Below are 72089 nucleotides of genomic sequence, written 5' to 3'. Positions count from 1 at the left end.
ATTTTACTGGCTACCCTTTGTTAAGCGTCACATAAATCTGAACTGATACTGGATGGGGATTACTCTTTCATTCTATTTGATTAGGCATGACCTTAGTGAGAACAAAATATATATTTAAGGCAAATCTAAATTCTGATTATGACTGGTTTGGCTGACAATGATAAGCAGCATTCAAAAAGCATGGTTCTGCATGGCATGATAATTAGCATGAGAACATTAGGCAAGATCCTATTAGAATGCAAATATGTCTTTAAAAGATACAGTATTGAACCTCTTATGTACATACACATACATCCACTTTACATCATCAGCTACTGCTGCAGGTGCCATGGTAATTTGTCCATTTATACCTGGTTTGTGCAGCTTCAAGCCATAACAAGTTTTGTGAGGCAATGTGGTGGGACTTTTTCTAGGCTTCCCTGGAAATGACAGAAAACTTCCATTAAGGATTATGGCTGTGCCTCAGATGTGTTCTTGGCTGGATGGCTCTGCCTGATATGCAGAGGTTCTCCTCAGGTTACTCTATCTTTGAAAGATGCTCTGACAGAAAATACAAACAAGATTTCCATCACATGTTATAAATGGAGCTTGTTACAAAATTCTGTTCTTATAGAGGATATGGCACTAAACAAAATGAAAGAAACTTTTAAATGTTTATTAGCAAGTTGAGAAATTGGATCTAGAGCAATCCCGCATACCTATGACAATTACCTGCCTCTATTCTGTGCCTAAATCAGAAGAGCTGTCTACTTAGACCTTCTGTATACTCAGTGAAAAGCCATATGCACTTCTGCAGAGAGATTTGCTTACATCTCTTTGTTGACTGTGTACCAGTGGCTGATCTCAATAGCTGGAGATGAGTATGCTCCTGATTTAAAAAAAATGTTAGAGGTAAAACACATCTGCGCCAAATGAGGCATGGTAACAGTCATCCTAGAAAATCATGCTATAAAGAATGCCTTTTATTACTAGATTCATAATTTGATTTCATTAAAATTATGGACATCATTGATACTACACGAAAATGACAGGAAGTGTGATCAGTTTGCCTGGAAGACATTGCTTGTTTTGGAATAGGCTGTACTCAGTGTTCTCCTTTGAATAATTGGACATTACTTCAGCTTTCTTGTTAAGTCTTTTGTCAGGTTCTAGATGACTAACCCTGCCCCACAGCCAGGCACTGCATCAGAAAAACCCTCCACCCTTTATTTCACATTGTTGCTGAATTGGTTCATGTCCAAAGAATTGAAATTGGGTGACTCTGGAGTCAAGTGAGGAAAGCTGGTAGTGATTCATGGAGCTGATAAAATTCAGATTTCCCCAGTCTGGAAAGAGACTTGACTGGACTCAGATCCACTAGATGAGTCAAAGAGAGCAGAATACAAAATGCTATTTCTTAACTGAATTTATTGTTTATGGAAAAAAGTGCACCTTAAGCTCTAGAGGCTATATAAGCAATGCAAACTCCCTTGTATGAGATGAACAAATTTCTGTCTTTTGTCTGTCTGCACTATTCTCACTGGAATGTCTAGACAATGGATGTAAACATGAGAGTAATATTAAATATGTTCACCCATTCTGTGAATGAGTTGGTCACTGACATAAAAGATGTTCCCCTGACTTTTTCCATGGTTTCATAATGATCTGCTCAAGAAAAATTGGCTGGGTTATTGCCAAGACACTGTTTGAAATGACACTTTCAGTGTACCAGGATGACTCTCATTCTGGTCTCATAGACGAAGGCATTCCTCAGTCAGGATTCTCATGAATGTGTCTGGTTCTTTAGCTTTTTATTCTGCATCTATGTAGCTCAAGGTGCAGTGGGTTGTAGTAACCAGAGCTGAGCATGAATCATGGTAGCAAGGCTCTGGTCCAAGAGGAAATGACACAGTTTTTTTGGCTTAAAGATGGAAGGAGGCATTTCTTACCACTGTTGCTACTGGTGTGTTCATGTGCAGTAGCTAGCCTAACAAACGCATGCTCCCTATTGGCACATAAACTAGATAAAGGGCAAGTTCAGTTTCCTGGATAGCTCCCTGACATTTCTTCTCTTCATGCCAGCACCAGTTCTGGCCTGTTTGACTCAAGCTTGAGGCAGCTGCTTGATACGGACATGCAGTCAGTCTAGCACTGTGGTGATGATTCTGACTGGATCTGCTGTGAAGAAGTTCTTATTATTACTGATGCTGTTCCAGTCTAATGCTGAATTCCTGGTACCGTGCACCATGTTATGAAGTGCCCAGTGGATGTTACTTTGATGTAACTTATGGGTGTGAAGTAAGTCCTTCAGTCCGAGTAAACATGTATCATGAATAATTTACGTTTTTTCAGTGCAAGAGAGATCTCACTCTTTTCTTCACTGCAAATGTAGAATTGCTAAATTATATACTGAGCTCCCCCACAGAGACTGTTGGATATGGAGAGTTCTGGGAACTGAACTTAACAGTTGGAAAGGAAAATTATGTGCTGTAATTTTACCCAGGATAGCAGTTAAAAGAGTGCTTGTAGTGATTTTATAGATTTAAAGAATTTGATTCTGTGTACCTGAAATCAATCTGTTATAATATGTCATAGCATGATGGGCTTTTGTCTTGTAATTGTTACCTGTTATAAACATTTTAGTGCAAACATTCTGAATAGTTTAGAAACACTGCCGACTTTAGGCAGAAAGAAGAGTTATTCTTATCCTTGGGAAAAAAGACAGTATTATTATGATCCGCTATCATAAACTTTGGTTGCTGCTGCATTTGAAGAGGTGCTTCTAGCAAACTCAAGCCAGTCAAGAACTCTATGAGGAAAAGAGATAGTTAACACTACAGCTGCCCTCTGATTTGATGCACTTGTTCCCATTTACTTCCCTCACAGTATGATTCCTGGATAGCATTTCACAGGAAAAAAAATTAAGGAACAAGATTTGAGTGACATTGTCTTTTATCACTCATATCACAGACAGACACACAGAGAAGCGATGCTCAAGAGCTGTAATATGCAGATGGAAAGAAAGTGCTGAGTAAACTACTTTTCTTTTGGCAACATAAAACAGCGCAGTCAACACAGACCACTTGTGGACTAGTTTCTGAACGATCTCACTTCTGTTTCATTTGTTGACACTTCTCAGTACCAGGACATTGTGGTGGAGAATAATTCTTCTCTGCAGGAAAGAGCTCTCAGCTTTCACAGAGCTCACAGAGCACAAAGATAAGCAAATATAAATACTGGTCATTTGATATTTGTGGAATTATTTGATAGCAAGTCTCTAACAAAGCTTTTGACAACACAGGAAGTCAACCTCCAGAGCTATCTGCCAGCACCTTTGATCCTCTCTGTCATGCTGCAGCTAAAGTACAGCATTTAATCCTCTGTATGAATGATTGCTCTCCCTGAGGAACTGCAGTCACCCTCACCCTGCTGGCCCTCTTTTGTGAATCACCAATGGCTTCAAATCAATGGAAAGAAAATAATCCAGGAATGAAAAATGCTTAACATCCCATTCAGAGACCCAGTAGGCAGCTACTGTCAGGGTACATTAGGGATGGCCCAGTCCTAGCTACATGTAAGGGCAGAAATTCCTGTGATTTTGATGGAACACTAAGAAAATCAACTAAATAAAAGACTCTGTCCTGATTGATGAACAACAGAGGGAAAGGAGAGGATATCCATTGGGTAGGAACTATGGATTGCTTGTGGACTAGTGTTATTGTGTTAGCTGGAAGGAAAAGGGATGGAAAAGAGAGCAGAAAAGAGACAATGCAGGGGGAAGGAGAGACTCAGTAGATGAGAGAATGAAAGGATCCAAACCCTAGGCTGGCCAGGGACTTTGTTGAAGAAACATAGAGAAAGACTGAAGAAATTATGCTGGAGAGAATAGGTAGCTTTTGAAAAGTGAGTAACAACGCAGAAAGCAGAGGAACCCCAACAAACCCTAAAATGAAAACTGAAAGTATACCATACGGAACTGTTACTGGTAGTGGTTTTCTACTAGTAGCTGTAATAGTTTACATTCAAGCACAACATTAAATTTCCATTATGTAAACTTTGCCAAATCTGAGTCTTTCCTACCAAGCATTATGTAGAGAAAAATGTTCTCAGAACCTTGCTTTACACCATACTTTCATTAAACTAAGGGGGTTTTGTGTGCTTATGTAAAAAGTCCAGTTGCTTTTCTTCACAAGTTGAGCAGCGTCTGCAAAGCTGTCACACAGTGTGTTTCACCTCTGTTTTCCAAAGACTGGTGATAGGAAGAGAAGCACTATCTATCTGTCACTGCTCTTTGACAGATACTACCCCTCTGTATGATCTTTTGTGAGGTATCTGTGGTTCTATGTTGCTCTTGGAAACAGCAGCAGGAGCAGCATTGGCCTGCAGCCCCTCGGGGAAAGCAATGCAGAACCCATGTGTGTGTGCATGCCCAAGTACAATCCCCATCAACCTAAATAATCCTTCAAAATGGGTTTGTGTAACCAAGCAAGGTGAGAGCTTTGGCTGTAAAGTCTGGGTCCACAAGGGAATGCATTTAGGATCAAGTATTCCCAGTTTCTTCCTAGAGGAGTCAGGGGTCCTGCAGGCATAACACTCAAAAAGCATAGACATGCGCCAGCAGTTCTTCAAGGAAAATTCATTTTCACAGCAATTTCATTTTGGTCTGCTTTCTGAGCCTGGTAGTGTCTATTACATTGGCTGCTAACTGGTGACCATATATTAGCAACCTTTGGTCACTACTGACCTAGGTGAGAGTGAAACCTGTAGTATGGCAAATTACCCATAGTAATTTTGTAAGTTAAGGAGCACATTTTCAGTAGCACATACAAAGGGGTTACGACCCATTTTTTATCACATTCAGGAAGTTATATTCCCCATTCCTAGCACACCAATCTGAAAAAAGTACTTGTAAGTTGTTTCAGAGTTGTGCAGCAAAAATCACTGACCTCTTTTCAAGTTTCCATTACTTCCCAAATATCCAGGAGAGGCCCACAGATGCAACAGTTTATCTGAGCAAGCTTAGCAGCATAATGGCCAAATTAATTCCTGAAGAAGCTCCAGCATTTTCTGAAGAGCTACACCAAAAGTGAATTTATGTGTTAAAAAGCAGGAAAAAAAATCACCCCCAACTTCCCTGTTTATGTGTGATATTTTTAATCTATGCACACTTTTTTATTGTCTTCACCATTAACCTTCTCAATATATGGAAATCTATTTTGGCTGTTAAATTGCAGTGTCCAGTCTAAATGTATACTTGCATTTCATACTGCTTCGTTTCTTTAGGTCTTCATATGCTGCCCGCATCCTAATTTTGTTAATCCTTACTCTATCGCTGTAAAATAGGTATCCCCTTGCACTATTGAAATTTAAAATGGCTTCAAAATTGTTTTCAAATGCTTGTGAAGAAGGGAATAATGAAAGAAAGATTGCTTGCTTGCTCTTTTCCAAAATCTTCTGTGATAAGACTTAACCCAGAGCAAATTTATCAGTTGAATAATAATAACAGCTTGAAAATGGGGGTTAAAAGTAGCAGCTGACAGGCCATGAACTACACAGTCTGACTGAAACTGTCTGTAATTTTATATATTTTCCCAGTGTGTTGGGAGACTTGTTCTCTCTTCTCCCTAACCCAAAATGACAGATCTGTTATACATATGTATGCTAAGTGCCTTAATGGATTTGGACAGCCTCTCCCTGATTTCTAAGATGCAGTCATTAGGTGGTTCTTGGAAGCAGGTGCTATTTATGGGTTGAGCTCTGTTTCTCTGTCTCCCCTGCTAACCTTTTCATCTCTGCTAATGATTAACAATAATGGGGTTTGAATGACACCAGGGCAGCAGCCTCAGCCACACTGCCGAGGAGATTTGTTTCAAACTTGCTTATCTCTCCCCTAGGGTTTTGAAAAGAAGGGAGAGATGTATGTTTATATAGGCATTAAGACAATGTTTACTTTCAGTTGATCTTCCACTCTTCTCTCTTACAGATTTTTCTGCAGGTTAATCTGTGCCACCTGTCTCTCCTTGTACGCTCATGACACTCCTGTGTTTCCCCCTGGTATGAAGGGGCCAGTGGCTGAAGCAGGAGATCTGGAGAGTCTGAAAAAGTGCTGTCCCTACCCATTGCTGTTAGCCATTTTATTTGCAGCTCAGCTCATGATATTTCTAAATGACCTAGAGCAGAGACTACTGGATAATCCCAACACACCGTGCAACTAATCCCACTCCAACTGTAGTATTTCCTAACACCTCTGGTTAAGGACTGGGAGAGGATGCCTAGCTGTGTGCTACCTCGCAGAGTCATGCTTGGCCTGGCAAAGCATGCACTGATGCAGGAAGGACCCACCCTGAGAAGCACCTGCTTTAGCATATCCCAAACCCATGCCTACACTGGCACCTTCTGAACAAAGGGCAGGAAATGCACCTGGTGGTGCAGGAGGTGTGGCTGCATGTCTGTATTGGACAGGTGTTGATGTGAGAGCACCGTATGTTACCTCACTGCCTAGCAAATGAGATGCCTTGCAGCAGTCCTCCTGCACCTGACCTGCACAAGCAGATGGCCTGATTGTATTGCTAGGCACTGTTGCCAGCATTTGTCCTTTGCTGGTGGTCAAGACTGGAGCAAGGACACGGTTTGATCCCCAGCATTGGTTAATCACTGCATGTCACTGAAGGCCTTCCACTTCTGTGTCCATTGAATTCACTGCTTTTGAGTCTGTTTTAAGTTGCTTTCCTCAGAAGTAGCTAAATCCGAAATTAATTTTGCCCCTCCTTTTAAATTTACTAATACTTTTGTAGGAAAACATTGTCCCCAGCACCAAGAAATTGATTTACACATATTAACCTTCTCTGATATTTAAAATAGACACATTGACCACTCAGTCTTGTCATTTAACATTTCTGAAGTGAAAATAGGTAGAAATGAAAATAGGCATGAGTGACAATAAGTATGTTTACAATATTCCTACAAAAATAATTTAATTTACTTGTAATACAGATATGAAGTAAATTACTAAAGCAACGATTAGAGCGATGTATATACCAAATGAGTAATCAAGGTATATGGAAAATGTGGGATCTCATTATCAGAGAGATAATAAAATAAAACCTTCTTCCAGCTACCTTCATTGGAAAGCTCCTTGGTCAATAATATTTTGCTTTTCATTTTTCATCAAGGACAATGAAGTGGCTGTGAAACATTAGGTAATAAAGATGCAAAGTCCTAGTGGTAGTAGAGGGAAGCCTTGCAGAATCTGGGGGTTGCATGGTCAATTTACCATGTCACGTGTTTTAATTTGATTCATTTGTAAGAGGCTTTGGGATAACTCACATTAATCATCAAGCTAACAGGATTCCAGTAAAATTTCAGATGAGGAGTGATATTGTTTGGAGGGACATTTTACAAAGAATAGTACAGAAACTTGACCCTTGCAGCAAGACTTATGGAAAGTACACATTTAAAGCATTATATGGCATCACAGAAGAAAGTTCACATGGTTTTGCCAGTATGTCCTCCGGTATAATAACCTGATGCAGCTGCTCTTACTGCTACTGTATTAGCATGAGTACTTTTAACAGGAGGGTAACATACCCTATCATTTCCCCTCCCCATCCACCACTGGTCTGAGCATTTATACCAGGAACATTACGGTAATGGCAGCAGGAAATGGAAAAGACTTGGAGAAATAGGTACTGTTTCCCAGTTTTGGCTCATAGCCATTTCAGAGCAGCACTATTGATGAGAACAGGCTTTAGGAGGAGAATATTAAAGAGAAAGCAGAATTAAGAGCTAGGGATATAGGACATTCCAAATGAAGTATTTAACACCTTTGCATCTTTCTGCAGGCTGCCTAATTTTTCTGTGGAGTAGCCAATACTAATTTGGAAATGTAACTTTTCTCCCTACAAAGTTCATTCTTGGCAAAGACATGATAAGGAAATTTGGCCTTCTGTTATTTTTATGGGCCTATCCTTCAGATTGAAAAAAAGGGGGATCAGCGCTGAGTTCTCACTCCTTGCTGCTATATGTAGTGAAAAGTGCTGTTACTTATATAGGTGTATGTATCATGGGTCAGGGCTCAGTTATACTATATGCTATTGAAAAGAATATCCCTGACATTTATCAGGACTTGAATGTGAGGGCCCAGAGACAGCTTGAACTGAAGATGATGTTCCCTGGGAAAAACTGGCTGAACTTTTTGTTTGCCTAGGATGAGACAGTTCTAGGCTAAAGGGGTAAAATTATGATTTGCTGACAGCCCAGATGATTTTTAGGGTTGCATTTGCAAGCGAGACAACTGAGAAATACAGTAGTAAAGGATAATAGAATGGGACCTGTGACAGTGCCCCCTGAGTAATGTGGAAGGTCAGGCAAAGGGGTCAGTCTGCAAGAATGTCAGAGACTCACGAAGAGAAACAGGAGAGAAAAGAGCCACAAAAGTCAAGAGAAAACAAGATTTCAAGAAGAAGAAGAAGATGTCTGACTTTTCACAAAGATTTCTGACAACTGAATGAAGACAGGGCTAAGCTCAAGTAGGGAAACTTTGGAGGTGATGCATGTCTTGTTTAATTTTAGATATCCATGTTGTGTGTGTCTGCCTAGTCAATGGAGACCAGAAATTGATTCATCTGATCATAAAGCAGACACTTGTCTTTGGTCAGCCTGATGCTTGCTACAGTCTACTAACTGAATTGATCAGGACTTCATTGACCAGCATGGGTACATAGACACCTAGCTCACAGGTAGATGCCTGCATCAATGACATTTAAAAATAGGGGCATGAATCCCACTGTGGTTATCTTTTGTGTATGTGCTATGTAAGAAGGTCCTCTTACAAAATCAACTTCTAGAGGAATTTTGCAAACTCATTGTCATGTACACTGCAAAGAGAGAGAACAGGCAATATATACAAGATCCATGGAAACGAGCAAATGGGAATTTGCTTGCACTACAATACACTTAATCCTTTATTGTCCATGAGCCTAATAAAGTATGGGGTATTCAGGGATCCAGACTGTCATCGATGTTATGTGGAGCCATACAGGTTTATTGAGTTCGTGCTTTCTCTTGCATTTTCTCTGACACATCATTTTTGCTGAGTGAAGACTGGAAGAACAGAGAATGATGGGTATATGCATATACTCATGTTCATCTGTATATTGTATGTGTAGTTGTATACAAATTGGCAGCTTGATTTTCTAGGATGCTTAATAGCAACAGCTGAATGAGAACTTTCAAATGTCCAATTCATTTGAAAATCAAGCCACTCATTCGAGTTGCTAAGTATAATTTTAGGCCTTCTATTCTGAAATATTCACACTTCTTTTTAAGTGCCACGGAAAGAGGATGGTGTGACTATGTTTTAATTGACACATAGCAGCCTTACTGCTGTCTTCAATGGCACTACATCAGTGCAGAAAGCCTGACTCTTTCAAAATGCACAGAAAAGGTAAGTAGATCTCATGGTCATGATTCAGATGCAGGTTTAAGGTATCAGAGAGGTCACTCTGTTCAGGATTTTACATTATGTCCGTTGCAATGATATTAGATCATCCAAGCAGTATCTGCTTGTTCATGTCTTAAGGAAGAATTGGACTTCACGCAGTTAACTGAATTGGAATCTGACCAAGACACCTCTTATATGGATGAAATGGAAACTGAGTTCTCTCAGAGCACTTAAACTGAATTTTCTACATCCAAAACTCTTAGATATACTTTCTTTCATCATTTACTACTTCTGGCACTCCCGTGGGCCTGTGAAGTTGAAGTGTGTTAGGTTAATCTCAGCCAGTTTATTTTTGTCTGGTTCTGCCCCGAGCAAATGGTGGCATTAGACATAACAATAACACACAGTGCTTGCCTCCGACAGAGGGTAAACACAATCTGTGTAATTCATTTGTGAGGAATAATAATGGGAATTTACCCAGTACCAGTAAAATCCAGGTCAGGACACTTTCAAGGTCCTGCACTGCTCCAAGACAATACAGCTGATACTTCTCTTGTGCACACAGTGTTGATAAGGAAGAACAGTAATTTGAAGTTGCATTATAATACTCGTATTTATCTTGTACTACTTCATTGCAGGACAAGACCCACAGAAAAGCTTCCTGTCAGAGGGCAAGTAAGAACGTCAGAATCCTGCCTCTGGTTGTCAAATTTTAAAAAATGACTTAGCCTGTGGACTACATGTGTCAACACCTTCAGCACTTAAAAGGATATAATTTAGGTTAGCAATGGTTTTCAGCTTTCTGATCCAGAAACTCTTAGGGGATACCTCTAAGGGATCCATAAAAGGCAGTTAAGGAAAGCAAAGTTATTTTCAATAGTGTTCTGTTTTTAGGAGAACCACAAATTGAAAAAAGGTTGAAAGTTACCAAAAAAAGCATTTGTATTTGTATCCTTACGTAGCACACAAATGATGGAAAATAATGGTGCACAAATTTTAGGTGTCTGGAGGGCAAACACAAATTTGACCAGTTTACTGTATATATTGTAAATATTTGGTGACCAGTGAATTCCCAGGCTGAACAAATGCTCATGGACCAATCTGTAAAAATGTATAACCTCTGTCGCTCTTTCCACCTTGTCAGATTCAATGAGAATAGGTAGCATTATCATGACAATGAGTTCTTCAGTGCCAGGCTCACAGGGTTAACTGCAGAAGACCTTATTCAGTCCTTGCTCAGGCAAAATTCCATTTGCTCAGCAGGAGTTTGTCTGGGTGAAGAGTTTGGGATTTGACAGGCAATGTTTATGAGTTATACAGGAAAACTAGCTGAAATAGCAATCTTTGCACCCCTTCCTAATGGACTAATAGATTTTTTCAAGCAGCTGGAAGATTTTGTATAATCCCTCCAAGCCCTTAATTTCAGGTTTACAATTATGGCTTCCAATAAATGACGGAAGTTTCTTTTCATTTACCACCTCAACCAGGTGCCTTAATGAGCTCTGCAGGAGAGCTCACACAAGTTATAACAGGAGCTGGAGGAACAACTGCCTGCTTTAGGCACAGAACAGCTGCTTACAGATGGTTTGTGGTGAAGAACCACTCCCAAAGCCTCTCCCCAGATAGAGGAGATTCTGCATGTTGAGGGCAAGGTTATGCTGGGTGGAACCTTGCCCCTTTTCTTTCACGTCTCCCTCAATATTCCCTGCCTGCCTGCCTGCCTCCTCAGTAAAGATGGGAGGAGGGCATAGACACTTAATCTGTTAAATCTGTTGGTAGGGCTGAGATGCATGAATATGTGATCCATACTGAAAAACTGTTTTAGAAATAACAGACTGAGTAGGAGATTTTCTCTTGCATAGTTTTGTACTGCCTATTACAAGGGGTGGAAGACAGTTTTATTCCTAGAATATACCTCAGTGTTTTCATGTCTTTTTTTTTAATACAGGGTTTAAGGGTATTTTAATCTAGTAAACACTTATGTACAGTTTTAATTCCAGTTTGAGAAAGGATCTTTCTTTCTTTCCCAGAAAAATCATGATGTAAGATTTTTAATATCCAACCTGTAAAGTGCTGAGTATCTTCCCTTCTCTGTGGCTACTGGGATAGATCATGTCTTGCTAGTCTGAAGAGGTCATTGTTTTCTCAGTTAAATTGTTCCTTTTCTTTGGTATGTATATTGAAAAACTGAACCATGGACTGATACGTGGTCTATGATTTAGGTATTTCACATCTGGAAGCAGATACCAACAATATAGAAGAGAATGCTTAATGCACTTCACTTCTGTACTGCTTTATTCGGAGATGTTATTGTAGAATAAAATGTCACTTTTTATTTGGAGCAAGTTACAATCCCGTGCAAGACATATTATGGCCCATGTGGCAATAGGAAGAGTGATGTAGGCATGTATCATTTCCAGCATCTGTTTGGCATGGAGTTTGGTGCTTCTGTCTGGCTTGATGAAGGGACTGTGTGCGCTTATCTGACTTTTTTTAACTATATCACCTAGCTAATAAAAGATGCTATCTCTCCTGAAAAGCTTGGCTTTTTATAATAGATACACACAATGGAAGAGTTAAGATTGCATGTAAACTTGTCTTGATGAGTCCTTTATTTTATGGACAATAGCATGAGGCTTCATAAAAGCAAAAGCTTTATACTCTGCAACTTCATTTTTGTTTCATTCAATGGTGGTATAGCAGAAGCAAAATTTATATAAATTTTACAAAGCAAATTAAAACAGAAGATAACCAGGAGTTATTTCAATTGTATACTTCAGCTGTGGACATTAATGAAGTTATGGCCACAGCAAGATCCACAAGAAGACAGGGAGCCCCAGACACTGGTTCATCATGTTAAGGATCTGCTCATCACTTGGAATTGCCTCCCAGGAGAATGCATGTCCATATGCAAGACAGAAAGCATGTTTTCCAGAGATACTGTTAGTTTTCCTTGCAGCAACATACTTTCAAGGCTCTCCCTGCACTATCTTCTCTGGGGAAGAGGAGTGGAGCAAGACTAAACATTATTACTGCTTGTCCTGCTGATAATAATTCTGTGAGAAACCGAGAGGAGCAAAATATTTACAGGACTGCTTTACTCTGACTCCTTGGCATCACAGACCATTAGCTTTAGGGTGAAAAGTTACAAAAATTCCTGGAACTAGGGACTGCTCTGTTAGCCCACTTTGCTGCTTTTACGTGTACTCTCCTTTTTCTTCATACTCTTATCTGGATCTCCTGGGAGAAACAGAAGGGACCTTTGCCTGGACTGTATGACTGCTTTACTAAGGGACCCGTTTTTACAGCTGTACAGTTAGAGCTCATGTTTTCTGTCTGAGGGGTCCTTGAGAAATTTCTAGCTTTGATCTTATTTGAACCATTAACTTTTACTAAGATATCTTTATCTGACACTTCCTATCTTTTAAGCATGTCTGGGGAATCAGTATGATAGAGCACAGTGATCGCACTATATATAAATTTAGGAATGTGAAGATTATCTCAGAGATAAAAGCACAGAAACGCAATGCCCATACTTACATTCTGTACATCTGCTTTACTCCCAGTAAACAGCTGCAGTGATTCACATGGTAGTGCAATCTTGCATAATTGCCTTTGAGTTGCTGGACTTTTAGAAAGAACTTTCTCTTGACATTCTCCTCAAATCCACTTTGTAAGTTTCCCAACTTTGATCCTGAGCTTCACATAACAAAACTGAGAGGAAAAAAAAATCGTATGGGTATCACTGGAAATGACTGTGATTCATTATTTGCAGCTGTTGTGTTCTTGGACATCTGTGTTTGGGCAGGACTCAACACAAGACTTTCTAACAGCATCTGAATTCCCTGAAAGCAATTATTCTCCCTGTTAAGCTGAATCTAAATTGTTCCCTAAGGCTGTATCCTGTCACACCTAGGATTCCCCTAGGAACCCTGGACTCCCCTTGGACCATGCAAGTCTGGTTGACACTAAACAAAGATTTGGCAGTAACTGAGAGTCTTGTTGACAATATCAGTAGTAATATAATGAAAACTGAACACCTGGGAATGTTTTTGCTAAATCAGAGCTGAAGTCTATTGATGTGGAAGCTGCTGACTGGTGTTTCTGCCTGGGGAACAAGAGGTACACCGCCCCTTCTGAGGGGATAGCTAGAAGACAGAATGTTTCATATTCACTACATTTACTTATTTAAAAATATTTAGGCTAGCTAGGCCCCAGTTCTGTTAAACTTAAACCAAGCTGAGACCGTCATGATCCAGTCACTTCTTTTTCTTGACCACCATGCACATTTTGATTACCTAGGCTATATCTGAACCACTGGCTGAACTAACAGGTTCTGACCTCTAACAGGTTCTGACCTGCCTAGTTGGCAGGTTTGCCAACTAACCAGACACAAAGTCCTCTCCACAAATAACTTTATTAGGTCAAGCTTTTGATAAAAAGTTTTATTCAAAATGCGTGGCTTCTGATAAGTCTAGCTTTCTGTCCTGGTCTGAGAGAGTGAATACTGGGTTTTGTTTAGCAAAATCAATGGTAAGCATTCCTACCTTCACCACTTGCTCCTGAAAGCTACATTCTTAAGATCCAAAGGGAAAAAAACCCCAATTGTTATGGAATCACAAGCTGATGTTAAATATAACTGTTCCACAGAAGTTCAGACATCGATTCTTCCTTGGTATGTAATTTAATGGAGGGAAAGAAGGAAAGAAATATCAGAATTTAAGCAAGAATGTAGATGTCGGCAATTGTGTGTCACCATATGATGGAAGGCTGGCAAAAATATACTCCAGATGGGCTCTTCTTCCCTTGACTATATTTCCAGTAATAATGAAATGATCCAGAACTCCTTTATGGAAGATCTCATTGCCAGCTTCTTTTACGCAGGGTTATAAAATTAGCTTCAAGAGGAGAATGTGAGGGACTTTCCTATGGATGTGGGGAGTTGCTCATAATTTTTTTACTGAGATCCATGATCAAAGAAGTGCGACATACAAAGTAATGAATGATTGAATCTCACTGAAGGTGAGTAAGAAAGAGTTGGCAGTTCTGCAGTGCCTCAAAATTTAAAGCCTAATGGGGCATCCTCCAGCAAGGATTCATGATAGCCTCGCTGGATTCAAGGCTCTGTTGCCTAAGCTGACATTCTGCTCTGGCAGCAATCCCACTGCAATCTAAAACTCTTTGCAGACAAATTGTTTTCCACTGAATACTGGATCAGGCAGTACCATATTAGTATTGCAGATAAGAGCATGAACTGGCAATACATTTTACAGACCACTGCTCCCTTTCTCCTCAGATACTTTTTATGAACTGTGAGAAACACCCCCCCCCCCAACCTCACTAGAATAGTTCAAGGAAATAATTGGTGTTGCACTCCTTGGTCTGTCTACTTATACAGCTTACTGTATGGTGCCAGGTACACTAAGCTGTATAAGTAGGTATTTGGCAACAGCTCTGGGACAATGGTCTTCAAAAGTTAGATGACCTCTTGCGATCTCCATCTGTTTCAGGGGAGTCATGTATAATAATGAAATAAGGTGAGGAGCAAGTGGCTTGCCATCAGGGAACAACTCTGCTAACCTTTTATTTGCAGCAAGTGTTGGTAAAGCACAATGAGACAAATCCCCAGCACAACTGCTGCATTCAGAGTCGTAAATGATGTATTTGTATCTGCTGTAAGGCAAATTCAATGGCAAAAGTGTGTTTATTTGACCCTCATTCAAAGAAATAGTCTCTCCACCGTAGAGAAGATTTGAACAGACTGGTGTAACGTAGGTCTTGATTGTGCTATGTATGAGCCTCACACTCAGGTCCTGCATAAGGGTCTAGCCTAGGTCTAACAAGTTCAAAAGCATTTTCCTCTGTGTCATATTGTTCATTTTTAGGACTTTTCATTGCCATCTAGCACCAGAATATAATTTTCCAGTTAAAACCCACTGCCTAAAATTTGCAGGTGATTTCATAGTATTGGATGTCAGCAAAGTGTCCCTGAAGACACCTACAAGTCTTCTGATTGGGTGGAAGCCGTCTTTGTATATTTTCCTAGACACTCATGTATTTCAGTAAAGATGGGGACTATCTACCTAGATACATTTCTGTGTTGGAAAGAGTCCCAGCAGGTCCAGAGGTCATAGATCCAGTATGATTTTTCCTTCCTGAACCAAAAGTGCAGGGAGGGGAGCAGACAAAGTGAGATTTACTTCCCAATGCAGCAGCTGGCAGGTGTCTCCTGTGGTCTAACCCACATTTGGGCCCTCAACTAGAAAGAGATTGAAGGTGCTGTTATTAACTCCCTGTCAGCCACCCCACTATGCCAAAAGACAGTGGGAGCTAGACGCCACAGACAATCTGATCCCCTGTCTGCTAGACTTCAGAGGGCAAACTTCCAACGAGTGAATTAACACTCAGCTAAGGTTTCAGGTGAGCAAAACAGTTCCAATGGCAATTTTGGCTGCGTGAAGCCCTGCAATTGCTCTCTTGAAAAAGGCAAGCAGGACCTCATCTATAGGCGCAGTTCCTTCAGGCTGTGCAAATCTGTTAGTGTAGTTTCAGGACTAGCGTTTCTTGCTGGAGAGGTGAAAGAGACTGCTGCTTCCAGGGCAGAGATGGAGGTCTCCATCACAGCTGCCAACATGGCTGCTTGCTTATGGTAGCCTAGCTCTTTGACCCTTTGTATGATTTGAGTTATGAATCCAGTTGCTTCTTTTGCATGCACAAATAAGGTGCAAATACTCATCAGCATGCACTGTTGTGTTGTATTCATTTCATCCATTTTTTCCTCCTTACCAACAAGTCAGTGAAATATGGCATATGCCTTTTCTGGAAATCAAATGCACAGAAGCCTTTTGCGGCAGAGGGAGAATAGGCAGGGAGAGCAGGACGCTGCCTACCCAGCCTTGCATGGAGACCCTCCTTTTCCAGCTCATCTGTTCTCCCCCACTCCCTACACTCACATATTCAGGATTCCTCAAACAGGATTCCTGTTTGACTGCAACCTTTGTACCAGTGGCTTTCACTAATATACAAAAATATGCAATCAGGCCTGAATGCTGATGAAGTGGTGTTATTAGAGGTGCAGGGTGGTGGTGTGCAGTGGTGGTGGTGCAGAGCAGCATTTCTCTTAGTAACATTTCTCCCCCTCTACTCCAGTCTTGTGAGGCCCCACCTGAAGTACTGCGTCCAGCTCTGGGGTCCCCAGTACAAGAAAGACATGGACCTGTTCGATCAGCTCCAAAGGAGGGCCACGAAGATAACCAGAGGGCTGTAACACCTCTCTTATGAAGAAAGGCTCAGAAAGTTGGGATTGTTCAACCTGGAGAAGACAAGGCTCCGGGAAGCCATTATTGTGCTCTTTGAATACTTAAAGGGGGCTTATAAGAAAGATGGAAGGAGACACTTTACCAGGGCCTGTAGTGATAGGACAAGAGGTGATGGTTTTAAACTGAAAGAGGTAGATTTAGGTTAGATGTACGGAAGAAATTTTTTACAATGAGGGTGGTGAGACCCCAGAACAGGTTGCACAGAGAAGTCGTGGATGCCCCATCCCTGGAAGTGTTCATGGCCAGGTTGGACTGGGCTTTGAGCAACCTGATCTAGTGAAGAATGTCCCTGTCCATGGCAGTGGGGTTGGACTAGGTGATCTTTAAACGTCCCTTCCAACCCAAATGATTCTGTGATTCTGTGACAAGAGCACATGAACAAAGCTTAATGGATAAACCACATTCTCTGTGTTCTCAGGACACTTTAATAAGGAAAAGTGCATTTTAATTCTTAGAACTCTCTCTGCATCATATTTGGGCAAGCCAGTCACTTTGCACTATTTTTTTGCATGCAAATCTGAAGGTGGTTTCATTCTGTTGGTGTTAATCCTTTTGGGAACACGGAGATCCTGTTGGCTGCATCTCTGGCTGGTTCTGCAAATACAGCAGAGAAAGAAGGTCTCTGTTACCTTAATTTCTTCCCATTACAATGGTTTTAGATGTTCTTGAAATGATAAATCTGTCTGAATTTTGATATACAATGTTCTGTGGTCACTTGTTAAGGAGGTTCAGATCTAATTTGACAAAGATACTCAAATCCCTTCCTAGACAGAAAGGCTAAAGGGTAAGATATTTCTATATTAAAAGTAAAGCTAGTTTGGGGTTAATTACTTGATGGTCTGCAATAACTCTACTGATTAGATCTTACTCCTCAGGAACATATTTTCATCATTTTTGTTTTTAAGGATACTTAATTTTCCCCCAAGGAAAATTAGCTCAGTGAACCAGGGCCTCAATCTTCATCTTTCTCAGGGAATGTCTTCAATTTCTCAGTGAACGCTGAAAATAAAACGCTACTCCATAACAGCACTGACCCAGAAGAAACTGGGAATGTTTATCATTCCATTTCTGAAAGCCAGTCAGATCCAGCAGCCATTACTCAATGTTTTACTCCATCTGTACTCCGGGTTCAGTGTTTCTTCCCTTTGGCATTTCCCCCTTCTTTCCATAAATACTATGCTGAAAGGCCAAACTGCTACTGATGCTGCAGAGACAAACCGCACAATTACAAAGAGAACTATCACATCAGATTTCAAATACCAATTAAAAAAAAAAAAATCCTGTAAAAAGTCCAGCAGGTAATGACCAAATTTCACATTTTAGCTGTAGCTTTCATGCTCCTAAGTCAGAGTGAGATAAATTATCAGGTTCTGTGTTGCAATATGATTTTGCCTCCCAATCTGATAGCAAATAAAAACTACTGTACATCAAAGTACATGGTATAATAAGGCTGCCACTGAACTGGAATGAGGGCAAGCTGCCATGCTTTATTAATGTTGCTGCTGAAACGAAAATAGAAGTATAAAAGCCAGATTCTACCCTGTGTGCTCAGTCTACCCTGGCAAGCAATATGCCAGAAGGGTCATTCAGCCTATGGGTTCTGCTGCTGGAGGAATATTTAAACTTCAGCACCTTCTTCTCCAGAGGAGACTGCAGTAGAACCAGGAGAAGATAGGATGGGAAGGCCTATTTTGGCTTTCCTACAGACCATGGTGTCCCTGGAGGTTGAAGACTGCAGACACCTTATGTGGCCGTGGTCACTGAGCTACAGATTTTCTTCTGTATGTGTGTTTCATGTGTTTTATTTAATACAATTAAGGCTGAATCAGAATTTGGCTCACAGGTAAGAACACCTGCATTCCAATTCCGGTGTGAGACATCTATGGTGTTGTAGCACAGCCTGGAAGTGTGTTTGTCACAGCCCTTGGCAGCCCTCAAGACTAGGTATAGACAGCTACAGCCACTGTGGTTTTTTGTATGTGTAAGATAAAGTTCGCCATGCAAATCCATAACATACTACAGTGATAGCTGTAGCTAAATAATGAGCAAAAACTGGTTTCTGCTTTCAGTAACATTTGCACAGCATTTCCTGTCTTTCCCAGGATTTGTCAGGCTACAGCTGGAACAAGAATCTGACCCCAAGATGTGCACTGCGGAAGATTTGTAGCTCTCTACCTTAGAGCAGAAATAGATAATGTTTCTTTAACTTATAGTCACGTAGCATCTATACCAAGTACTGTTTTACTACTTCAGCTGGCAAATGCATGACATTTTATGTTTTTACAGTTTGCGTGACTGAGTTTCCAACTGGAGAACTGTTTTTTCAAGCTAAGCACAACAGAGGCATAGATGACAACTGTAAAAAGTTTACAGAAATAAGATGTCAGTCTCCGAAACCTACTTTAAATGCTTTGTGCATATGCCCAAGATTGTCAGTAAAAACATACAGATGGGCCAAATCCTTGTCCCACTGAAATAAACTCCCATTATGCTGGTAAAAGGTGGTGTTGCCTGTGACTTTTATCAGGACAACTTTATCAATATTTACATGGTAAACGTGTACACCAGAGAAATTTTCAAGGGATCCTGAACTCCCTTCTTCCTTCCATTAGGCCACTTAGCCTAGCTGCTGTTTTAGTGATTCTTCTTAGATAGGGTTTGGCAAGATGAAAGCAGTAGGAAGTGCACCAAGAAGAATAAAAATAGCAAATGTACAACAGTATACCAGAAAAGCTGCAAAGGCAAATAAGACACTAGCTTGAAAATTCTTTGCAGATATTACAAAACTCTGTCCACTCAAGTGAGGACCATGAAATGAAAATGATACTGCAAAAATAGAAATGATCACCTTTTTATAGACAGAAGAGTTAAGGTAGGGTGGTTTGTTGTTTTTCTTAACGTTGCCTGGTAGGTTGTAAAGTTTTGAGGACATTGACTTTTTTAGCAATTACAACAGTGAATCAAAGAAAAAAAGTTCTGCTTTGCTGTAGAACTTTGCAATGTGTTTGGTTTCCATGATTTCTAATAAGAAATTTTTAGTAGGAGTTTGTTTTTCCTGTTATAATCTGTAAATTATTTGTCTGCTTATATCTTTTCAGCAAATGTAATGTCCTTTTTAAGGAGTGCAGTGATTGCAATTGCATTTACCTTACTATGCAATCAAAGGTACTGTACAGTGGTGGCTGTATTATGCTTCATGAAGAACAGCAGCTATTTAAATTAACATTTCGCATAATATTAAATAAAAAGATATTTATTAATTGCTATTAAATACAAACACTATCTAACATTCCTTCATCAGTCCAGTTCAGCAGTATGTGCCCCTAATATTTTAAAGCAAATGCTTAAATCCAGTATGAATCCAGTACCTCCAGTGCATAGGGGCATTGGTGTCAGAGCATAGGCACCATCACCCACAGGCAGCTCTCCTGCATGTCTGGCAGCCCCATGAGAGAAGTAGCTGACAGTAGGCCAAAAGTCACCTTTGGACATCTGGACATCATTTGTGGTTAGAGAAACAATAAACTTTCTGGAACATCTGTATGTATAATAGACGTCATTCTTCTGGTATTTGAACTATGCCTCTTCATCTGCACCTTCTGCCAGAGTGGGAAGTATCCTGATAGTTCAGTTTTCCTCAGAAATGGAAGTGATGCTGAGCATTAAACATGAGGCTTCATTCACACAAAAATCGTATTCCATCAGTGAATTACATCCTTTATTAAACACAGATGGTAATTTTCCTAGGGGCAATACTAACACTGAGATTAAATCCTTACTCATATACAATCCCTTCTACATTATATCAATTATTGGCATTCACTGGCAGTCTGGCTTCCTGACGGAGAATATTAAGCTCTTACAAGTAATGCTTCAGCTTAGGCACTTGATGTTTCGGGAAGCTATTTTGTTCTCTCAAGAGTGTTTAAACAAAGGAAACTCAAGAAGTTTAAGCAGAAGGTATTGTGCCAATTCTCTGTGGTAACTGCTGGGACTAAGTTGATAGGACCCTGCACACAGATGCCTAGCAACAGTACCCCCGTATATGCTACTGCTCTCATTAAGCTTGTCAGGGGCTTAATTGCAACCCCAAAGCAAAATAACATTGGGTTTCAGAGAATTCAAGCATTTTCAAAGAGATACAGGTAATTAATTTGGCTGCATTAGAGTGATATGTACCAGGTGGACACTCTTATTTTAAGGCTTTGGTAGAGCATTAAGTAGATAAGAGATTTTCCTAACACCAAGCCATTAGATTTGTGAGTATTGTATGATAAACAGATGGTCAATGCCCACCCCACAGTGACACCTAGGCTGGCATAGTGCTGTTGCAATGTAAAAATAATGGAGATCTTTTGGGTAAGAAAGGTCGATATAATGTAATTATACACATCAGTAAAGATCATGCCATGTTGCACACTGTGGCATAGTGAATTCCAGTGAAAAGGTCTTGTTTTTCAAGTATATTTATCAAGAGAGACTGTAGTGATACTTTTGAACTATAAAATATAATGTGTAGGTGATTTACTTACCATTCCCTCATATTTATGGAATGAATGAATGTGTTACTAGAATATACCTTTTTGGAATGATCAAATGCTTCAATGTGAATAATGCTGAGCCAAGCGCATGGAAGGGTATGGCATAACTCTGCAGACATTAGGGTGGGATACTGGCATGCAACATATGAACACATGATATGATCTTGTGAGCATGAGTTTGGCATAGCTGTAAAAGGGGCAAATGGCTATGTTGCAGTGGACCTAGCCAGATAACTGGACACATGATCACCTAATGCAGTTTTTGTTAAAAACTGGCCCTTTCAGTCTATGCTCTCAACCTACCCAATGTGTTTCAGAAAGTGCAAACTGGATCTCCTTGTCCTGTACAGACTGTGTCAAATAAGACGGACTCAGTGGTGGGAGCTAGTGGCTAGGGTTTTCACTGGGAGAGTATTTTCTCATGGATTTAGTAAGAGCCTGTCTAGATAACGTGGCATTGGGAATGTGCTGAATATGTATCTCTACCAACAATCTTAACTGTCTTCTCTTCAAAGGGAGATGCTCGCTTTTTGAACAGTTTTGGCAACCAGTCAGCCCCACAACACACAAGCAGTGTGCTGGCATCACAGGTAGCTGCAACACCCATCTCTGGCTTTTCCTGTGATGAGCCCGTTTGCCAGCAGGTATCATCCCTGAATTGATTCTGGACACTTCTGTATTTCTCTGTCACCTAGGGCCAGCCAGAAGGTTGATGTCTGCCAACATACACCACGACGACTTTTCTCTTAGTAAAAAAAAAAGAGAACATAAGTATCAGAGATAGTGGTTTTTATCTGCTGGTATACTCATTAACTTTGGCTGCAATACAGAGTTTATATGTTGTCCTGGTTTGTATGTACTTTTCTGCTATCTTTAATCTACAATAAGGGCACAATTAGGCGTTAAATATTAAAAAAATCCCTAGTTACCAGATAATGATTAAAAATCCAGGTGTTTAGTCCTGCAATGTTTAGTCCTCCAGTGTTTAGTCCTAGTTTCCAGGTGTTTAGTCCTGGAAACTGCGTTTCACTTCACAGAGTATTCCCATTTCCAAGGATGATGCGAAGTGTTATATACAGCTCCTGGTGCCATACACCTTTCATATTTTGGGTATTCATCATAGGAAAGCATGTATGGTATTTATCTATCATATGTGAGCAACAAAATTATATCTTGTCCACCTAGGAGTACAAGGGTCATAAGATTATGAATAATTAGGTGCTTTTTAGTTCAGAAAAAATTAAGACTGACTCCTCCCACTTCATTTCTATTGCTTTTCTCCCCTGCCTTCTCGCTGTTCTTGCCCCCTAATATGTTTGTTTAGTTTAGATTGGAAATAAGTGTTATATTTTTCAGCCTCTTACAGAAAATAATAAATAGGAATAAAGGGTTAGATTCATGCTGTTGCTTCCCGCTTCCAGTAGTGGGAAAGCTACTTCAACTACTGCCTCTGTCAGTGGTATTTCACCCTCTATCTTCCAGGAGAACATCTCAACATTCATTTATTAAGGCTCAGTGAGTATTTGCTTGTATCGTGCACAGTGGGAACAGGAGAGGTGGAAGGATGCCTTCTTAGATGTTGGTTGGGGGGAGGCTTAGGTTGGTCAATGCCTGGATGTCAGCTGGACCTGCTCTAGTCTATGTTTACTTACTGAACTAAGACCAGTTCCAAAAAATACACATTGACAGTTCAGCATCCCCAAACGTTTGAGACATTTTCTGGGAGGGGGAAGATCAGAAAATCAAGTCTGTGTCTCCCCTATCCTAACTCACCATCAGGCTGTGCCCTCTTTCACTCTGAAGTTAATGCTGAAAATATGGGTTTCTTTTGTTGCATGGAAAGTACTTGCTGAGATGGGCACATATTCGTAGAAGTTTCAGGGTGACTGCTGTGCCATAACTCTGCTTACACGGACTGCACCCAGCTGAAGTTGTGCAGCTTTCTCGGTCTACACAGGCTCAGTTGCTCCACTGCCTGTGAAGACACTGTTCCCTTCCACAGGGCCCTCCTGTGACCGGGAGGTGGACAGTGCTGGCGTGCTTTATTCTGTTTTCCCCAAGATCCAACCAGCAGATCTGAATTAGAACTAAGACCTTCCTCAGGTCCTTGCTGGGACCTGCTGATCTTGATCAGTCCCAGACACATCATGCTTTTCCACTGGAACCATGAAATGGACTTCTTCCCCTGAGAGATACCTGTGCTTCTGGAGGAGCCCACAGATGGTGGTGGCCCTTACTCAGGTCAGTTAGAAATCAGTTTGGCATTCTTTCATGTACATCCGTGTGTCCTGAGTGAGGAACACATTTTAAAACTGCATCCCAGGAAAGGCCTCCAGAATTAAAAAGTGTCATGTAAAGTGTGGTGACTTCTGAAATGCTTTTACTCTTCTTTTACTCATTCCTTTTCTGTTGCCTCTCTTCCCTCCACCGCACCTTCTGCACACCTGGCTGTTAAAACCAGACACACGTAAGTGCAGATATGTTTAATGCTGTCTAGACAAGCACCCTATTAAGCTGGGCTGGGGCAGCAGTTGCCATAGTGATGAACAAATAAGGTCCTGTAGCTGAAAACAAGGTAGTGGGAGATTCATACTTTCTTCACGATATAGTGGCGATGTCAGAGTGAATTTACAGTATAAGAAACAGCGACTCTGTGTTAACTATTAGCAGAAGAGCCATAAATAGAAAGTGATACAGTTGGTTAAGGACTAGACCTTTCTATTTCACAACGAAAGTGAAAAATCTGAGTTTTGAAATAACAGCCTCAAAACTGCTCCCGAATGCAAAGAAGACGACTAAGTTTGCAGTATTTCAGTTTCTGTTTGGTATAAAGCATAACCTTATATCATATGCTGCTTTTACTTTAACATTTGAAGTTTATGCTGAAGTTTTAGCTTAACAGGTGGTAGTTTTTCACTGCTAGAGGGGCCCAGAAAGCCCTTTCCAGTTTTCACACCATTTCTGACTGAAACAGCAGTGCTGGGGAATTGCTGGGGTAGGCTCCAAGAGAAACCACAAGATTTTTCTCACTGCAACAAAGATTCAATGAAAAATCTTTCTCCTTCTCACTATATTGCATAATACAAAGACAAAAACACTTCTCATTTCTCATGGAAGAAGTTAAGCTACAGCAATCCATTTGCGGGCTGCCAAGGGGAAGGGAAAGCAGCAGCACGTCAGTCCAGCTCTCACTCCCCAGCTGCCCCTGCCGTGGTGGTGCCTGGGACATGTCACCGCTGCAGCCCCTCCATGGCTCACACCCACCTCTTGCCCCACGCATGGTGGCATGGGGTCCATTATAAACCCTTTTTGGTTCTAAAGGAAACCAAGCACGACGTTCACATGGCATGTTTCCTATACAAATTGTTTTTGTTTTCATCTGAAATTCCTGAAATATGCTTCATTGAAGAGAAAAGTATTGCAACATAACCGTGCTCAGAGGTAATAAAGCAAAGAAGTAGCATTTCAGATGGTATTATGGCATGCTTATGAGTTCTTTTTCTCTTTATCCCTTTTGCATAATTTTTATATCAGACTGTTAGACATAGCTAAGCTGTATATTTTAATGTATATGCTAATGTACACAAGCCTGTGAGCTGTAAGACATGGAGAAAATATTTTCCTAATAGAACAAGTTGAAACAAATATTAAATTACCACATTTAGTCTTAGTCCCAGGTTTTTCATCTAAGGAGAGGAACTTTTCTCTGTTTCAGAGACTGGCAGATGTGGGCTCACAGATTCCAGGAGCAAAAATATACACAGAAGCCCAGATGTCTTAAACTCCTCTTACTGAGGTGTATACTTGACCTTAATACCGCTTGTTTACTTCAAAGGGAGGTTAATAAGCTGACCATTTCTGGAAGTTTCACTTCCAAAGGGGAATCACAGGGGTTATAAATCACCTGAAAATTCCAGGGAACAGACTGACAATTAGATAGATTGGACTAGACCACTCAGTTGTAACTATATTTACAAATATTTTAGAACTGAAAGATTAAAAATTAGCAAAAGTAGTGAAGATGCTTATTAGTGCATATGGATAAAATAGCAATGTTTTCGCAAACACAAATCTAGTTTTATTAATGTTTGGTTGCTGACTGGGATGAAATGTGTACTATTAGAGATTACTGTTTCCACCCATTTTTCATGTTAACTTTTGACCAGGGTCAAAAGTTGAACAAGTTGACAAGTTTGACCAGGGTCAAAAGTTTTCTATTTTTGGTGTACATTTAAGAAGGCAGGTAGACTGAGATATGTAGCAAGTACTATGGCTGATTGTAGCAAAGGCAGTATTTTTGCCAGTATCCACTAAACCAGGTCCCTAAGCAGTACAACTTCTATCACTGAAAAAACTTTTGCAACAGGATAACTGAATCTGTAAAATCTTTCTGTGGCCACAGCACTGTTGATGAGGTATGTATGTTTTCCTGGCTCCTTGTCAACATAGCTACGTGGCTAAAACTTGCTGGTGTGGCCTGCACTTCAAAACTGGATATGTACAGAGAGAACTGAGACTTGGGACTCCTGCTCAGATACACTGCTACAGGGTTAGGAAAACTCGTAAGTTAAGGACATTTTCCTCAGGAGTATGTTAAATAAACTATTGTCAGTATCCTACTGAACTATAAATACCCAGGTTAGTAACTTCATAACGTATGTGGGCATTTTGCTGTTACTGAGGATGTATCCATCTACCCTGCAAGAATGAGCTTCTTAAACACTGCAATATCTACCACTACTATTTCCAATAAATGACCCTGTTCAAGGATTAGCTCCATCATTATGAATAATAAACACTGGGGGGCAATTCTGGATTATGTATTTACAGTATATATCAAAACCTTATTTTCAAGGCCCCAGAGACTCCATGATTTTTGAAGCTGTTCACAAGCTGATTTTGTGCAAAATGAGAAACAACGTCTATGTGAAGGCCTCAGTTTTGACCTATGATAAGAATTTTCCAAACTCATAAAAATTGATAGGTCCTTATGCATGCCCCTGATTTCAGCATGTTACTAAATGTGAACAATTTTTGACACAGTATTATTTTAGGTACACTTGGTTGGTCAATATATTTATATGTATATTTCTCAGTATATATGCATTTACCAAAGTACTTCTGGTTTGTCAGTGTTTTTGACTTACCTTCACTAGAATTTATAGTCTTTTAAATGATCCTTCTTTGCCTTCTAAGATTCAGATTCGAATTTATTACAGCCTAGACTTTCTAAATTGATTTGAGTCTTTTCTCACCAGAAGTAGAAATAGAAGCAATACATTTTGATTAGCCTTTCATAATACAATTACAAAAGTTTCTACATAATTTCTACAAAGTTCCTACAAAGTCTTTCTTCAAAAATATTATTGACACAGGAATCATTATTTTCCCCAACCTACACTATTTTCAGGTAGGTTTTGTATGTGCTTGGATAACCTATTTTGGAAATCAGTTTATTTTGCTTGCAGTTCTATAAGAGAAAAGAAGAGCTCCCTCAGGTATGTAAAATGTAATGATTGCTAAAAGTCTCATCCCAAGTTACTGAAGTCAACAAGAATCTGGCCAGCTTAAATGAGTTTCAGATTAGGTCCAAGGTGAAACATAAATGATTCACTAACTGAAGAGGTCCACAGTTTTCCTGAGTACCTTTATGTGTACTCGGGGGGGGGGTACTATCTGTGTACTCAGATACATACCCATACATACCTATGTATCTGAGGGGAACCGAGGGTCTGCTATGCCGGACGGACCCTCCTCTTAGGGAAGTCTGCTGCCTCCGTGGGGCCCGGGTGAAGGATATCATGAGGATACTCCCTAGCCTGGTACGGCCCTCGGACTATTACCCCATCCTGCTCTTCCATGTGGGGGGTGACGAAGCTGCAACACGAAGTCCTAGCACAATCAAAAGAGACTTCAGGGCCTTGGGATGGCTAGTAAGGGACTCCAGAGCACAGGTTATTTTCTCCTCTCTCCCTCCAGTTGTGTGCAGTGACACTAGATGGAACAGAGGTACCCAATCTATTAACTCATGGCTCCGTGGCTGGTGTCATCGCCACGGATTTGGTTTTTTTGATAACGGGATGGCCTACACAGCACCAGGTTTGCTGGCATCTGATGGGATTCATCTTTCTCAAAGGGGAAAGAGAATCTTTGCTCAGGAGCTTGCAGGGCTCATCAACAGAGCTTTAAACTAGACTCGAAGGGGGAGGGGAGTAATATCAGGCTTGCCCGATGTGCAAGGTATGCTGGGGCACAGCTGAAGTCGAACAGAGTTGAGCTAGGGGACACTGAGGCAATAAGAGCCAAGAGGGAAATGCCAGTGAAACACCTCAAAGCACACAAGGGGTGTTCCTCTATGAAGGAGACACGGACGACAGCCCAGCTGAAGTGCCTCTACACCAATGCACGCAGCATGGGCAACAAGCAGGAGGAGTTGGAAGCCATTGTACATCAGGAAAACTATGATATGGTTGCCATCATGGAAACAAGGTGGGATGACTTGCACAACTGGAGTGCGGCGATGGATGACTATAAACTCTTCAGGAGGGACAGACGAGGCAGGAAAGGTGGTGGGGTAGCCCTATACATTAGGGAGTGTCTGGATAGTTCAGAGCTTGATGATGGTGATGATAGGGTGGAGTGTCTATGGGTAAGCATCAGGGGGAAGGCCAACAAGGCAGATATTGTGGTGGGAGTCTATTACAGACCACCCAACCAGGATGAGGAGACTGATGAGCTATTCTATAAGCAGCTGGGAGAAGCCTCATGATCACTAGCCCTTGTTCTCGTGGGGGACTTCAACCTGCCAGATGTCTGCTGGAAATACAATACAGCAGAGAGGAAACAGTCTAGGAGGTTCCTGGAGCGTGTGGCAGATAACTTCCTGACACAGCTGGTGAGTGAGCCAACTAGGGAAGGTGCCCCGCTGGACCTCTTGTTCACGAACAGAGAAGGACTTGTGAGCCATGTGATGGTTGGAGGCTGTCTTGGGCAGAGTGATCACGAAATGACAGAGTTTTTGATACTTGGAGAAGCAGCGAGGGGGGTCAGCAGAACTGCCACCTTAGACTTGCGGAGGGCAGACTTCAGCCTGTTTAGGAGACTGGTCGACAGAGTCCCCTGGGAGGCAGCTCTAAAGGGCAAAGGAGTCCAGGAAGGCTGGACTTTCTTTAAGGAGGAAGTCCTAAAGGCACAAGAGCGGGCTGTCCCCAGGTGTCGAAAGATGAGCCGGCAGGGAAGAAGACCTGCCTGGCTGAATAGAGAGCTTTGGCTAGAACTTAGGAAAAAGAGGAGGGTCTATGACCTCTGGAAGAAGGGGCAGGCAACTCAGGAGGACTACAAAGGTGTAGCGAGGCTGTGCAGGGAGAAAATTGGAAGGGCCAAAGCCGAGCTAGAGCTCAATCTGGCTGCTGCTGTAAAAGACAACAAAAAATACTTCTTCAAATACATTAGCAGCAAAAGGAGAGCTAAGGAGAATCTCCAGCCCCTAGTAGACGGGGGAGGGAACACAGTGACCAAGGATGAGGAAAAGGCTGAGGTACTTAATGCCTTCTTTGCCTCAGTCATTAATAGCAGGGCCAATTGTTCTCTGGGTACCCAGCCCCTGGAGTTGGAAGATAGGGACGGGGACCAGAATGGAACCCCCATAATCCAGGGGGAAATGGTTAGTGACCTGCTGCACCACTTAGACACTCACAAGTCTATGGAGACTGATGAGATCCACCCAAGAGTACTGAAGGAACTGGCAGAAGTGCTCACCAAGCCCCTTTCCATCATTTACCAGCAGTCCTGGCTAACTGGGGAGGTCCCAGTTGACTGGAGATTAGCAAATGTGACACCCATCTTCAAGAAGGGCTGGAAGGAGGACCCGGGGAACTACAGGCCTGTCAGCCTGCCCTCGGTACCGGGGAAGCTGATGGAGCAGATCATCCTGAGTGCCATCACACAGCATGTAGAGGATAACCAAGGGATCAAGCCCAGCCAGCATGGGTTCAGGAAAGGCAGGTCCTGCTTGACCAGCCTGATCTCCTTCTATGACAAGGTGACCCACTTAGTGGATGAGGGAAAGACTGTGGATGCTGTCTATCTAGACTTCAGTAAAGCCTTTGACACGGTTTCCCACAGCATTCTCCTGGAGAAACTGGCTGCTCATGGCTTGGACAGGTGTACTTTTCGCTGGGTAAAGAACTGTGTGGATGGCTGGGCCCAAAGAGTGGTGGTAAATGGAGTTTACTCCAGTTGGCGGCCGGTCACAAGTGGTGTTCCCCAGGGCTTTGTGTTGGGGTCAGTTCTGTTTAATATCTTTATCAACGACCTGGATGAAGGGATCGAGTGCACCCTCAGTAAGTTTGCAGATGACACCAAGTTGGGTGGGAGTGTTGATCTGCTTGAGGGTAGGAAGGCTCTGCAGAGGGACCTGGACAGGCTGGATCGATGGGCTGGGGCCAATTGTGTGAGGTTCAACAAGGCCAAGTGCAAGGTCCTGCACTTGGGCCACAGCAACCCCAGCAACCCCATGCAATGCTACAGGCTTGGGGAAGAGGGGCTGGAAAGCTGCCTGGCAGAGAAGGACCTGGGGGTCTTGCTGAATAGGAGCCAGAAGTGTGCCCAGGTGGCCAAGAAAGCCAATGGCATCCTGGCTTGTATCAAAAATAGCGAGGCCAGCAGGACTAGGGAAGTGATCATCCCCCTGTACTCAGCACTGGTGAGGCTGCACCTCGAATACTGTGTTCAGTTTTGGGCCCCTCAGTACAAGAAGGACATTGAGGTGCTGGAGCATGTCCAAAGAAGGGGAACGAAGCTGGTGAAGGGTCTGGAGCACAAGTCTGATGAGGAGCGGCTGAGGGAACTGGGGTTGTTTAGCCTGGAGAAAAGGAGGCTGAGGGGAGACCTTGTTGCTCTCTACAACTACCTGAAAGGAGGTTGTAGAGAGGTGGGGGTCGGTCTCTTCTCCCAGGTAACAAGTGATAGGACGAGAGGAAATGGCCTCAAGTTGCACCAGGGGAGGCTTAGACTGGATATTAGGAAATTTTACTTCACTGAAAGGGTTATCAAGCATTGTAACAGGCTGCCCAGGGAAGTGGTTCAGTTGCCATTCCTGGAGGTATTTAAAAGATGTTTGGATGAGGTACTTATGGACATGGTATAGTGGTGGTCTTGGTAGAGTTAGGTTTACGGTTGGACTTGATGATCTTAAAGGTCTTTTCCAACCTATACGATTCTGTGATTCTGTGATTCTGTGTACACCTGAGGAATGCACCGTACTGCCTGTGTATTCCTACAGTACTGGCTGGTTTATGGTTTCCCAACACCAGTTGGGAAACTGGTTGGTTTCCCAACACCAGTACTACTGTCAGAAATGCAGTACTATGCAATAAACTCTTAAGACAAGTTTTTCTGGATTGTTTCATTTAGCACTCATTGGTTCTTAGAGGAGAGGAAAAGAAAGAAGAATTTACTTCAGGGAAAAAGAAGTGTAATATACACTTCCAAATATATAAGGTGGCTTCATGAAAATCAATTATTATGGTTGAGACCTTGTATGCTTCCTAAAAACTCATGTTTTACATAGAATGTAATAGATTTTTGCATAGCATAGAGCTATGCAAAAAAGGATAGATTGTATGCTTCCTAAAAACTCCTTGTTTTACATAGAATCCCTCATATATCTTTCCATTGACTTTTCTGGAAAAAGTCTATTCAATGTGTGATTTTTGTCCTTTACTACAGTGTACAGCTGGAAATGTATTCAACCTTCTGTTCACCACCACCTCTTGGCCATTTGAGTCCAACCTGTGAGGCTTCCCCTCTCCCTCTTTTTTTGTATTCTGGAAAGGACAACCCAGAAAGAGGGTAGTGGAGAGAATGATACATTGTGAAAACTTCTCTTTCAGTTCTGGAAGGAAGGCAGTCCATGTAATAGCGGATGCCTCAGAAATAACACTCGCCAGCTGTGGCATCCTTCCCATTCTCTACAGGATGCTTTCCCACCCTCTTATGCTTTTCTCTCTCACCCTTAAATATCTCAGTTGATAATAAGAAAGAGAAATAATCAGTGTTCCAGTTTCCTGAAAAGTTTAGGACAAGGAATGAAGAAGAAGGAGCAGAGGAAAATGGCAGAGAAATGAATCTCCAGGGCTACTGAGTCTAGCCTTTTGCTGTGACAGGTATCGCAACATATAATCTCTTTCAGAAATGTATCAGATTCTGTATTAAATGTTGGTGATGCCCTTTACTCCCACCACTTCAGTGGAAGAGGTTGTTCCTGAAACTCGTGTTCATTCCTAGCACATCTCTGCCTACATGTTCTCCAGCTTGCCATTTGCCATCCCAGAGAGTGCCCCAAGCAGACCAGCTGTGAGCAGCACTTCTCTACTGGAGTGAAAATGCCATTCTTTGATGCAAATGGCTTCCTATCTCCTGCTCTCTCTGTCTCTGCGACCTTGATCTCCAGTCTTGGCTCACTCTGAAGGTGAGGTCTCCCATTAGTAGCTACTTACTCTTTAGAGTCACAACAGTGAGCTTTTCCAAAAATGTATTTAATCTGTAGAAACAATTGTCTTTCTCTTCCACCTGCTTAGAGACGGCTAATGTTGTGGTTAACAATGGCTCTAGCATGATTCAATTTTTTATTTTTTATCTAGAGAAGTTCCAAAAAGATCAGCTCTCTCTTCTGACATTGAAACTAGCGTCTGTCTCTTCTGCAGTGTGATGGGTTTGTTGTTGAACTCCACAGTCTTGGAACAACACAAATAACTGGAAGTCCTCAAGTTGACTAAAAATGCTTCAGAAGCTTACAGATCCTTCAGCCTTCAGAAGCCTACAGAGCCTTCAGATAGCATGAGTTAGTATGAGCTCAGTAGTAAAATTTATGGCATATACTGTAATATTGCTTGACAAAATATTTTTTCATTTATCAGCTGATAGAAGTGTGAGTTCTCCTGCTGCTGCCACACTGGAATTATGATTCTGACACTGTTGGTTTCCTTTGCCCATTGTAAAATGTATACAATGTCTTAGGGCTGAGTAAACAACTGAATAAGAAGATGGAGCCAGGTTCTTCCCAGTGGTTCATGGGAACAGGATGAGAGACAATGGGCATGAGTTGAAATGAGTGGTTCAGACTGGATTTAAGAAAAAACTTTCCCCATGAGGACAGTCAAGCAGTGGCAGAGCTTGCCCAGAAAGGTTGTGCAGTGTCTGTCCTTGCAGAGTTTCAAGTCCCAAGTGGACAAGGCCCTGAGCGGCCCTGTCTGACCTCAGATGCTGACCCTGCTTGAAGCAGGAGGGTGGACCAGATACCTCCTGAGGTCCCTTCCACCCTTCCAGCCAGAATTATTTTGCAATTATGTGATCTGAAATAAAAATAACCACAGATGTTGCCACAATTTCACAGCTATGAAAAAATCACCTGCTACCAGCAAACAAATGCTTCTCCCTGCCAGGCTGGTAAGATAAGTGTTTAATTAGAGGTGCCTCACACCATGGCCTGACGGACACATTATGAATGTGCCATCCAGATATGAAGTAAAGCAGTTTGCATGGCGTGATCATTCTGTTATGAACATACACACAGTCTGCTTGTGGATATTTCTCTTCTAGGAGAAAAGAGCAAACACATCTTGGTCATCATCCTACAGGAAAGAACCACATAGGTAAGGAAAAGTTTCTGAAGGAATCAAAACTTGCAGAAATTCAGACTTGTGAATTATGACATGGCCACTGAAATACAGGCCACTGAATCTAAGAAGTAGAGAAACCCAGAAGTTCACTCCAGGCAAGAGGCGAGCTGCTCTGGTAAACACTGTCTGAAGCCTTCAGTTCTTTTCAAAACCTAATTAATGGCAAAATACCTTGCAGTCCAATGAGACAGAGCTGCAGAAGTGCACTACGGTGACCATTTCTGGATAAGGCAGTCTCTGGGCTCATAAATACAGTGAAGCATTTAAAGTCACCATGGTTACCTTCAAATTCAAGCTATAGTTATTATTCCAGTAAAATCCTGGGTCTGCAAACCACTCTGAGATAAGAATAATGAGCCCTTCATTAGGTGGGCAGATATACATCACTCTACCTATCAGGTTGCATGACTTCCGTTTTAAATGGGGTGAATTTGAGCTAAGCAGCTTGCAGCTGAGCACCTGTCATTCTCAGGCAGTTGGAAAGCAGAGACCTGGAGTTGTTTTGCTGAAGATGAGACTATGGGCTTGACTGAAAGCCCCATTGAGTTCAGCTGATGCTGGATCAAGCTGCCAGATAAAAGTGTCACCATAATGAAAGTACTGTAGGCCAAACCACCCAATACTTCCCCCCCGGCCATATATTTAAATCCATATTAAATGAGGAATATGAGGGGTGCATCTGTGACAAATCAGTCTGTACTTAATCAGTATAAACTGTGATGTATTTTGGAAAAAACATGGTCTTGCAAGGTGTTACCTTACACGGTCACAACCTGCAAGGAGAAAAATCAGATGGAACAGCTAAGAGTTCAGTTAGTTGGTTTAAAAACAAAAGATATTCTTTACTATTTCATTTTTTACACTTTATTTTCTTAGATGCAGAATGTTTCAAATCAAAATGGATGGGATTTTTTTCAAATACAGTTTTGCCAAGCAACTTTGAAAAATATTACCCAGAACCTCTAAGCAGTCCTGGAAAGAACCTGACTCTCAAAAAAATGTAACTATACTGTTACTACTTTTAAGCTGACCTTAGAAAAATTACAAATCACTTTTAACCTGGGATCTAAAGTAATTAACTGATAATTTTTAAATTGTGATAGGTTTGAAGTCTGAATATTCCTTATAAATCTATGACTTAACACACTATTTTTCTTGGTCATCCTAAAGCTGTTTAATGGAGAAATCATGGTTGTTAAACACACAAAATTAGATTTTAATCTATACAATCTGTCTTTAAATTGCTGTAGTGTGGGAGTACATAGTCTAAACTTTGCCATTAGCCATTTCCAGGGCAACAGACTGATGATGTAAATTCAGGATTATGACTTCACCATAGGTTCAAGCAGCAGAATCTGAACAGTGATGGAAAGCACTTATTTAAAAACAACTATTACCAGTAACACTGAAAGGAGAACATACAATAGTATGTATTCTCTGTTTCATTTAAAGTTTGGAAACAATGCCTTTATTGTGATAATACAACATTTTGTGATACATAGTGGAGTAACAGAAGAGGACAATGAGACAGTCAGGATCCATTATGAAAGACAAGACAAAAGCAAAAGGCACATGGTTACATGTCCCTCCGTACTGCTGATGGAGTGTCACAGTACTGACCTGAAGGGACTTTCTCAATTTCTCTGCATTGCTTTTTAGTCCACCACCTTCTTACTGTGTCAGAAAATTAGAATGCCAGTTACTCCTGATTGCAAGGATTGAGTGAAATAATATCAGTTATGAACTCAGCTGATCCACCAAGTCTTTCACATACAGTTTTTAAACTTGTGTCAGATGATAGTCTGGCTAGATTCAAGAATCTCCATGAAGACAGAGATGAAAACTTCCATATGAAGACCTCCATAACCTATGGTTAAATACTGGACTTTGCTGCTTGGTTGATTTTTTCTTCCTTCTCCCTCTTTACCCTCCTTGCCTTTCAAATTTCCTCTTTTTTCCCAGGAGCACAAAATTCCCTTTAAAACGTGGCACTTTGGCCTTAGATACAAACATGATCAAATACAGATGAACAGTTAATTTCTCATAGGTCAAGCAAAGGGAGACTTGTACATTCTTATCAATCTGTACAGATTTGCTGAACTGTACCAAATCAAAAGTGCCAGACATCACGTGGATAAATGGAGTCACTATCTACACCAGTTTTCAGGTGAGATAGAAAAGTACCCGATTAAATTAACACAGAACACTTTAATCATATAAAAGGTATTGAAACAACTCACAATATTCAGTAGCAGCTCTTCTATATCATCTTTGCATCCTGTGCAATATATCACAGAATCACAGAAGGGGTATCTCCAAGGATGGAGACGTCACAACCTCCTTGGGCAACCTGTGCAGGGCTTGGTCACCATCACAGTGACAAAGTGTTTCCTGATGTTCAGAGGGAACCTCCTCTGTTTCAGTCTGTGCCCATTGCCTCTGGTCCTGTCACTGGGCACCACTGAAAAGAGCCTGGCTCAGTCCTCTTCACACCCTCCCTGCAGGTATTTATATACATTGATAAGATCTCCCTTGAGCCTTCTCTGCTCCAGGCTGAACAGTCCCAGCTCTCAGCCTTTCCTCCTAGGAGAGGTGCTCCACTCCCTTCATCATCTTGGTGGCCCTTTGCTGGACTCTCCCCAGTATGTCCATGTCTGTCTTGTACTGGGAAGCCTAGAACTGGACCCAGGACTCCAGGTGTGGCCTCACCACTGCTGAGTAAAGGGGAAGGATCACCTCCCCTGGCCTGCTGGCAGCACTCCTCCTAATGCAGCCCAGGACACTATTGGCCTTTGCTGCAAGGGCACATTGCTGGCTCATCTTCAGCTTCGACTCAGATCCTTTTCTTCCAAGCTGCTTTCCAGCTGGGCAGCCCCCAGCATGTACTGGTGCCTGGGGTTGTTCCTCCTCAGGTGCAGGACTTTGCACTTCCCTTGTTGAAGTGCACGACATTCCTGTCAGCCCATTTCTCCTGCCTGTCGTGGTCTCTCTGGATGGCAGCATGACTGTCTGGTGTATCAGCCCCTCCTCCCAGTTTGGTGTCATCAGCAAACTTGCTGAGCGTACACCCTGCCCCATCATCCAGATCATTAATGAAAATGTTAAACAGTATAATATTACAGAACAATGTAATGTTACATGATACTATAAATAAGTGTGACTAAATGTAACCCTTCAAACCTCAGCTTTGCATATTCACTTCAGCAGTCACCAGCCATTCTTTACCCCAGTAAAGGCACTGAGCCAAAATCCTTCAGATTCAATTCTATTGTGTCAGTGTTTTATCAAAAGATCAACTTGATCAATTTGAAATACTTTTTGAAGTATTTAAGTGGTGAGTTCAGTTACCACATGCTTTCTTTGAAGAAAATAATAGAAGTGCACTGTTAGACAACACAAAGCAAAACATGGTACTCTAACGGACAGGGTCATTTCACAGTTACTGCACTACTACAGTAGAGCATGAGCACAGTGCCAGAACTGCAACCTTAGAATAAACTGCATTACCAATATCATTTCAGAGAAAAATGAAGAGCACTATTTTTTTAGAAATAAACATGTAAACATTTTTTCAGTATGATATTAACATCTTAGTCTTCATATTGTTTCTGATACTTCTGCATTGTAGTGTCAATGAAGAACACATCAGATAAAAATCCTTTTTTTTGACAGCCGGAGATCAGATTTTAAAACAGAAGGGGAACAAACAAAAATCAGCAAATAATAAAAAGATACGATAGGGTCCTTACTAAGTCGTTAGCTCAGTATTAAGTTATAAAGTGGACTCTTCAAGATTATATATGGCATTCCAAGGTCCTAAAATCAATAAATGGTTGGCCATGGAATGAGTTGGTGCCCTGGGGACAAAAGAAAAATGATACAAAGATTGGTTTAAAGGAGAGAAATATAATATCAGCAGAAGGAGCTATAATGATCAACCATCTGAACCTCTTATTTTACACAGGTTATAGGACTTGACTGAATTAGTGCCACATTTATATTCCTAACTAGACTCCTGGACTATAACAACTTGCACGTCAGATGCTGGGACTGGGTTTGGTTAGCCGCTCTGCTCTAAGGGAGAGTGGCGTTACCAGTTGCATAAGGAGAGGTAAGCAGTGCTTCTTCCCCCACTCCTCCAGGTTTCCTTGCATTTCCTCTCATCAGCGTGACAGGATAGCCTAGTGGAAAGCTGCCTTCTCTTTCCTTCAGCACTTGCTGTGTTCTGGTAGGCATGGTGAATTTGGCAATCCCACCACCACCACCTTGGTCAGCTGTACTACAAGCTTTCTGCTTCCAACAGGCGTTGTAAGAGTAGATGGTGAGCTTGTCTGTGTAATCTAGGTCTCTCGGTAGCTGAGTCCTCTGAGGTGAAGTCTCTTACATCAACCCACATCAATATTTAAAAAGAATACCCTCCAGCTGCTTGGATGCCAGCATCTTCCTTGAGACTCTCCTGACTAAGGTTTAGACAGAGCACTGACTGTCATCAAAGTGGCTTAATCCTGTTATCTCTTTGTCAACTAGAGATACAGCACTGGGGAATGATGAGGTGCAGCACTGATCACTCTGCTTGGCTGATGCTTCCCCTGCATTATGGACCATTCCCTGCAAACTTTAATAGCAGCTCTTCTAGTTCTAGATACGAAATCTCTGATCTCTGTTAAGCAGTGAAAAGCCAACAGCCACATTGCCTTTCAGTACATACCCATTTATTTGTGCACAATTACATTTTTATTGCTAGCAGTTAGCTGGGGTTTCATCTAGGCCATGGGGATTTTGAATTTCTCTCACTTTTTAATCAAAACATTATGAGCGCCAAGTCAAATGCCAAACAGAAGTCATTGCATCAACTTTATTTGCTTTATCAGCCAAACTTGTAGTCTCAGTCAAACAACTATATCAGGTTACCATATGCAAGATAACAGTTTACCTCTCTGGCAGTGTAAATAGACCTTGAAGTGAGTGTCAGTCATGTCTGCTTTAGAAATGCATAAAGTGCCCAACTGTTAATTAGAATCAGGATCTCAAATCTTTCATCAGGCACAATTGGGTCAAGATGTCCACGAGTTTTCAAAGACAGAAAAAAATGCCGTTGTTAATGAAGTGAAGAAGGATGGTATGTGTTCATTGCCTTTACAAATCAAGTCACTTTGTAGGTGTGTAGCTTCAGACCCTCCCATTGTTGTCTCCACTGGTTACTTCACTGGAGAAAATTGCTTTTCAGTCTAATCAACTGTTCCCATGTTGGCCTCTTAGCAGAGGAGCTTGTCCTGCTCTGCACAGTCCTTCAAGGAGAAGCTGGTGGCAGCCATGCACATTACCTCTGGCATTTCTCCACTGCTTCAAGTCCCCGTGTGCTGCCCATGTCCCCTTTGGCAGCAGCACAGGAATAAAGGAGCCTTTGGACACCACAGGAAAATCCACGACAAAAATCTTCCACTCTTAATTGCCAGCTTGCATCTCTATGGCTCTGCCTTTGTTTTTTAAAATATAAATTATTATTAAAACAATTTACAAAATCATTAAAGCCACTTACAAAACCACAGAACTGAAGGGAAGCACAGCTTCATGAAGTTCACAGCTGGACTGAAAATTCTGCAGTCAACCTCTTAGCAGAGATTAGTAATTATTTTTCATGACAAGCCTGATGTTGACGACACCACCTTTTAAAAAACTCCCTTGTTCTTGTTTCTCATGTACAGTCTCTGACCCAAGATGCATTTCCCCAAGAAAGGCTGGAAATTAATTTGACAAGATGTTTCTGAGATTTAGGACTTTGAAAGGAAGTATGTTTTTCATTTGGGAGAAAGTCTAATATTTTTAAAGTTGTTTTTTTAAAGGGCTTATAGTTTTCAAATGTGTTTCTTATTAGTTCTTCATTAAAAAAACACTCAGAATAACTTTAAAATTCTGGAACCCTTCACTGTTGCTGCTGGAGAGGGTTCTGCTCTTAGAGTATACATTTTTGCAAATGATGCAAACTGTGTTATGTGATCATAGAATGTTCACAAAGACAGAACACTTGTCAGACATGCTATGTATGAATGATTGAGTGGGGCCAAAGGAGGAAATTTAACATCATTAACATCCAACATTTAACTTGAATCTTTCCTACTGCTTGTCAAATATTATTCCACAGCTCTGAGGATGTTCTTTTGCATTTCCACCCTAAACTTTCTCATAAAGGTGTTTTGTTTGGTTTTTTTTAAGGTAGAAATTCCCCTCAGCTGTGTAATTTTTTTTTATAGTGGTAAATAATAAGCTTTGAGCACTCATCAGAATTTAGATTTGCTTCTAGAACAGCTCTGTACAATGGGAGAGTACACTTGCTGAGTTAAAAAAAGACAACACCAAAAGGACGATCATGAACAAAGCTCTTTTTAAGTAGTGCAGCACTGCCAGATACAAACCAAGAAAGCTTCCACCAAAAGCCACTTGAAATGCATTATTGACTTATTAATAGCAAGTAACCATTGTCATCTGCAGAGGTGACTACGCTCTGGATTGTAATGTGCAGTTGCCTAGGCATACAATGACCTTCTGCCCCCAGTCATCCCTCTCCTGCACATGGTTTAAATACTTCATTTGCAGCTGTTCAAGAGGAGGAAGCACTAGTTTCAAGAAGAACTAACCACAATTATCCTTGATAAAAAATATTGTGCAGTTAAAAACAAGCCAGTAGACTGAAGGAAGCAGCATATTGTATTTTTATGGCTATGTAATAATGTAAGCATGAAAGAGTGATCGCAGTCTTTTGGTCTCACATCAAAAGACCATTTAACCCAGCACTGTGTCTGATAGTGGCAAAGCAGGTGTGTAGGGAAGACAAGACATGTACAAGAAAAGCATGTCTGATATTCTACATAGGATATTTGGCAGATGGCCAGGTAGGGTAATTACCTCTCCAGGGCCAGAATTGGATTTTCATTAATCAGTGTAAAATATGGCATAACTGAACTCATCTGGTATATCTAGGAAGGATTTTGTAATTTAGGATTTTTTTGGTTAAAAATGCATAATTTCTTTTTATGACACGCTGGGATTTCTGAATCCCAGGCTTCATCGAAGTGGCAAAATACAAAGTCTGAGTTCTGCGAACACACACACAGAGACACTCACAAACACAAGTGTCTTTAAGGAAGCAGCTCTGTTCACCAGTTTAAAAGGGATCTTTTAACTTTTTCTTCTAACTTTAATCTTTTACTGCCTGGTTCTTTGGTCACTATTAGGAGAAATACTAGGAAAAAGAGAGAATTATTGGATGAAGGATAATGGACTGAAGCTTACTCTCTCCAAAATAAATGGGAGATGTGTTGTTGGTGAACAGTCTCGTGACTCTTTCCTGCAGAGTAAAACACTATGGCTTTAAGTGAAGTTCCAGATATACCCTGCAGGCATTTGAAAGAGGAAAAAAGTAAATGACGATACAGTTTGTTATAGAAAGCATAGTGTGATGCTTTTAAAAAAATGAAAAAAGGAGAATTGTGAGGCAATCAAATTCTGGTCATCTCTTTCTGTAGTGAGAAAGTTATAACCCATTACGGTTAAACGGAAAATTTAATATTTGGTTTTAAGCCTATGAAGCTAGCCAAGAAAATGTAATTAACTCCATACCCACCCCTTCCACAGGTTCACATTTTCTTGATACAAGTCCTGAAACACTCTAAAGGAAATGTTATGGCCTATAATACAGCATTAAGGGGTCCCTGAGCTGTAGCAATTTCACTTATTCCCTAGGTACAGTTTGGTACATTGGCTGATCTTTTTTCCTTTATATATTCCCCAAACACAAATATTTATGTTAGTGTCTGACCCAAACTGTGTTTCCTTTTATGATTACTTTTACAGACCCTGCTTTCCAGGTCTAGGTGCAAAAATTTCAGGGATATTTAATTGTTTTCTAATATAATCACAATGCTGTTGTTGTAATACAGTGTGCCCACATCATCGAAACTGTGTCAGCATGATTGGCAGTGGTGAACCTGAGTGTTTTTGTACTTAATCTAAAATGAAATTTCCTTCATTGAATGTATTACTTCCATTGTAGTGAGGAAAAAAAAAATCCAGACATTTGAAAATAAGCTGACAGAATTGGTTCAAATCAAACTCCTATCTTTTAATCCTGCTTTTCAAGAATTGGTGAACTAGCAACAATTGACCCTCTGTTCTTGCATTCCAGTCACATTAAATTTAATCTTAAACTCAGCTTTACAGGTAAGCTTAAGTTGGGCTTAAACTCATCAACAGTTGACTAAGGTAATCTTACAGGTCCTCACTAAATTGCTGAGAATAACTGAATGCATGGTCCACAATAGAAAAACTGTATCTTGCATTTTTAATTAAATGAATTCTCATGAATTCAAATTAAGCATATTGTGTTTATTTAACTGACTTGAATAGAAAGGCTCATCTCTTGAACCATTACTTGGAACAGCATTTAACACATTGTCTTCTGTCCAACCATTAGTGTGAATAAATGCTACTTCAGAAGTGAGAGTTACAGAGTTAGGTTTCAACTCATGTATCTTAAACAATGCAAGTATGACAACACTGCAAGTATATATATCAGAATAACATTCACAGAGTGTCAATGTAAGTTAGGAAAGGTCTCATGTTGGTTTGATCAAAGTACACACATGTACTGTTCAAACTGCTGTCTGCTTTGGATGTGATTTGATTGGCTACTTATCAACAACATATCCTGTGATCGGCATTTTAACTTCTCTTCTGAAGTTTGACAATGTCTGAGACTTTCTCTGCTGTCTCCCCTGTCTGTTCTCGATCTCTTCCTCCAGGGAGGACATGCTAATTCTTTATCCTAGTTGGCAGAAGTAGCACTTCCCAGTCACTCTTAGATAGAATTACATGTTTTGCCACTGTTTTCCACAATAAAGCACCTGAGTTTGCAATGAGTCAAACCTAAGCTGTAAACTCTTTTCCAAGTTTTTGAATCTTTCTGTCTTGTTCAAGTAATTTATCATAATTTCCTTACAAGAAAATTAGGCAATGAAGTACATATCATACCATGCTCCACAAAACTTCCGTTAAAGGTGTTTCTTTACCATTCAGCATTCAGACACTAAAATGGCAATGTCATACAACAAAGCAAGCCAGGTGCTTGAGAGTGACCACACATAAGGGTCTTCTTCTGAACTCAGGAGATTCCATGTTCCCTACATGCAGATACTGCTTTGAATATTTTGGCAATTCAGCTGTACAACTGAAGGACTGATTGGTTTCATAGGAAAATACAAGGTCAAGGTCAAGCCAAGTTCTAAATTTTCAGTCATGCAATTCTTGGTTAGTATGCAAAGTTTCTTCAAAATTTAATCCACTGGCCATGAATATGTCTTTTCATCTATCAATGTTTAGTATTTTGGTACAAATATTTGTATGAATGGAGCTGATAACAAATAAATCAGTGTCCCAGAAGTAAAATGCATGTGCTCTGAAAAGATAAATTAGACAGACCAACAGGTTCTAAGTTTTGTTACATGATTCACTAATTCAGATAATTGTCCATTACTGCAGTTTGGGTCTGACTCTGCAATAGAAACCCCAACTTCTTCTAAAGCCTATGGGAATTGCAAACCCTGATTAGGCAATCATTATTCTGTTTTACTCAAACATAAGAATCAGGAGATAATCAATGGACTTGTCAGGTAGGAGATATAAAATGAGACATAGCATTTTTTTTTCATACAGCACAAACAGACACAATTTTTAAGAGTCAGTCTGATAAAGGCTATAATTTAAACATGACTAGGGCTTGCTGGAGTCAACCAGGTCACAGAGGCAGTATGTTTCAAGGGAGCACCCTTGAATTAGGAGCCAGGAAGACCATATGCAGGGGAAGAGTACCAGGCAAGCAAGCCACTGTAGCCACTTTTTTCTGCTCCCCATGCTGCAAGTGCAAACCAGGACTTTACCTGAACTCTTGGGCCCATACTGGTACTGCGGCTACTGTTTTCCAAGTGCACGACTGCAAAGCTGGAAATCATGAATTGCTGTTGACTGCAATTAAATGAACACAGTCAGTGACACAGTCACCGGTATCTTTTTCTTCCCTTCCATAGCAGCTCTCTTTACCATTTGCTGTTGCTTTTGGAGCTCTGCTCACTTCACTGTATCTCATGGCTGAAATTTGCTCAATTTTTAATTTTTTTTCTCTCTGTAGTCACAAATCATGATCAAATCATACTGCTTTTTCTTCTACAACATTCTCAAATTATTTCTCTGTCTAGTCTAAAGGAAAAAACACTTTATCCCAGTCCATAGCAAAATTCTCAAGAATTTTAGTGGATCTGGAATTTCACTTTAACTTTGATATGCGTAACCTCAGCAGGGTACTTAATTGTATTTGTGTAGGTAGCTTCATTGAAGTCAAGGGGCCTAACCTAACTTTACAGGCCTTGGCATGATTTTCCTTCCTTTGGTATATTTTTGAAGTATTCTGCATATTTTACATCTTCCTGTCAAGTGTTCAGTGTCAGTTATTATTGCAGAGGAGCTGCAATAGGTGAACCAATAATCTATTCTGGAAGTGTGAAGAACTTCCGTTTGTTAAAAGTGAACATGTTCATATAGCAGCTGATGTGTAGTTCTTCCATCCAAGCTGTCCTCTGTTGGAGCACCAGTAAAAAATCCTTAACATTTGGTTTATTTAATGACAAACTAATCTTAATTGGAAATCTTCCAGACAACTCTCTTTCATCAGTTATTTATGCATACCTCATTTTGTTTGGTAATAAAAATAAATGAAAACAAAATTCTCATTGGTTTGGAGATAAGCAGGAAAAAGAAACCCTCTGAATCCAGCCCCCAGAAAACTAAACTGGAAATAGAGCCCACAGTTTATGTCTTCTTAAAAAGTCAGTTAATGGATAGTCTCCCCTCTAACTTCAATCTAGTTGCCACAGAAACATCACACACGATTTCTGATAGTTAGTTTATAATCTACATTGCCCCCTTTATGTCTATGAAAATCTATTGAAGTTTTTTTCTGCAGCAATGCAATTACCCACTTTCTTCCTTGAATTAATTTATTGATGAATAGAACTTAAGAGTAGGAACAGCACAAGAGGCAGAAGAATCTGCAAAAAAGGACAGCTGTCATTATATGCTGTATCTTTATGCCTATATGGTGAGCTTCTTTTTAGTGCTATGTGGTGCTTTTAGGATATATCCGTGAAAGTGCTGCAGTGGTGCAGATATCGTTAATGGAAGCTATATATTCACAAAAGCTGCAAACAAGTATAACCGAATTTGGAGTTTGGATGGTTTTACAATGAGTTGCATACATGACCTGGTTCCAGTTGCCAAACCACCAGCTTCACCCAGCATGTCATGTGCCTTCCTCCCACCTTCTTATTTCAAGTGCTCCAGGCAATCCTCAACCAATTCATTACGTGAGCGGGCAGTGCTCTACACTACCTCTGTCAGGCTTGAATCCGATCCATTTCCAGACCAGAGTCTTGTTAGTTTCATGTGTTGTGCACAATGTTGGAATTGGATGGCTGAAGGACAGAGGTGAGAAGTTGAATGGGAATTGTGGCCTGTACTGTAGGATAAAGCTTCTCTGCTCCCTGTCAGAACTGGGAAGGACAACTTTAGAGTGATACTTGGGTGACTATTTTATGCCTATTCATTGCAAGCTATGGAGTTTCCCAGCTGCTGATTTATTAAATCTTTGTAACTTCTGCTGCTTTTTTACCTTCCCCTCAGCCATAAGGGCCTGTTCTCCTCTGTCTGCTTTGCAAGCCCATCTTAGGCTATTTGTATAATCATAATGCTTTGTAGGTCAGGGCTTTATCAATTTCAGGGTTTGTAAGTCAGGCCAAAGAAAGAAATAAAGGGAAAAAGTATCAAAGGAAATGGTCACAGATGGGAGGTAGCAAAAGGAACAAACTTTTCCTCCCCATCTATAATTGACTGCAGAACAAAATCAGACTGCTTTATGTAACCACAGGGTATAAAAATCAGGCTTGGGGTTAAACCTATTTTCTTGAAGACAGCAGGACAATTTACCTGAATGCTGCATTTGTAATAATGAAGTTTTATATGAATGATTAGAGACTAAAAGAGGGAAGGCTAGCACTGGACTCACAGTCAGGCTGAAGGTCCCTGCTGCAGATGCAAAAAGATTTCCACTTCCTCACAACATAGCATTTTAGAAAGGGCAGTATTTTTCCCTAATAGGCCGGTCACCTATTGGTGTTTCCCAGCACCCTAATGCTGTTCACCTCTTTAACAAAGACATGATCAAAAACTGTATTTCTTTTGATGTATTTCTTGATGAATAATTTCAGTAAAGTGTTTTTCAAAGATATTTTCAGTTCAGTCTTAACAGTTTGCTTGAATTGCTTCTTAACCTTTCTCGGTTTCCACCTTGTTGTCTGCAGTCAACATCCTCCATATTAGGCTTTTGTCTCACAAACCTTGGACATATAATTACATTTCCAGAACCAAGAGTGGCAGAACCTCTCCTGCCCCACGGTGGGGCCAGACTGCCTCCTTTTGCTGCCTCCCTCTCTTCTCCCATGCAGGCTTTTGCCCTTTTGTTCCTGTTACCAGCTAAACTTTCATTTCCTAGTTTCCATCAGAGCTGCTAATGGAAGCTAGCTAAGGGAAAGGAAATTCAAGACACTGCAGCCAAACTAAACAGTGCATACTTTGAGCAGATCCTAGCAAGTTAGCTTGTCACAGGCGACAAACAGCTACGACCTTCCAGATACAATCAAGTACAAACAGCACAGCAAACCAGGTTGCTCACCTGGGGTAAAAAAACAAGTCACTGGGAAGAAAATGAAGGCTTTAAGGGCTCAGATGGAGGTTTACACCTGTCCACAACCATTCTTGGTGGTTCCAGTAGGAACTTTAGGCTGTAGGCAGGTTCTCACATGGGGTGCGGGGAGGGGTATAGATAGAGAAAGGACTACAGAAGCTGGGTATACAGGGTTTTGAGGCAGCAGGGGAGAGAGAAAGACACTACAGCTCTAGCTGGGAGCTCATCTCTCTCCTCCCCACAACTTTTCAGGAAATGCCACATAACATCCAATATGCTTTACACTAGCGTTGGCATGTTCAGTCCACTTCAGCATTTGTGACCAACACCTCCGGCTCCCAGCCCTTGGTAATGTGGTTAGCATAACTAACGCCATTTTATAAGGCAACCAGCCATTCTCTGTGACGCAGTGGGTCACGTATTCGTTCCCTTTCCCTCATTATCAGGCCCTGAAGGTCCTGCGCACCAAGTAGACAAACCAAACAGATTTCTTCTTCCCCTCCCTACTGGCCTCAAGGTTCCTGGGCACCAGGCTGATGACTTTCTTCCGTAGCGGCCTTGAAGGTTCCAGGCACCTGGCCAACCCAGTGGTGGTGATGACCCCATCACAGAACAGGGAGGTGTAACAGCACCCAGAGCACTGTCTATAAAATCAAGCAGTTACGAGTCCTAAGTGGGGAACTCGGACCGGAGCTGCTGCTGGACAGTGAGACCCAGGATGCTCCGGTGGCCAGGGACACCTCCAATGTCATCTGCTTCCTCCAAGGACGGAGTGAGTGACTCGTATTCTTTTATATGCTTTTCAACTCGAGATTATGACTGTTATACTGATATAGCAAAGCACGTATTAAGATCTGACCTGATCTGCAGAGGATCCAGGTGATTACAAGTCATAAGTTAAGTTAGGATCCAGGTGATGAGAAATTATAAATTAAGTTGTATTATAAATTCTGTATTATGCTACTTATAGATTGCACTATATTGATTCTGCTTCTAGAAATCTTGTGCCATTCTAATAATAAATTCTGAGCTATACTAATCATAAAATCCTGTTAAGAATATAAAGTAATTGTAACTACGATTTAGTGCCGTCATCATTCAGCCAAGCATCCCTAAAAGAACCTGGCTGTCCCCTTAGTGTCAGATGACAGCATTGTCCACTTCAGGTTCTTAGGGGCTTCATTAATGCAAGCTTCCCACCTCCCACACGGTTATCTAGTTTCATTCCCCAGTGTCAAATCTCTACAAGCGGTGAATCTCTGACACTTCACCAGCTAGGACACATACTCCGCAGGTCAGAAGATGCACCTAAGCCAAAGGGAACCCATTGCTTTTACCTGAGTGTATGCTGTGAAGGGCTGCTACCTGCACTGGGCCAGTACTTGTGATTCAGCAAAATGTTAGAATAATGCTCCTTCACTACCTCAAGTTAAAGTTTAAATGTACAACCTCTAATGTGCTTCAGTCCGAATAGTTGATCAGTGACAACCTGTGGAGGAGGCAGGCAGGAGAACAGCCCCTGACAGTAGCAACTATGTATTTCTGAGGCTACTGATCTGATCCTAATGCACTGAAGTCAGAATTACTATCACAGCTTACCAGGGGTTTAAATATCAGGGGCTGCTTAGGTCTCACATTTCTCCCTTCCAGCTGCAGAATTTTCCTTAAGCTGACAGGCTTGCAGAGCATTCCCAGAGATGTAGTAGCTGGTCAGGAAGGTGCAGAGACATGCTAGCAAGATTCCACTCAACAAATGGAAATCCTATGATGTGGACCAGAGAAAAATGCAGTTTCATGAGGAGTTAAATAAAGGTGGATTTGAAAAAGGTTAGTTGCTCAAAACCTAGGCCTAATAGAGAAGGCTTAATCTTCTATTAGCCTGCAGAATGTACAATTTCACACCGTTTTAACCACCCTTGCCTCAGTAATTTTGAGGAAGGTTAACTACACACGCTGCAGGGTAGCAGGCAATCTTGCTTCCTACCACTTGTTTCTCTATTTTTCGGCCACATATCCCTGTATAGCATTTTAAGGAGAGACACTGTGCAGCAGTGTACGGTCTCTGTTGCTCTTCATTAGTGTGCTGTGTCTACACTGCTCCATTTCCCCTGGTGCCTATCTAGCAGCAGCCCTCCCGTAGCCTTTTGCATAGCGATGTTGCACTTCACTTGCCTGTTTCCGTCCCTCGCCCTATGCCCCTACGCTCACGACTGGGGCCACTTATGATAACGTACGAACTGACACTGCTCTGCAAAGCCCGTGGGTCCCCACCCTGACAGACTGTGCTTGACCCGGCCCAAGTCGCCTGCGGGATGCCGCTGCGCTGTCTCTGCCCGTCCTGCAGGTACACGTGGGCCGGGGAGGCTACCCTTGCAGTGCTTGCGTGCGCCTGCACTGCGGGACGAGCCCGTGCTCCGTCGGCGCTGTGTCACCGCTCATGTCCCCACAGGCGATGCCTGAGCCAGTCCTGCTGCGGGGCCCCGCTGCACCTGCGGGGCCGCGGCCGCCGGCCGCTCTCCCCTCACGCCGTCCCGCGGGGGTCCCGCGCTCTCTCCCGGGTCCCGCTGCGCTCCTCCGCGCCCGGAGGAGCGCGCTTCCCCGGCTGGCTCGGCGGCCCGCCGCCCTCCCGCCGCGCACCGGCCCCGCGAGCTGCCGGCGCTCCCGCGGAGCGCACCTCGGCGGGGGAGGGGGGGGGGTGGAGGGGGGCGAGCACCGTGCGGTCCCCTCCGCGCCTGCCCTCGCCGCCGGGGGCCGGTCCCTGCCGCGGCCCCCGCCTGCCTGTGTCACGGCGCGGCGCCCCCTCCTCCCCGCCCACCATTTTCTTCCCTCCCAGACAGGCGCAGGCGAGGCGAAGCGGCGGGCGGGCGCCTGCCTCCGTCTCCCTCCCCTTCTCCTCAGATGCCCTTTGCTGCCGCTGCAGGGTTATTATTACAGTATGTGCCTGCGCCCGCCCCCCCCCCCCGCGCCGCTCCGCGCCACTCCGCGCCGCTGGCCGGGCGCCGCCGCTGTGCAGCGCCTTGGCCCCGGTCCGTGCCGGGCCGCCGCCCAGGCCCGCGCCGCGCTGCTACGAGGGGGGCGCCGGGCCCCGCGCGCGCGGGGCGGCGCGGGGACACCAACGGCCGCGCGCCAACGGCTAACGGCTAACGGCTTCCCGCCCGCCCCGCCGCTCCCCTCAGCGCCGCAGGCGGTGGCGGCTCCGCGCCTCGGGGGAGGCCGCCACCGCCCCTCCGCCCCCGGCACTGCCCGGCGGAGCGCGGCCGGCGGCGGCGCGGTCGCTGCCTTGGCTCCCAGACAGCGGGGGGACGTGGGGCTGCGGATTATTGCAGACTAAGCAGTCTGGCGCTGCAGCAGCGGGCGGGGGGAGGCGGGCGGGAGCGGGCGGGCAGGCAGGGGGAGTGTGTATGTGTAAGGAGGGGACGGGAGGGGTTGGGGGGGGAGCTGGCAGCCAGCCAGCTACCATCAGAATTAGCTCATTGTTCAATATAACCAGCACTGGCAACCAAAACCCAGCCTGAGAGAGAGGGGGAGAGAGAGACTTTCCCCCAGCCACCCCCACCCCTTTTTCTTTTTTCTCCAAGGCTGCACTTTGGAAGAGGTGCAGCCATTCTTCCCCACACCCCCTACCCTCTCTCCACTCCCCCAACTATAAATTCCCTTCTGTAGCATGCTGCCCTTTTTTAATCCACATTTGTGTTTCAGATCATGTAGAAAGGACAGAAAGTGAGCAGGGAGCGGGGGCTTTTGTCTGTAAGTATATGCAATTCCAATCCACAGAATTTTATTTTTTTAATTATCCTCTCTCTCTCTCTCTCTCTCTCTCTCTCTCTCCATTTCCTTTTGTCCTTAGCTGGACTTTGCTGCAGCTTGCCTTTCCCCCTCTCGGTGCACATTTCCAAACAGGCTTTCTTAAAGAAGATGAGAAAACGTGCAGTATATGTATTTAACTCTTTGTCTTTATGCTTTAAGGCTGGATTTCTAGGCTGGGGATTTTTCTGCACACATGCAAGGGGAGATGAGAAGTGGTTTTCTAAAACTGTTTCCTTTTTTTTCGCTTTTGCACCCCACAAACACCAAAATGCATTTTTGAACCGAATGCACTTAGCTTTTTCAGCATGCATGCAAGGCGCTAGGATTGGTTTTTCGTCTCTTTTCTTCTCCCTTGTAAAACGAATCTCCCTCTTCTCCGCCCTGACACTGGATTCCTCTCAGGCTGCTGGGGTTTATTTTTAGAAAGCAGTCATTCTTGCAACAGCTTTCTGCATTTTTGCATGTGCAGCAGTTAAATTTTGGGTGGTTCTTTTGAGAAAAAAAAAACAAACCAAACCCACACGTATTTTGGTGGACATTTAGAGATGTGCTTTCTTTCAAACGTGTGTGTGTACATTTATAGATATATGAGTTTGCAGTTTTAAATCCAGTATGTGTGTGTGTTTGTGTGTAAACATATGACTCATACCCAATTACATTTCATACATACACACTGTAGGTAAGAAATATATAATCAATAGAAGAGAACTTTAATTTTTTTCAATATATGAAAACTGATAAAGGAGGTATGTTACAAATTCAGTCAATTAAGAGAGTGGTAATTTAAGGTACCATTTAAGTGAGGTAGGACCTACTCTTTTTTTTTTTCCTCCCTATTTAAAATAGGGGCGTGTGTGGAATAGAGAGAGAGAGAAAACTGGAGGTTATGTAATGCAGTGCCATTTCCAAAAATACCTACTCTCTGGGCCATTACATTGTGAAAGCCTGACACTGTTATACTTGTTTCTTGATTGCAAAAAACCACACTTTGCAGTGTGCTTGGGAACAATGGACCGCCTTTACAGTAAGCATAGGGTGACGGGTTTTTGTCCTCTTGGCTGATTTTTAGGTGTGTTAACCATTAGGTATAGTGCTCTTCAGAGATGTACCAAGTGCTAAGAATAGCATAGGGTTCTGCAAATCCAGGTACCAGGGATTCCTTTGTCCTATATTTAAGTCTACAGACCACTGAAGTGCAGAGAAGCACGATATATAAGCGTACATGTGGTTAGAATAATTTGCATGACTTTAAGCTTAACCACTGAAGCTTATACTCATCTCACCCACTGTTAATGCTGGCAATAAAAAACTATTAAATATTGTGACAGTTGGAATGACTTTTTTTTTCATTTTTAATTTTTTTAAATTGTTTTCAGATTGTTCTCCTTGTGCTACTTGAGAGAAACTGCAATCCCAAGACTTAACAGAATCTAAAAATGGTAAGAATTAGTTGCTTTAGCAAAGAATCAGTGATTTTTTTGTATAAATAGAAACCTTCTTTCCCCATCCCCAATACTCATTTATAAATACAACCTTATAAGTCATACTTTTTGAGGCTATGGGGATTTGCCATACAATGACTGATGTACTGTGAAAACCTCCATATGTTGGATCTTTGATTTTTTTGCATTTTTTGAATAAAAGTCTGAAATCCCTCTTTGTGCAGTAAGGCTTATTTAATTGAAACAAGCAGTGTTTAGGTTACTATGAAAAATACACATCATAACACATGGAGGAATACATGCAGACAAAACAATATGCAATAATTTCGGTCCCACCACCTTCCCCCCAAAAAGAAGAACTAGGTAATTGCACTTAGTAAGTGAAGCAGATTTAATGTTAGTCTGTCAGGGAAGTACATAAGATGCAAAATAAATTATCTGATGATTTGGTAATTTTTTCAGAAGGTTAGCCTTTCTTTGTGATACAAATCTGTTCCAGAAAAAATGGCTAGGCCTCAGCCTACCTGAAGTTACAGGCACTTAGTTGGAATGTATTTACTGAACAATATTCAGCAGTGACCCATTTCCTTCAGTGCTAATTGTTTTTATATTTTTACTCATTAAAGCCCATTTGTTATACTCTGAGATACTACTGCTGACAAATACCTAATTTTAAGGATGAAACATTATATGTCTAAATATTCTTTAAATATGGTATTCTCTGATAAGGACTGTGTGTCTCAGAACCAGCAGGACAAAGAAAATTGTTTTTTACAGAAAAAGTAGATAAAGTAGGCAGAATTAGTTTAAATGCTGTGTAGCATTCTTGATTGAAGATGCAGCTATCACTGAAGCATGTCTGAATACATGTATTGACATAAATGTGATATATTTTGGGTGCTACATGATAATATAATGGTAAAAAATCTGTTAATTTGTATGGGGCAATAACTTGTCCGAAGTAGCATTGCATAGGGTGTACGTTAGTACAGAATATTTTGCAAAGTGTCAAGTTCTCAAGGACATATTAAGATTGGGTTAAATTAATTGTATTAATTATATTATCCTGTCTGGTTCTTTGGGGTTGTTTTGATTTGGGGGAGGAGGGATAATCAAAGATGTTTAAAGCAAGCCAATATGTAATCTCTTATAAAGGCTTTTTTTCTTTTTGGCTCCTTGTTTTATATCATTCCTATCTGCAAAAATAAACTTGCAAATTCTGGAGTTTTAGTCTATTCTGGAACCTACTTTCATCAAAGTGCTTTGCTCATCTGTATATAAATGAATAGTTGGGGGTGGGGAATTAAAAGGGAAATGATTCACTTAAACTGTGAATAGAAATTATGTTAAAATACATTTTGTTCACACAACCGTGGAATATTGGATAAGGCAACTGTTTTCCTACCAACACCAAGGTGACAATCAGCCCACATTTTGAGATGGTGTGCAGGCTGTTATGTGCAATATATGCCTATCTATGGAACAAAAGATTATTTTAAGGTTTGTTAAGCATAAAATAGCCACTGATTTTTACCAGCAGATGGTTCTATAAATCTAGCAAGGTTCCTGTAGTAGTCAATGAAATTAGTTTTGTAAAGCCAGTCTCCAGGCCAGAACATAAAATACAACTTGGAACTATCCAAATGCAGAAAATAAAATGTAGTTACCCACCTGTCTAGTCCTATTGTTTGTTTTGCAGTGTAACATTGAATATCTCATTTGGCTGTTCTTGAAAAGTTTTTTATTTGTTACAAAAAGGCCTAATTCCACTTTTTTGTGACTGCTGATCAGAATTTCAATGTAAGAAAGACTAGGTTTTGCCCCAGCTTGCAAGGTTGCTTAAGATGTGATACCTGGCAGAATCTCTTCCCCTACCACTGCCCTTTTTTTCCCTTTCTTTCACTTTTGGCACAGGAACACTGAATGTAATTTGAAGTCAGACCACTGACATACCTTCCTTGCAGTTGTGGATGCACTTGTCTTTGGCATATGTCTTGTTATTTATTCCAAGTGTCTCCTTAGCCGTTCTAATTTGCAGGAAAAATTCTCCTTTACATATCAACACTTTCTACACCGAAATACATGATTGTAAAAGTGCTTCCTTTGTTTTTAGTATAACAGCATACGCAAAGGCTCTATTCTGATTTCACTGGTCAGTGAAAATTTAGCTGTTAAATTTCACCAGGCTGAACTAAACCATAAAAAATGGGGGAAAATGGCCTGCTTATTCCTTTGCTAAACTGAAAGTTCATTCATTATTTAGTTAAGCTTACAGTAAAATTAAGAGTGACTAGAATAAACTTGTTGAGTGAGAACAAATGAATTCTTGGTTTAATTTCACTGTCTTAGCTTCTTAATTTCTTAATGTTCTTATTCCATAAAATGTTTATCAAACTGCTTACAAGTAAAAGCAAACAATTTAGCAGGTTAGTTTTCAATGCTGCTTCTCCTTTTCCTAGACTTGGAATTATGATTTCCTCATACCTGGTTGATTAGTCTTTCTTAGATCTGTATAATAATCACATCATCAGTAATTTAAAGAGAAAGGCAGAAGAGTGTACTTTCTATTCTTCTTATAATTTTAACTCATGGACATTTTGAGCCATCTTGCACAAGAAGACCTGCCATTTAAGGATCTGTCCTTACTTGTGTATAATATATTTGCTTGAGCGACCCCCTAAAGGAAGAAAGAACCTTTCTTAAACCCTATATTTATTTGCAAGGTATAAAGTCCCGAGGTGATTTTAATTGCTATTTTTATTTGAAATGCCAGAATCTCTGTATACCACCTTCATGGAAAGTGCTGTATGTCATAACGTACAAATTTAGATTTTAGTCCTAATTAAGATTTTAAAAAAAGGGTTCTAACAAAAAAAAAAGAAAAAAAGAAAAAAAAAATTGTTTTAAATATTTATTTGGCCTATGTGATCCAGTCATTGAAATAAAGGATCTTGTCAGGAGAGTGCAAGTAAGGAAGTCTTAAGTCCAGTTTTCTGTGACCTCAGAGAAGACTTTTAGCAAAAACAGGAAAGGCTTTTTTAATGGTAAATGTTTGTTTTCAAAGAAAGAAATCAAACAGGCATTTTAGACACTTGAGAAAGTGGTCTGTTTGTTTGCTTCTAAAGTACTCAGGTGAGTCCTTTTCCCCTGCTTGCATTGCAGTTCATTTCTGGACTTCAAGTTCAGTTCTGAGAGTTTGCAGTGCAGGTTCTAAGGAATTTAAACTAGTAACACTAATAAAAGTGTATATCAGTAAACAGATACCTCCTTAATAATTTAATTTTGACCTACCTGAAAATAAACAAAATATGTTCTAGAGCACCTCATTAATTTACTTCTGACTTACCACGATTAGATGGCTTTCTTCTTAAGCACTAGTGGTGTGGAATCTCTAGGCTAGGTGGTGTACAGTATAGCTGTGTCATCCCAAAGCAAAAAGGCCCTGGAGGGAGGGTATTTGGGCTGAACACTTCCTGTAGCGTATCCTTGCCTGAACTAGATCAGTTTTGAGGTTATTCTGTCATTTGCATTCTCTGCATTTTATAGTCCTACTTGGGGAAAAAAGAGAAAAATGGGTTGATGGCCTTTTGGAGAGAAAAACAGTTGGGGGAATAGCTTTTCTTCATTAAGTCAGACAGAAAGAAATTACAACCTGCATTTGGTTAAAGAGAAAAAAAATCACCATCCCATTTCTTTTTTTGCAGTTCAGAGGGAAATGTATAACGTCATTTAAGTTAGGTGAAGAAATTTATGAGGCAAAGCTTATATTTAAGATTTCATCCCAGTTTAGCCATTGCAAGCCTTTTTCCAGTGAGTTATATGCAGATATCTTTACACATTCTGTAATTTTCTGTGTCTATAAAATGACTTCACCTTAGTTGGAACAACTTCATAACTTTAGGATTATCTGTGGAGAATGGAGGCTGGGATTAGTCTGGCAGAGGCAGCCATTATTTTGAACCTTTTATATGCTCTGAGGTATAAGAGAAATGAGGTATTAGGATGAGACTTCATGTCCAGCCTAATACTAGATACAGACTGGACAAGTGCAGCTCCTGGTCTGGCATGAGAAAACTCCTACTTCTTTGTTGATTATTACCGAGTCTGGCACTGGAACTGGAATCTCCTTTATGGTAGTTCAGAACTGCATAGGAGCTGTACAACTGTATCGGATCCTGTTCTGTTCATGTGTAGCCATGGGCAGAATTTGGTCAAGAGAAGTAATGGAGAGGGATGAAAGCTAAGCACTTTTGGCCATCTGAATGTGTATTTTGTGCTTTTTTATTACGCTTAGGTATTGTGCATGAAGAATACACTGGGTGCAGTTTGCTCAACGCTACTTGATTACTGAAAACTTAGGGAGAATTAAAGCCTTTCCAGCTTACAAAATAAATAAGCAAAAATACAAACTCACTTTTTGCAATACTTTTGCCAAGTCAGCTGTTCAACTGTGCAGAAAAAACACCTTTACTTGATTATGGCTGGAAAAATTTGAGGTGGGGTTTAAAGGAAAGTAATTTTTGTCCAAAGCTATAGATACTGTGGCTATTTCTGCAATACGGTTCATATGCACATTAAAAGACAAAAGCTCTGTATATAGGTGTTTCTACCCAGTCACAAACATACATGCTCTGGGTGCAAAAATTTTGTAACTATGCACCGGCATACTTTATCTGAACAGAACCATGTTGACACATGGAATTGGAGGTTTACGTAATACCTTGTCCAGGACAAAATCTTTACTGAACTTTTTTCACGAAGGCTGAAATCTTGGAAAATCAGAAATAAGAATTAATATACACCTTATAATACTGCAGTCTTGACATTGATTTTTAAGTCTTGGGATCTAAAGCCTTCACCAACAATCTTTTATCTCTTTTTGCATCGGAATACTGCTGCCCCACACCTGAGTTCTGATCCTTGTGCGTATGGCTAAAGAGGGGAGAGGGACTACACTTAATAGCCCTAGAACAACTTCATAAAAATAATTCAGTTAGTACCATTGACTGGGACAGGATATTTTAATAAAAATATTTTTAAATATTTGTATTTTGTTTTTATTTCAAATATTTATTCACCTCATTAAACCATATTGGTGGAGGGTGCAATCTGGAAAGGTGCAAAAACGTTCTTTTCAAATGTTTAATGTAGAATGATACTGTGAATCACTGTGTCAGTGTTACATGAAATTCAATTTAGATGGCTGGTCTGGCAAATTCACGGTAGCACTACTGAATGAATCCCTCTGTAGATGTTCCTGGGAGGGTTCCTGATGTTTCCTTCTGTAAATACTGCATGTAAAAAAAACCCAATCTCAGAACAGGTAGCGTTTTCTCATCCTGCAGGAAGAAATGTTTCTGGATTAATTTTGTTAACACTAACCTTATTGTCTATCTACTAGCGTAGCATACCTGTGTGGGAGTTAAGCTGGAAAAAGTTAAAAGAAATGTGTGTGTTCTCACTAAAGGTGGTATAAGCCTTGGCTTAATATTACATGATCAGAAAGAATTCTTGAATTCTTACAGCACTGGTGTTTAGAAGGCACACATTGGCAGCATAGAGCTACTCAAAAAGACTAAGTTAGAGAGGAACGGAACTTCCTGCTTTGTTTCAGCATGACTATATCTGTGATAAATCTCCATCATGAAAGAGTATGAGTTTAAATAACTCTATTCCTGCTGGCAGAAGAAAATCCTGTGGAAATCTTGGTAAATGTCCTTAGCCTTAATTTCTCAGCTAAGTAATTATGGAAGGCAACATGAACAAAACCCAGAAACAATACTTGGCAGGAAAAGTTCTTTTCCTGTGCGTCTCCTCATTAGATGAGTCCCAGAACCCACGGATATTTTATTACTTTCAACCTATATAACATACATGATACAGTTTTTGGTTTTGTATTTGGAGTGGCATTGTATGACACTAGATGCTGGTAATATGGTGGCTGCAGGTAAAGGTACCGTAATGCTTTGAAGCACCTGTTACAATATCATCAGCTGTGGTCATTCCATCTCTTTTAATGAGGTAAGTACTGGGTGTACAATGTGGTTCTGTCTCTCATTACCAAGAGTACCACTGGGGCTTTTAATACTTGCCTGAAGTATGCTGGTTGGGCAAGAGGTTGGTATCTCATGAGGGGAAAGGCTTTTGTGGCTCGGCTCTGCAGGAAAGCAGTCAGCAGAGGCAGTGAGCTTGCTGCCACTTGGAGAGCAACGTCGCTTGTTGGGATTCTGGTCATCTTTCTGGTATGTGTGAGAAATTTAAACAAAATTAAACAAACAAACAAAGCAGTTTTAGTCCAAAGCAGAGTCTTAGGTCTTCTGTAAGTTACAGTATTCAGGCCATTAATTTAGAAAATTTATAGGAATTAAAAAATGAAACATGCTTTGGGATACAGCTTGGTGTATATGTTTTGTATACCCCAAAATTGGAAGGAGGGAACTGGGAGAGCACACAGGAGAAGCATTACTCTGGGCTTCCCCTACTGGCCACTGTCCTTGCTGGTTTTCCCTTAAGATCAAAACTCGATGGAGCGAGGAGACTGGGCTAAATGGACATTTTGGTCAGCCTGTGACCATGCTGCTTTTCTCCCTCCTCTATTGCTCCAGTGATTTGTCAGCGTTGGGTATGAAACCACTGAAGATCTTAACTGTGCAGCCTTTGGTCCTGAATGTTGCTGCCATGCTGTGTTCACCTAACTGTAACAAGAGACTTGCTTCTGCATCTTGTTCTGCAGTTTTACCATTAGGTGTAGATACAAACAGTTACTAATTACACTTTTCATTACCCTATTACACTTGAAGACCAAATTACAACCTCATATGTAATTGAATGAAAACTCAAATACTATTTTAATTCTGAGGCTTGTTACTGTTTTTTTTTCCTGTGTGTGCATGTTAAGCAAAAGAACAGAAGCTATCATTGTAGTGCAGAGGCAAACGAAGTGGAAAAGGTGCTGCGTTGCACTGGGTCTTGAGTTTAGTTTTCTGGAGGCCTTGTTTGGTTATTTCAATTTCTGTAATGTTTCACAGTTTCAGAGTCCATGCACAGGAATTTGCTGGTGGAATAAAGTAGTTTGCAGCCATTTTATTGGTTAACGGAGCTTTCCATATAATATACATTTGTTTCTTATTATTGTTCTGAAATAATTGCATTTCTTTTGCTTTCAAGGAGTGTGATACTTTGGTAATGAGTGTCTTTGTTCAATTCATGAATTCAGTCGGAAGTTGGATGAGCATTTATGACAACATTCACAATGTACCTCTTGATTTCTTTTTCTCTTACTCTTCTTATGCATGGTAAATATTAACAATGCTTTGCAATAGTTTTTGTATATTAATGAAGAAGAAAAGCAGTATGAAAGCACTTGTAGCACACAAGCTAGATTCATCCTGACTTGTGCAGAAAAGTGCAAATTGATCTCTCTGCCTAAAAATTGCATTATACTCAGGTGGTGTGGGGAGGATTCCTCTCCAGGGAAAAAGAAAGTGTGTTCTATAACTAACCTCTCAATCATGTATGCCAGAAGACAGCTAAAGTTTCTGTTGAGGGTTCTTACCAGCTAAAGAATTTGGCAGGAGTGTGCTGACTATATATACTCAAGCTATATTAGCTTGTGTTTTCCCCCTCCTTAGCACCATGCTCGCTCAGTTTGGGAGGTCAGTAGTCATGTAAGAGACCTCTTGGAAAAATGTGCCTGCTCTGAGTGCTTAGTAGCTACTAGTATCCTTTCCTGCAGCAAGGGGCTCTGCAGCAGTAGAGCCCATTAGGCTTAAAAGCATGTTTTAGTAAATTTTACACAGTCACTCAGATAATTTTCTTACATGTCATGGGATGCTGTAAGCACATATATAAAAGATGCAACGTATGTAGTATGGAAGAGGACAGGAGTGAACTCTTTGAAGAACATAAATGAGCCAAGGTAGGAGACTACATAGAAGCAGACACTCCAGTGTAACCTGTAGAATAGAAGCTTTAAGAACAATGAAAGAACAATGGGTGAAGATAGGTTTATATGAGAAGTTTGGTACTTAAAATCTAGAAAAACTACTTCCAAGGTCACTTCCTTATGTTGTGTATGGAAGGAGCAGATGACATCCTATTCTGTGAAACTGACAGAAATTGAAGAAGTGATGAACAAGGACTGCTAAAAACCCCTAATGAATAAACTTGCTAATTCATGTGCAGCGTGGAGAGGGGGATGCAAGGAACAGCATACTTGTCTCATTTAGGCTTTTTCATCTCTATGTCATTGTGAGTTTGAGTCATCAGATGGGGAGGAATAAAAAGCAGCAGTAATATCTTCCCCATGAAAAGGCAGAGCCAGCAAAGGATGCTGATGCACAGAAGTCAAAGGCAAGTTCAGGTGTGCAGTTGTCCTGCCATGTTCTGCTGATACACTGCCATATATTAATTCTTACTGTAATGGCAGGTAAAGTCTCACTAAAAGGTGGGCCACTTGGAGCAATCCCAGCCAGGAGGAGAACGATCGTAAACTTCTTCATCAGTTCTCTCAAGCCATTTATCTACCTTCACTTCCTGTGTGGAATTAACCAAGTGAAATGGTTGTAAATGATTTTTTTCCCCCATTGATTTTTGAATGTTCATGGCACTGATGTGGAAAGCAGGACTGATAGAAAAACCTGCTGCCCTGACAGTGTACTGAAAACATGAAGGCAGGTTATTGGGCATAACTGTCGCTGTACCTCTACCAGAGGCTCAGACTTGTGATGCAGAGCCACGCAAAAGAAGCGATCAAGTTCACAAAATTGGCAGGCCTCACAGCTGCTAAACCGCATGTTCACGGTATTTTTAAATAATCAAGCTAAGGTAATTAAGTTGCATTTTAACTTGGGCAAGTCATGGTTTCTGATGTTTCAATAGGGAAAGCTTCCTCACTAAGACGTTTCAGCGTCAGCCTATCACAACAGCAGCCTCCCATTTGATCGTGAGTACAGCTTCTTAAATATAACAAAGGTTCATCAAAACTTCACTGATTCTTTGAAATAAGGACCAAAGATGAGCACTCTTGATGTTGCCCTCTCATTCCCCTCTCCAGAAGATTCAGAAGACGAAGCTGATTGATAGCAGACTGCCACCCAACTAAACTCTTGAGAAGCAGCAACCATTCGGCTGACAGTTGCTGTATGTTTTAAATCCTGTGCACTAGGTTTGGAACATGGTGGACATTAATATAATATGCTTTCATAATGTTCCCCTCACAGTGTTAAAAATAAACTACTGCAGATGGGAGTATTAGTTTACCACTTGCGCTGAAGTAAATGCATTGAACCTGGCACAAGCTTTCCTTCCAGTTTTGTTTAAAACTAATCAGTTTTTTTAACAGAATGATTTATTTGGTGTTCAAGCAGTAGTACAGGAAGATTTTCAGTGAAAGGGCTGTTTATGCATCTGGATTGTGATGGTGGGCTGTTCGTTACAAAGAGAACTTTTTACTGCAGTGGGAGGCACTTGGGGGATTGAGAAGCACATGGTAGAATGTGCTGGGAAAAGCCATTACAGCACAAACCAGCTGGTAACTGAGAAACTTAAGAAACTGCAAAGTTATAACTGTTTCAACTTAGCAGGCAACTATGTTATAATTTTCTTTTTGCAAAAGAAAATGCATCAGGGCTCAGTTTGGAAAGAAAGTCTGCTAGACCCTTTCAGTGATGCTGAGACCAGCTGGAAAGGAAATAATCTACCAGGAAATAATCTCTAGGAGCATTAATACCATTGATTTGTGTCATTGCAACACAGAGCAATGGTGATGAAAAATCCCTGAACTACTTTAAAGAAATACAAGTACAGAAATGAGGAGCAGCGTTCCTTTCCGGGTACGCGTCCCATCCCCAGGAGAGCATGGAAGGAGGATGGCCGCTCTCCATTCTGGATTAGGCACGACAGAAACACAGGGCCCTCAGTCTTCACAACTGCACAAGCAAGGTTTTAGTGCTGTGGGGGGGAAGAGCATGCCCCTTTCATTCCTTCTCTTCAACACATACCTCCATCATTTTACTCCCGTTCCTCAGCACATGGCCATCTGTGTCTGCTGTTAGACTGCTAATCCATATAGTAAATCTCTTTTTTCTTCTTTTTTTCCCTCTTTTTTCCCTCTCCTAGGTAGGCTAATGCACAATTACTAGAGATGGTTGCCTTTTATTTGGAATTAGGAATTTCTAGACTACTTGTCATAATTTCCTTTTTGTTTTCATTTTTCCCCCCATAGAACTGGTTTCTGTGATGAAGTTATCTGAAACTTCTCAAAGGTGGTTGCTGATGTACTCAGAGCAGTTGGTCATCTTCATTAAGCTTTGTAGTTTGGAAATTCAGAGTGTAGTTGAATTCAACGCCTGTAAGTCTTGAATGAGACTTGATGAATGTGAATTCAGTTGTGGTCCACATGAAAAGAAAAAAAAAGATAGTAGAAGTAACTCTGGGGGCTTTGTTTTTTGTTTCTTAACTATAAAAGCCTTGGGAATGCTTAACAGGAGTGTGCTCATTTTACTAAGTTTAGCATGTCTTAAATCTTTTTTTTTTCCCTCTTGATGGATATACCTGAATATTTGAAAGATGCTCTTAGTGTTTAGGAATGAAGAGTGGGTAGCAAGAAATTAATTTTAGCATTTTGATGTGACTGATACAGTAGATTTAGTCCAGCTCTGTTAAAATTATTTTATGTATGTTTTAAACTGGGCAAAATTTTGTGCTCCCCTACTATTGCTCTTAAAGAGGACATGGCTTAAAATGGAAGAATAAGCATTAGAGTTTTGAAATGCTGGTTAAACAGAGCCTTTGCAATAGCAAAAAATAAGTTTCTCGGTTTGTTGAACAGAGGAGAAAAGACAAGTCTACTCTATAAATCCTTCTGGTTTAAAAAAAAAAAAGTAGCAGTAAGTAGTTCCAGAGCCTGGATGCTGTAAGAGCCAGTAAATAGACTGGGCATTTATTTTCCTCCACCTTTGCTTTTTCTGATTTTTGATCTTAATTTTTATTATTTGTATATTTTCAAGACAATGGAGGCTAAGGAATTGAAAACATATTCCTCATAGCTCATAATTGCCTATCTGAAGTTGGCCTCGATGTTTCAGCCAGGATTGCTTGTTGTTGCAGAGCACTCTCAGACAGCACTTCCCAGATCAGTGGGTTTCTTTCCTCCTGACTTCTCAAAGTGGGAGTGAATGGTTTTGTGTGTCGCATGTTCTGCCAGGAGGGCAGGCTTCCAAGGGTAATAGCGCTGTTAGTCAGATGTTTAGGGGTGATCCACTGTGATAATTTATGGATGAAGTTTACTAGCTTAATTTTTTTCCTAGTGATTATCAAATACAGAGGCTACCAATTTGAGTCAGCGTACAGCTTTTACACATTGTATAGACTTGCAGTAACTTTAGTTTTCAGTCCATCCTAAAGTTCAGTAATTCTGTTCTGTATCCTGATACTTTGGTTTTTTAAGCCAAGCCTGTACTTGCATAATCGTTGCACAGGAAGTACTAAGAAATGAAAATACGGTGTGTATCAATGGAAGCATTTATCTAGAAGTGTTTGCTTCATGCTAACAGCTGGAATGTTGTAAGCCTTACATCCTACTCTGTAATGGAGCATCGCTTTGCACTTTTTCTCTCTCTATAGCTCATCTTGCAACATTAATATCAGTTGTTTTGAGCTGCTGTAATTAACTAAAAGTTCTCACTGTGTTTTTCTAACACTATAGTTATCAGTATATTTGAACATCTAAGAGGTTTCTGCATTTTCTAAAGCATGTAGCATGGCAACATGTCCTTTTTTTCTTTTTTCTTCCTTTTTTTTTTTTTTCCTGGTGGATTGTAGTAAGTCCTGAGTGGACTTTTCTACACTGGTATCTTTTTTCCATTCCAGAATCTTCCTCCACTTAGCCAGGATCCAAACCACGATTCCCCGGCCTTTCAGCATTGCTCACAAGGCAGATACTTAAAGTCCTTTGGCTGCCCATTCAGGACTTTTTACAGTTATAGCAGAACAGTTACTGCATGTGGAGTAGGTCCACGTGATTATTATCTACCAATATTGGCCACAGTAGTTGTTTTTTAAGAGATACTAAGAAAATAGGACATTGCTGAATTTTTTTCTCCACAGAAAATTACTGTGAAAGATAGCTGGGCGGTTGTGTAGGGTTTTTTGGTGGTGGTGGGTTTTGGTGGGTTTTTGGTTTGTTTGTTTGTTTTTTTAAACCTGGAGCATAGTTGTGAGTATATCTTACAATTTACACCTTTTTCCTCCTGCTCCATTCCCAGAATCCACCCTCACACTGCAGTATCTCTAAGTTCTTATGAATTTAAGTTGAGTGTCCTTTCTTTGTCATTTAAGTGCAGGTGCTTATTTTATTCCTATTAAAATATTAATAGGGGTGACAAGGCCTATAGGCTAACCTGAATACATCTCAGACTCCATGGAAAATGTAGAAGCTCATATTCATCATAATGAGTAATACTGTATTCTGATGCTTATTCCTTCCTCCTATAGGAAAATACACATTTTTGTATACTTTGCTGCTTTCAGCACATATGTCCTGTTGTAGAGCTGAACTGCTATCTGTTTCCCAAAGAATGTGACTACGCAATAAAATGAAGGCATAGTTGCAGAATGGGTAATCAGTTATTATAAATAGCAACAGGATAGCTCAGGGGTTACTTGTTATCTTTCATTCAGGTGTCTCAAATATCCAATGTGAACATTAGCTGATGAATTCACAGAGTGCCCTGTGCTGTGTTTTAGTTATTCTATGTCAGCCATACCCAGAGATCTTAACTGACTTGTCTGAGATCATATGGTAATCTAAAATACGAAATAAAATCTGATGCTTTAATCAGTACAAAGCACTGTGGTTTGTACTGTGGAAAATCATGGGAGAGTGTTTTCAGCACAGGCACTGCCTTAGGCTCTGTGTTTTAAATTTCCCTGTTTCCTACTTCATAGTAGAATTCAGGATTTTCTCTTGGAAAGATGATTCAAGTAATCTTCTGGTAATTTCTCCAAGCTACATGTAGTCCAGTTGTGACAACTAATATTCAACATGCAATTCCAATAAATGAAAACATTCCTCAGGTTTCAGTACAAATACAATAGTAAGCAGGTGAGTAAAGCCCGTCCACCAGGAATTTAAGTGACAAGGCAAGTTTTGTTTCCCAAAGTTCAAACAAGTTTGAGTGGTGTAATTTATAATGTTCATCTCAAAACAATGACATTTTTACATTCAGGCATTGTGCAGAAAGAGTTCAATTCACAAAACCCAAAAGGCTCAGGAGGCAGACCCAGCAGGAAAATAAATTTAAGATCTTCAGCATTGTATGCAACTTGTACCTGGCCACTTCAGTGTTTGATGAGAGCGAGATGAAGAAATGCTCTGATCTTCATCCTGAAGTTGAGGAACTGAAGAACAGGACGTTTCCAGCTCAGATTCACCATAACTGAGGTGTATTAGCCTGGCATTTATTCACTCTAGCTTCCCACGGTAGTCAGTGGCCGGCTTTGGATCTTGCCCATTTTCCACAGGAAAATTTTCCTATAGCAGTTATAGGCCAGTACCTTAACCATTAAGTCCTGCTGCCAGTTATTTTATTATATGTCTTTTATAATGTGTTGGAATTCCTTTAAAATCTAAAATAGAGGGTGCTAACACAGAATTACAGCTGTGTCAATGATCTTAGAAAGTAATAAGTTCTAGTTCACAGTTCATTGTGAAAGGATAATCAAAGGTGTGTTGCCCTTGTCTCCTGCCATCATCAGCAAAGGTAATCTTCATTAAATAGTCTTTCGCCAGTGAATTCTGGCAGAAGAGAATGGCATGTGGTCTCACAATATCCTCAGTGAGTTTATTAGTGCAGACTAATAAATGTATAAGTCTAAATAAATGTATAATTCTGTATAAGGAATTCTTGTACAGAATTTCTTAAAGATATTTTTAAAAAATCCATCTTATGCTCTTTTTAAAAAGCCTGTTGAATGCAGATTGCCATAAACAATATAGTTGAAATAGTCTAGGGACAGCTCTTGTTGTCATGGGTACTCAAAAATATGTACTGAGCATAAAATGCAGCTAGGTCTCTGGGCCAAGCTCAACTAACATTAGATTCTCTGTTTTAGTAATGCGGTCTGTCACATGAACAGCATTTGATTGCATTTAATGAATCTCTCTTTGTTAGTAAGAAATTGTATATATTTATGTCGCTACAGGTTTATCAACCAAGGTTAACGATTTGGGTAAGCCAGAAAATCTTACCACCCAGCCGAGGGGATGGGGGATTTCCAAAGGTAAAGTTATTTATGTAATTTCTTTCATCTAATAAACAGTTTACTAAGATGAAAGTTTTCTGGAAAAAAAAACACATTGAAAGTTCAATGGATTCTATTTTATGACTGCTTCAAGAGAGTAGCCAGCTCTCATGATTTCATCACGAGTCTCATGGTATTCTGTTTTTCTTAAAGCCTTGGCTCCTTGAGCCAGGCAGTTAAGTAAGGATTTCAGCTTTCATTTTCAAATTATGTTTTTAGCTTTCAGGCTTGCAGAAAATATGGACTCTTGCTGGCTACATACCAGAAAGAAAACATACTAATTTTCAAGAACTCATATTTCTTAAGCCTGTCTTATGATTTTACAAGCTTGACATCTGAGTTTTGAATGCTTGATTTTGGCAATTCTCTCTTAGCAATACAGATGAAAAAGTCAATGATAATGCAGGAGGAGGAAGGAGGTGGTGTTGTTTTTCTTTTTCTTTGTTACATTTTCTGCTTTTGCTTTACCTGGCTTGAGTAACAAGCATACAAAGCATGGCAGTTTTCATTTGAGCTTGACAAGAAGTACCCCAACATAAATGCAGAAGATGTGGCTTGTCAGACAAGATTCGTAAGATTTTGTTCTATTACCATTGCTGGTTTCATAAATGTGAAACTGGATATGAAATTTGAGTAGGAAAATAAAACAGTTACTCAGAACCACAGAATGTACATGTTTTATTTTCATATTCTCTTTCATTACTGACTCAAAATCAAAGGTAGGTAAGTAAAGGAGAGAGCACATGGAAAATTGTTTTGATTGAGTTCCAATTATTATCTAGACTCCAGCTCCCTGTTAACAAAACTCTGCTATTCCATCTGGATAACACTATATTTTCCACACTTTTTCTTTATAAAGGAACTTCTAAAATTTATAGCTGGGATATTTGCAGTCTGCTATTTGCAGACTTATGTGCTAGCATGCCAATCTTTAAATTAACATATATGGCAATACTGCCATTCTTAACATTCTAAGTATTTCAGAAGTTCAGCTGAGTAGGTTGATAGCAATGCCAGATTACGATGAATGTGCTATATATGGTTATACTTATATGACATTAATTTGCTAATTTTATGAATCAGGTGTGTTAAGTAGATGGTTTTTATCCAAAATTTTAAGTTAGCAGCTTTTAGTAAATTGCCATTCATCATTAAACAAAGTTGCTCCTGAAATACAGGAATGAAGCTGTCAACTATGTGTAGCATAGTTAGTAACAATGCTGCATTATCTTGGATTTATGAGTAGCCATGTTTTTATGCTGTGCATAGCTTAATTTATCAAACTAGTTTATCAACTAGTCAAAAAATATTATAATTTTTTTCCTTTAAAGTGATTTGATACCTGCTTTTTAAATATGATGCATTTCTTCTAGTCTTTATATAATTCTTCAAAAGATATTTGGCATATGCTTACAAGGATCAGTTTTTAGAACCAGCTCCAATTGTTATTTCACAGTTGATCTTCAAAAGTAACTTGAGTATTAGCTGCACACAATCCAGCTTCCAGCAGAGTATCAGCCTTAATAGAAACTGGGTGTCTTTGGAATCCAATTTTTTTCATCTGTCTTATCAAATGAATCAGGGTAAATGGCTGAAGAAGACTGCTCAGTCCTTCAGCTCAACAGTTGTATGTACTCAATGCTAAACAGCTTGAACTACTGAAAGAATAAAGTAAAATTAATAGATTTTTTCAAACTCTTATTTCAGATAAAGGTGCTTTTTTTTGTTTTCATGCAACCAACAAATATAAAAGGATGCATTTCTTAAAGAGAATTTATTTCCAGACCTAGAAGGGTCATATGGGACTTTTTATCTTATGATTGTATGGCAGAATTTCAGGACTGAGATTGTTTTCACAGCTGAAAAGGAACTGCCCAACACAATGCTTTTGGAAATTTGCCCAGACCTTTGGTCTGTGTGGTGTGCCTGTTTGCATATGTAAGTTTCTAGTTTTCTTCTCATATCCTGTAATGATACACAAGTAGCAAATTTAGTCAACAAAAAACCAAAAATATTATCACGAGGATGGAATTTTCTAGAGTCCTCTGAGGAAACATGTTTGTGCAGTCACTAAAACTTAAATGTTATTTTTTTCATTCTGAAATTGTCTCTTGCAAAATCCCCAGCTTGGCTCTAGCAAAGGCAAGGTATGTTTCTACTCCTACTTCTTCCCCTGGCTTGCAGAGCCATTCTGCATATGTGCTGATGGAAGCCTGCTCAGTTTCTCCATTTCTGATGCCCCGAAGGGAGAGGGCACCATTTCCACTTAGGAAAGGATTTTACTCTGTGTTCAGCCTGAAAACTGCTCCTGGCTGTGTGCAGTGCAGAACCCTGGGTGAGTTCATCTGCCGCAAAGCAGAATTTATCCTGTGATAAAGACATTGAGAAAACCATGGGGTGGCTTTATTCCCAGCACAAGTAAATGTAGCAAATACAGACATTTCAGTGAAAATTACGGCTCTGAAGAGCCAGGAAAGGAAAATTGCTGAAAATTGCATTTTCTTCGTAGTTGTGGACTGCTGTGTGTTTAATTCCTAATTCAGAAATTTACAACTCTCACATCAGAAAAATTGAACTTGGAGAAGATAACTTCAGTTTCTTAAACAAACTAAAAGCAATCTGCTTATATGACAAACATGTCGTAAGCAATAAAAGCAATAAAACACCTTCACAATTCTGATTTCTTAAACACAAAACCCACAGATTTTTTCCATAACTTACAATATATTACTAGTTAAAATTCTTTTTGTTTAAGATCCCATAGTGACATAGCATCAGCAAAGTACTTTAAGCATGTGCTTAGCCTTTAGGCTTCCTACTGAGTCCTAAACCGAAACATATATTTAAATGCTTTGCTCAATAGGCATAGAATTCAGCCAGTGAATGGTTAAGTATGGTTAACAAAAACCTATCTGAGGCAGCTGGCTGACAGCACACCATCTCTGTACTTGTCCAGAGACAAATAATAGACTATACACTACAGTGCCTTTAGAGTGCTCTTTTCAATGAAGTACTGTAGAAAAGTAATTTAATAGTGTACGTTAGCTGCTTAAGCTGTAAGGTGTTTATAAGGTGAGACACCTAAGCTGTAAAAGGTTCTCTTAACAATAAGATGATCTTTCATATTTAAGATGCACTTTTATGTTAGAGGCCAAGTGGAACCATAAAATGGAGCTTAGGGTTTAAAAAAAGCAAGAAAACAAATTAATTTATTGGTAGATAATACCATTAACATTAGTTTCTTGGTTACCCAAGTTGGTACTGAGTTATATTTTCAAAGGGGCTTGGTGCCATCTGTTGATTTGTGGCCATGAGTTTTGCATTCACAATGCTGAGGCATTGTGCCTCCTGTGCTTCACGTGTTCAAAACAGGTAATTGCTCATTGTTGGCCATATTTGTATGCCAGAACTACGGCACACAAAGCACCTGCAGGTGCAGTTTTAGGTCTGAGCTGTCCCAGCTATTATGAAGGGCACAGAAATTGCTTGGCTTGGCAAGAGAGAAAAATAATTTTGAGGAGCAGTGTAAGGATGTGTAGCTGGCGGTGAGCTGCAGAAAGGGTTGTCACTCCATAGCTTCTTCCCCTGTAACTTTGCTGGGATGGTTGGGGTCTCCCCAGCTGCAACAAACGTCCAAATTCCCCAGTGCAGCAGTGGAGGATGGTCCTTGGCTCAACTCTTTTGCATTTTGGCTACTGGGGCACACTAATTCATCCCCAATTGAAGAGTTTTCCTCAGATGCCGCAAGGCTTGCCTGGTGTTTAAGTGATCCTTTGCTCTGCAGCATTAGTATTTACAGTTGATTAAGCCATGTTTAGTAGATGTTTACTTCTGAACTAAAGGTAGGGAACTATGGAAACCTCAGGACAGGAGATGGGAGGACCCCACTGAAGAGACTTCACCAAAGCACAGCTAATAATGTTTTCTCCTCTCTGCAGGGAAGTCTCCCCATCTCGAAGGAAGTAAATCGCAAGAAGAAAAGTGAGACGGAGGGGGCATGCCCGGATCCAGTGAATGGCTATGGACACCATTTCACCAAGATCAATTACCTCTACTCTTTTTAATCATAATTTCTCCATTTGTATTACATATGGTGTATGGGTTTGATGAGGTCATGGTGTCATATATCGGGAATTGTTTCTGTGTAAATCATCAAGTGTAAGAAGAAACTATGGGACTCTGAGCCTTGCTTTAGAGAATAACAGTGGACAAACGTGTACCATAAAAAATAGTTTTTAACATTCTGATTCAAGCGAAAGCTCTCAGAATTTCACACTGTGAATCCATGTTTACAAACATTACAGGTGGGCCCTCAGGCCTGGTTCTACCACAGCAATGTCTTCCACTACTCAAACTCCACTGCTCACACGCAACCGGTAAACTGCTCTCTCCATTTCCACCATCCCAAACTGCTTCTTGCAGAGGCTGAGAGTCCCCCTTTTTTTTCATTTAGATGTAACAAGCCTAGTAGTTTATTTTCATCGATTGTCTGTATATCTCTATATTTTATCCATGTACTCTTTTGATGTATAGAAGTAGTATGAAACTCATGGTTTCCTTGTGGTAAGTGATCGTGATGCTGCCACGGGATTTGAGACACTGATGAATGGTGCTATTTTGGACTTTAAATATGCTCCTTGGCAAGGTAGCTCTGATGGAGTTATTTTTTATTTCCATGTTCTGAGAAGGTGTTGGTACTTTGTTTTTCTGAATGTTGTTCTTTAGACTGGACTGACTCGTTTACTTGTGTCTTCAGTGTGGCTTTCTTATTCAGTGCTGTAGGTGAGTAACTACTTATAGTGTACAAGTGAGGAACTGATTCCCTATCAGGGTCCACTCACAAACATGCAGTTATAGTGGGAGCAATCACAAAACTGTAATTTACGTAAAATCTCCTTTCTGACTCCTATCCACCTAATGGAGAAAGACAAGCAATAATTTTCCACCAACCTCTCAAGATATCTTTTGATTTTTGTCTTTTTTTTTTTTAGTCTTTTTTTAAAGAAGGGACAAGTTTTAATGTCCTCTTCAAATCCATAAAATAGGGGATATACTAAGAAAAACACAGCAAATTTCTGGGAGGAGAAGTCCTAAAGGGGAAAGAGTACATTTCCACGGTACCGTCAACATGTGGACTTTACATTTTTGTTCTTGCTCCCAGACTACTATCAATACAAAACAACACAAAACACAAAACTAAACAGTATCATCTACTCATGGAGTGTTGTTGTGTTAGACACAGTCTGAAAGCCCACCTTAATTTTTTATATAACTCTGTCTTTTAGCTCTTCCTTTTACAGGGCAGGCCTTGTTCTGAACTGTTTTAGCTTCTGACTGTTAAATACCAATGCATGCACTGCACTTCCTAGATTTCTTTCCTTTCCCCACCTTCTGTATCCCTTTTCTTGTACATTTTATTTTCCAATAGATTAGATATGTCTACTGTGCTGTATATAGAGCAAGAAGTAATATTCAGCAGTTGTGGCATTTATGTATAGTTGCAGTTGTGTACTGCTGAAAACGCAGGCTTTTGTAACAATGTGATCTTTAATAATGCACTACAAGTACCCAATGTATTTTAGCTATTTTAGTAGGATTTGTTCAATAAATATGCAAGCTCTAAGGGTAGCTGTGATGTTGCTCTTTCCTTATTACAATAAGGGGTGGGCTCCTTTTCCGTTTGTTTGCACCTGTTCTTTACGTGACTTCTGAGGGTTTTTTTGGGAATATCTGCTGAAGTAAAAGGTGATTCATTTTGTTGTCTGCTAAACAATAGCTATTAAGATAACCTAAATACCAGACCTGGATCTGGGACATGAGAGCTGCTGGACAATGGTAGTCATGGACTTTGCATTCAAGGCTGCTGAGTGGCTGGGTCAGACATGACACTCGATGCCATTTTTAGTAATCCCAGCAGGAGACTGTGGGGCTGTGCATGGCAAGCACAATGTATTTCATTTTCCACCTCTGATAAACTGAATGAAAAGGCCATTTTCCTAGCATGTGTAATTTAGTTTAAGAGAATGTTGATACAGTCCTCTCTTTAAAAACAGTTTTATTGGGGGAAAAAGTAATATCCGCATTTGTAAGGTTTAGAACATATATGGGTTTCATTTTAGCATAGAAAACAGATAAAGCAGCATTTTTTAAAAAAACACACGCAGTGATCTACCAGTTAATACCAAATGTAGGTCTGCCCCTGAAATTTTCCAGTCATGAGACCAAGCAAGTGCAATTCCGTATGCCCTGTCTATCCCACTGAGTTAATTTACACAGGGACTGAGTTGGGTTTGATGACTTCAGCTGTATCACAGAAAACTGACCACGCACACATGGCACCTGATTGAAACGGCCACTGATCTCACCGTGGGAAACACAACAGATGGCAGTGTATTTGGGCTAGAGCTAGTTCTCTGGTTAGAAAGCAGTTTTATCTATCAGTAGTATATGTATATACATATAGACATAAATATACACATCTGTATACATACGTAAATGATGAGAAACAGTTAATAGAATTAGAGCAATGATTAATTGATTTTATTTTTTTAACCTGTGGTCCCCTGGCTTTGGGAAGGAAGTGAACCATTTCTAAAATAGACATGAAAGGTGATTAAAAGGCCTTTAAATCCCAGTCCTGTTTTTAGTAATATTTAAATTTGCTACACAAGAAAAGCTGTTAAAGCTGAAAAATTTAAAAGGGTTCCATACTCATTTGGAACTTGCAGCTGCTGAAATAATTGCTTGACCTTGGCACTGGTTTTTAATCTTCACAGAAACATGCCCC

General features: G+C 40.7%; 1 protein-coding gene and 1 long non-coding RNA gene across 2 annotated transcripts; one reads left to right on the top strand and one right to left on the bottom strand.

Moving 5' to 3' along the window:
* Positions 1-37826: 37826 nt before the first annotated feature.
* Positions 37827-47489, bottom strand: LOC140651379 (uncharacterized). Its single transcript, XR_012042383.1, has 3 exons — positions 47349-47489; positions 42895-42979; positions 37827-38439 (listed from the first exon to the last, which is right to left on the bottom strand). It is a non-coding gene; the product is annotated as an uncharacterized lncRNA (long non-coding RNA).
* Positions 47490-49224: 1735 nt separating this feature from the next.
* On the top strand, positions 49225-70922 carry NREP (neuronal regeneration related protein). The gene is made up of 5 exons (XM_072860293.1): positions 49225-49344; positions 49449-49496; positions 50933-50995; positions 65204-65281; positions 69241-70922. Exons 3-5 carry the CDS (start codon positions 50993-50995, stop codon positions 69364-69366), a joined length of 207 nt encoding a protein of 68 aa, XP_072716394.1. The 5' UTR covers positions 49225-49344; positions 49449-49496; positions 50933-50992; the 3' UTR covers positions 69367-70922.
* The last annotated feature ends 1167 nt before the right edge of the window (positions 70923-72089 follow it).

This window comes from Ciconia boyciana, chromosome 4 (assembly GCF_034638445.1).
Source record: "Ciconia boyciana chromosome 4, ASM3463844v1, whole genome shotgun sequence".
NCBI lineage: Eukaryota > Metazoa > Chordata > Aves > Ciconiiformes > Ciconiidae > Ciconia > Ciconia boyciana.
This window is presented reverse-complemented; position numbering and strand designations above follow the sequence as displayed.

What these genes read in the sequence shown, in the direction of transcription:
- NREP (XM_072860293.1), top strand. An exon ending in GGGATGGGGGATTTCCAAAG is followed by an intron (nt 65,282 to 69,240) that starts GTAAAGTTATTT and finishes TCCTCTCTGCAG; the next exon opens with GGAAGTCTCCCCATCTCGAA.